The 72,089-nt window shown below is 31.0% G+C and overlaps 1 protein-coding gene and 1 long non-coding RNA gene across 6 annotated transcripts; one reads left to right on the top strand and one right to left on the bottom strand.

The window, feature by feature from the left end:
• The first annotated feature begins 13,473 nt into the window (after positions 1-13,473).
• Positions 13,474-68,421, top strand: LOC148273596 (uncharacterized). 4 transcript variants are annotated; one of them, XM_088238451.1, is made up of 5 exons: positions 13,474-14,321; positions 44,371-44,648; positions 49,285-49,429; positions 57,808-58,069; positions 66,183-66,427. In XM_088238451.1, the coding sequence occupies exons 2-5, from the start codon at positions 44,489-44,491 to the stop codon at positions 66,300-66,302; spliced, it is 687 nt and encodes a 228-aa protein (XP_088094577.1). In that variant the 5' UTR covers positions 13,474-14,321; positions 44,371-44,488; the 3' UTR covers positions 66,303-66,427. The 4 variants fall into 4 exon arrangements, with proteins under 4 accessions (XP_088094577.1, XP_088094578.1, XP_088094576.1 ...); XM_088238452.1 differs by having other exon boundaries at positions 49,282-49,429; positions 57,808-57,901; XM_088238450.1 differs by having other exon boundaries at positions 49,282-49,429.
• Positions 57,962-71,967, bottom strand: LOC148273595 (uncharacterized). 2 transcript variants are annotated; one of them, XR_015824535.1, is made up of 3 exons: positions 71,838-71,967; positions 67,107-67,294; positions 57,962-58,094 (listed from the first exon to the last, which is right to left on the bottom strand). It is a non-coding gene; the product is annotated as an uncharacterized LOC148273595 (long non-coding RNA). The 2 variants fall into 2 exon arrangements; XR_015824534.1 differs by lacking the exon at positions 57,962-58,094 and having other exon boundaries at positions 67,061-67,294.
• Positions 71,968-72,089: the final 122 nt, after the last annotated feature.

Here is a 72,089-nt window from a genome sequence, read left to right as displayed (position 1 = left end):
AAAATATGCTATCACAGCATCAATTAATTTAGTTTTAATTTCACGTGTTGATTTTTAAATACGGTGTTTTCAATTTAATCATGGTCACCCAAGAAACGCTTCAAAAATTTACGGAACTTATGACTCAGTAGGTGTTATATTCTAAGTAGTTTATTTCTATTAGATCACGTCCTTTAAATAATGAGAGTATCCATTATCTACAAACTGAGTGCGAAAGTCAAAACATAAATACTTCGATCAGACTTGTCACTGGCTGGTTTGAGTGGCCACATTACACACTGCGCAAAATTTATGCACCCATATTTATTTAATTAATCTAACGTTGATATTTGTTAAGGAAGCGACGGTGTTGGTGAGATTCTATTAAATAATATTTTTTTATGAACCCGATGCTACGATCTTTCGAAGTATAAATCGACATTTATTTATCTTATCTTTAAAATATATTTTTTTTACTTAACAAATTGTCAGCTATGCGTGTACGTGTAGTACACTTTGTTTCTAACAATAGAAAATATGAATATAAAATACTGTAAATTTACGTATTCGTCCCGGCGGTTTTTGGACTCATTAACCGAGCGTCCACTAATCACTTTCTGGAGAAGGTTATTTTACTGAGAACGTGTTTTTTAATCCTCCAAAACAAATTAAAACAAACCCCATTAATTGATCACATGTTATCATTTAAAATTAAGACACGCACGAAGAAAATCAACCATTTTACAAGTGTCATGACGGCCCTACTAATATGGTCCGAATTTGAAAAGTCAGACCAGATTCTAAATTTCAGCATTCGCAGAAAATATTTCACCCAATTCGTATATTTTACGGCACAGTATTCATAAAAAAAATACTGGTTCAGTTTACTGACCTATTTAAAACGAGCTTCACTCGGATGGCAGAAATATTTAGTCACTATAATATGTATAAAGGTGCATAATATTGGATTAGGTCGTGCACTTGTAACTGTTGGTAATCTGAGGTTATGGATAATAACACTCGTCTTATGGCAGAGTTATCTTCATAAAACTGGTTTCAGTTTTTATAGATGTAATTGGAGAAAAATTTCCATCCAGGAAGCGGCGGTCAGACACAAGAGCCTTTCTAAATTTCAAATACAATGATTATGACTCCGAAAATTTGCATCTACAAAATACGCTGAAGGTTAACAACTATGTTTTCATTGTTTGTAATGAATATTGTTGGAAATAACAAGTTCAGAACTGTACATAATGTGTTATTATTCGCTGTCCTTCGTATCATGAAGTGTAAAATACAAACAATATGTGGCAACAAAAGACACAATACACGTCCTAAAAACGCAATTTAAAAAAATCATTTTTCGATGAATTATGCGAAACGTTTTTTACAAACTTGTAATATGAATTACATATTACTTTTAATTTTATAATTATGTTTTTATTTAAATGTCAAATATTAGATATATCACTTATTTTCACTTTTACTTCGTATCATTTATTTTATTTTATTTTATTCATTTATTTCAAAAAAACTTTTTATTTTTTATATTCCATGGGCCTCACTAAATTCTTTCGTGTCGGGGCTTTAATTTACATTCCAACAGAAGCAATGTTATTGATTATTGAACTATTATTATTAATATTAAATCCACACTCAAAGTTAGCTAAATGTCCCCATTTTTTCAATCTCATGAGAAAGATTTGCGTAAAAACTCGCAAAAACGCCATTTCTGACATTCTGCGTGCGCCTGATACAGAAAGTTTATTCAAAAATCCTTTCATAATCCCACATAAAATAAGTTTAATAATACACAGATTGCAATTAAACCAAAGAAAAGTTAATAATTTTTCACTGTAATTCAATAAAACTTTCGTAATACTTCAGAACGCTGGATCTGCCTGTCTCCATACTAAATAGTAGAGCAAGTTTTGACACACGGATCTTAAAATAAAACGAATTATGTATAAATTTATTTGTCAATTCGTAGAAATACTTTAAACTGGAAGCATAACAGTTTAGAATTACAAAAAAAAAAGAAAAATAAAAGGCGGTAAGTGGGATTGTGTAGGTAAATAAAATACCTAGCCTCGGTGACGCGACGGACTGGTTTCAGTCATGGGCGTTAAATAAACATAAAATACAAAATAAAAACAAAAAATCTAAATAACAGTAGTTTCATGTATTATTTAACACGTGACTGCTTCTCTAAGTGAGCGAACTGCTCGTGTTTAGGTGGGAGTTAATTTCACTCTTTTTTAAATATTTTAACATTTTTAATTTTTACGTTATCATACGAAAAATAGTATAAAGAAAAAAATATTGACCATTACATCCTTAGTATATACATCTATTACATCTTATTTTATATGAATGGAATTTTTTTGAAATTTGAATTAATACGAGTATGCTGTTTTAGTTTTCTTAAAACTCGTTTTTTTCTTTAATGATTTAAAATTTTCTTGAAGACCATAATTTCTTTTTTGCATGTCAAAGTATGGTAATTGAGCCATGTATTTTTTTAAATTTAAATAAATACATGGCTCAATGTAATTTGTAATTTGTCAGTAATGCTTATTTCTTTTTCTAAAGCTACAAAATGTTTTCGATTTTTTGGGACCATACATAAAAATTAATTACAATGAGGAAGTTCGGTGGTTTTTTAATTTTTTTTTATTTGTTAATAGACTATAAAACTTAGCCAAAAAATTTTTTTTACAATATTAATATATCGGATTTTCAGCGCTATAATTTTTTAAGTTTTGTATTTCTGAAATAACTTCGCGTGTGATGTAAAACGTTCTCATCCGCATATTCTGTTCTGCCCATTGGTTCGGTGACGGCAAGCAAACCGGAAATCTTTCATAATTCTCTAATCAATGGTTGATTTATATGAACGTCGTTCAAAGTAGTTCGTTTTTATTAAAAATACATTTTTTTTCGTACATTTTTAGGAAACTTTTCCGTACAATTTAATGCTACACTTTTTAACGCGCACAAGAAAACATTTACTATATCCAATTTCCCGTAGGGCTAAAGTTCTGCATTAGGCAATGCGATGATTGATTATCACGCATAAAAATCAAAATAACAGCAACCAAGTCAAAGATTGCAACGTGACGCAATATTATTTTTTAAATTCTTAAAAATCCGTTTGACTTTCCAGTTTTATTAAATAGGATCAACAATGGCTTATCAAATTGCAACACTAGAAACTGCAAATTATTTATTCTTTTTTTATAAATTGTAATTTTTTTTCTGAAGCTTTATTTATATTCGCTGCATCGGGAGAAAAAAAAATCCGGGACTAGTGTATTTGACTCGATGGCCACCCTCAGATAAAAATCCGGAAAAAGAAAATCGTGTATATAAAAGTCCGCATCCTAGTGTAGTTAGTTAGAATCTTCGCCTACCGTGCTTGATTGAGGTCTTAGGTTCTATTTCTTTTAGGGTCATCATAAAATATTTATGCATATAGTGTATATTAATTGCAATATTTCACTCTCCCTGGATGAGCACCCGAAGTGTAAGACTAATAACGTTACCTTTCCGTAAAACACGATCGAGATACACTGCATGTACATTTTTGATGAGGTGCCCTACGATAATTAGTCGTTAATGATGACGATGATTTAAATATTGTTTGTTCAAGCCGGGGTGTGGTCCCGTGGCTAGTGTCGCGGACTCACGGATCAGAAGCCCGAGGTTCGTATCCCGTTCTACTACAACATGGTTGATTATCATTGTGGATAATTTATAAAGCGCCATTTTTGTGAAAATCACCTCAAGGGCGCTGCACAATTGCATTCACGGTTGGGATTCAAGTTCCTAGTTTCCAATTATAATTTAATTTAATAATAATAATAGGAGCTAGATTACTTCGTGTCTTGCAGCTTCAGAGCGCATGGATGGTATGAAGCTTAGCCCCAATTTGCATGATTTACAAATTTGGTTTTTCTAATTATTTTCGAGTTGACAGATAAAAGCTGGATTACAACACATCTTGCAGCTACAAAGCGCATAGACGGTCGGAAATCTACACTCTATTTATGAATTTTAAGTTTGAAATAATTTGAGAGTTTATGACAAAGATTTACATAAAAAACATACATAAGCAAATTACTAATTTAGTCAAGCGTTCGTGATAAAAAGTAAACAATAAAGAACCAAATAAATAAAGCATTGTTTTCACATATTGTATTATTGTTCACGAGATGAAAGCGACTACCGATGTCTGAGGGGTCTTGGTAACCGAAAACATGGTTTCCATTTTCTAATATCTTACAACTCGTTGAAAATGGCCCCCAAAAGTGAAATGCTCGGGTAAATCATAAGAACGCAAAAAATTTCATTTTTTTTATTTATCTGTATCGTTACGTTAATTTTTTTGTTTATATTTTCTGTATTTTAAATTTAACGTCATGTGCCGTATTGTTTGAACACTCTTTGTCGTTTACATTATTTTAAAGCATATTATTTGGAATTTACATATTTATTTGATTATTTTTAAACTAATTGATGTTTATTTCTTCTTTAAGAATGAAAGACACAATACTGATCTTCGCTGCCAACGCTGCTCTAGCCCTCCAACACTGATCTAGGCTTATTCAAATTAATTAATTATTTAATAAATGGAGTTCGAACCGTCAGTAGGGTCGCAGTGAGTCTCATCTTGGTGGAGGGAGTGATTCTATAAAATGCCGCAAACGCCCAGTTGCATTCCACCGGCAACACTATTGACTAGTCTAACGCCCACGTCGCAAACCCCGGGCAATGGGATCACACTCATAACATTGTGATCACGGCAGATAACGAGAGGATGAAAGGCGAGTTTAGGGAGCCTTCAATCTAGAACCAATTAGCAAAGGAAAGGTAGCCCCAAAAGAAAAATCGACCAGAGAAGGAACGCGAAACCACTCTGGTCATCTTTTCCCAGGAATCACCATGGCGAGTAAATCCAACAAACAGTTGTCCTGGGCTCGCAGGACCAAAATGCTTTCGCTGTAGTGATCGCCAACTTCGGGGGAACCTGATAAGGCACCGCAAGAAGAAATAATTAATGAATATTACTTTGTCAGCTTTAATCCTTGTGTATTAGGTTTAAAAAACCACATTATATGTAATATATTAATTGGCACATTGGCATTGCTTTGAATGATGTATTTATGCTGTTTATGTTTTGATTTATAAAATTCTTTATTTTTAAGACCATGCACGAGTTTAAAAAATATATATATAAATCAAACTGATTTTTAGTTACATAACCACGTTTCTCCGAAACAATTTTATAAACAAACTCAAATGTGGTCTTAAGAAATAAAGACTTGTTTACAATATGTTGGTACCATTTTGATTATTTATTTAAACTCTTTGTATATAAGGGCGGGTATAGTACCTTAATTTTCTTTTGGGCAATTAAGAGAAGGTACACAACACTGCATTAGTAATTATGTTGATGCAGAAATGGATAATACATATTTGTGTACACCAAATTAAGTCGCAGCTTATCAAAATGGAAATAGACTGAATAAGTTCGTAAATAAATAAATGATAAAAGCCTATCGATTTAACGTGAATTTTGCACATATTCGTCATCAGAATTTATCTACCTAAATCCAGGGGTGCGCAAGGCACTTTATTGTTGTACGAAATGTACTTTATCTCTCTCATTTGTTACATAAAAGTACGGTTATAAGTCTTTTACTTCAGATGCCATTCCAGAAACAGTGAAATATTGCATTGCTAAACCACCTGCATTTATTCATTTAAAAAAAATATTTTAAATCAACCCTACCAGGAACTGAACCCGGGACCCTAATCATGGTAGGCGAATGCGTTAATTACTACAGTACGAGGCGGATTTAACATATTCGTTTTTTTCCGGATTTTTACCTAAGTGGGTAATGAGTTAAGTTCAGGATTCTGGTTTTATTTCACACGCAGAATTGTATTCTTCAACCGCCGGACTCAAGAACAGTCAAATATTAAACTATCTTTATTTTAATAAAATAAATTAAAAACAACTTTGCTTTTTTAACCACTTAACTTTTTTTTTCGACCGACTGGTTTAAAAGCTATACAAGCTCGATAAAGATATCGAGGTATACTTAACTAATGAATTCTATCTTATTAAATTTTATCAGTATTTTTCTGTGTATGGAACTAATACATCAAGTTTTGTGTCTTATAAGGATGATAATGTGAGATAATTACGCTCAAAACTAGACATGAGTGGACTAAAGGGAATATTGTTATTTTTTTATTTTTTATTTTATTTTGTCTTAAAATAGTATAAACATAATAAATGAATGTCCTAATATTAACTTATATCTAATTATTATTAAAACATATACTAATTATTAACATTTCTAAATGAAATACGTACACTCAAAAAGAAAACTTCTAAAAAGCTAACACGAATAAGATTACTTTTTTAAAAACTAACTTATCTGCTAAACACATGTTTTTTTAACTGACATTTAAACGAAATAATATTTTTTTTGCTCTCATATTTCTAATGGTATTTCCTTATAATGTAACTGTTCAGCTCGGTGCATCAACGAGTTCTTGGTTATTTATGATTTTTTTCTTATTATAAATTGCTTTTTTAATTTCTAAGATTTCGGAGTTATTTCATAAATATAGACACAATTATTCATGTTCACAAAGTTATTTTGATTTATTTTATTATAATATATAACCACAAAATTAGTGCTTTAAATATAAAATTTATATCTTTATTTTGTTTGGAAGAGCAAAACTTTTCCTCACCATTTATCTTAAAATTCTTATATTTAGTTATTTATTTATTCATAATAAAATGTATTTTAGTTTTTTAATAATAGTCTTTTAAAATTGGTTGAAATATGTTTGTAATTTAAAACAAAAAATCTCCACCTTGGAACAGGCTGAGCTATGTTATATGGAGACTTACCTAACCAGTGGACATTCCATGTTCATTTTTAAATGCACTAATGTTATATATATTCCTTGCTAATAAATATATGTATATGTACAAGCAATAAGTTTATAAATAAAAACAAAATAAATAAATTAACTCGACGTGTTTCTCCTTTTCTTACTTTACATTTTTTTAAAGGTAATCGACAGGCTTTCGAAAGCCCTTATGGATTGGCATTACAAATATAATGGTACATTGATTGAACTAAACCTAATAAATCTTAGAAACTATTTCAAATTTAATTTGGTTTGATACTAGCAGGCAGATATGACAAATGTGTTGTTAAATATAAAACAATACACTTGTTTAAATATCAATATTTTTTATTTGAATCAACTTTATTAACCATTATATTCCTTATTACTCGTGTCAATGAAGTTTTGATATTATTTTTACGCCATTTTGGTTATTACAGTGGCAACTTTATTAACCCTTAAATACCTCAATTAATTCTTATTGATATAAAAAACATTATATTTTCTAGATATACTATGTTCAGGAAATATTTATTAATTTTTCGTAAATTAAAGAAAAATCTTTTTTACATTGCAGATGATTTAACATTTATTTTTAATAAGCACTAGAGTTCAAATTGATAAGAATTTGACAAAGTTCATGAAAAGTGTATATCTATCTTACAATATACATATGTATATTCAATCCAATCAGTTTGATTTGATCAACAAATAACAACAGGGATGGAGAACACCTTAAATAAGGGAATATGGAAGTCTAGGCATTTACAGGGCTCATGACCTACCATCGGCTGGTTTAAGTAACCACTTTACACACTGTGTAACATTTACCATTTCGCCTATGTTTGAACATCCATATTTCTTTAATTCTTCCATTTGTTGATGTTTGTGAAGTTAACGAGCGGAAACCTTTATTTATGCGGATGAGATTAGTCTAATTGAATTATTTCACCTACATACTAGGCAACGCCTGGTGAATGTTACACAGTGTGTAAAGTGGCCACTTAAACTAGCCATTGACAGGCCATAGGCTCTGTAGATGCCTAGACTTCTATATTATCTTATCTTAAATGTTCTTTATCTCTGTTGTAATATGTTAATATTGTATATTTAGTAAACATGTAATTTTCGACGAATGTGCCCCACCTAAGAGTACCTCTGACACCCCCGTAGGGTACCATTGCCATGTGGGGCACATTCAACATTTTTTAAGTGTCATTATTAAAGAAGATTTATGTTTTAATCTAGTTTACTTTAATAAAGAAATAAATAATCAATCAACGCATATCATCCAGGTTACAATATGTTTTTTAAAATATTTTTTTATGCTTTATTGCAAAAGAGAGGGAAAACGTTTTTAAGAAGGAAATGTGGAAGTCTAGGCATTTACAGGACTTATGACCTGTCATTTAGTGGTTTTTTATTGGTCGGCAATAAGTTTAGCTTATCATTATATTTAATACAAAGGCATATACTCTTAAAGTTAGTATTCATACATGCATATTTACTTTGTATTAGAAATATGAAATTGAATAAAGTTATTCTGATTATAAAGTAAGTCACACAATTTTTAAACATTTATGTATTTTTATTTGAGTTTTTTTATTATATTTTCTCAAAACTACACCTTAAAATACCCCATAAAACATATTTTCAATGCAATACAAAAAAAAAATTGCGTTTAAAATTTCAGCAGGCATGGGGTGAATTTAGTGACAATTTGAATGAACACTTGAGTAAAAGGATTATAGCATTGACCGCGAAAACCTTGGTGTATGTATGTAGATACTAAGACTTTTTGAGACTGGAATAAAAAAATACAGATACATATGTTTGTCCAAAGAAATACAACCCTGAACGAGTGTGTACGACTCGATGGACACTCTTCTATACAACTGAAAATTGAAATCGAGTAGAGATAAGTCTGTCTCGTGGTGTACTGGTAAGCACATTTGCTTGCCATGCCTGAGGTCCTGAGATTGATTCCCGCAAGGTCAACATGAAATGTTTTTTTGCGGGAGTCATTTCAATGCAATATTTTACAGTCCCTAAACTAGATCTGAAGCGTAAAACTAATCTTTTTTTATTCATGGATCAAACGATTATTGAGTTTAGAACGCTGTAGGTCTAGATTATAAAACCTGAATATTTCAACTTTTTGTTTTACTAACTAAGATAGATATGTTCTAGTCATCAAGAATTGCCACTGCCACTATAGTTGCATCGTCTGCGTAGCAAGTGATGTTAATGACCTTATCTCCCTTAGTCCTAGATTTACTATCTTCATTCTTGAAAGCTTTTTTATATATTAATTTTGTTTGTGTTTTTTTGCTTATGTATTGTTGTGATATATTTCGTTATAAATATGTTAAACTTGATTTGTGCATATGTGCTTTTTTAAAGTCCAGAATTGAGTTGTAGTTACTCCTGGGAATGTAATTCAAATGTGTTTATACTTTGTATGATATGATTTATAAATTAAATAAATAGGTACGCTGCGATCGTAATACCAACGCAGTGCCATATACACCATTGGATGCAGACGGGAAAATGATGATGATGATTATTAAAAATACAGGTTCCATCAACAAAACAAAATATTTACTTTAATAATATCCGTACATGCAAAGCTGTTAAAAATTTGTCAGCATTGAATGCATCAGCAAAAGTTGAACAAACAAGATAATTTCAATACGAACAACTTATAATTACGACAACAAAATGAATAAAAATCGTTAACATTTGTTTTTTCGGTTTATTCCGGAAAATGGTTACTGAGTAAAACATCGAGTCGATCCACGCTTTGGGTTCATGCACATTGGTCCATAGATCCGGAATGTTATTATGTAAGTTCTAGTACATTTTTCATAGTTGATTGACTGAACAGATCTTACTTCGATAGAAGCTTCGACGGATAAAGATAACTTTTTTTAGAACGGAATATGGAAGTCTAGGGCGTATAATCTGTCAGTAACTTGTTTTTGCGGCCAATTTACGCACTGTGAAACATGAATCTTATATGAATCGATTAATCTTACATGAATCTTACTGCATACACTTAGAACATTTTTTATCATATTTTTGTCTATTTACATCACCATGATACATGTAATATTTGACCCAAATGTTAGAGGGGTTCGGTCTAAAACAAATGCTTTTCGTAATAAAATTCTAAAGTATAACATTAACTTAGTATGCTTGACTGAAACATAGCATAATTAAACAATATTTAGTGGAGAATTGTTTGGAGACGGCTACAGGTGTATAGAAGATATCGTGAATCAAGTGCGTCAGCATGTAAAGTGGGACGGGGAGTACTAGCTGCTGCTAATAAATTAAATTCAACAAGGAAATACTTTTGCGAGAGTGATGGCGAAGACAGACCTATAGATGGATATTAGGCTTTCTGCTAACTCAAATGTTTATATTTACATTTGTAAATTTTGTTTAGATGCTTATATTATTAATATTTACATGTGTATATACGATTTTTTTATATCGTCGAACTAATTTTTACAATAATTTAATTTCAATTTTAATCTTTTGTATTTTTGAAATTATTTAAATTCATATTCTTATTTTTTTATTTCATTGTCACTATTATTACTATAATTATTGATATACATTAAACAAAACTTATTACTATTACGAGACTTTATTAATATTCTAGTGAAATTCTATTCGATTGTATGAATTGCATCTACTTGAAATTAAATTTTATTAAAATTAATCTTATCTAAATTTTTATAAACTGCTTTAATAACATATAATGAAAACTAAATATTGGTCTGTAAACAATTTTTTTTTGTGACTATTGGTCTTCACATATAATTGGTAAAATATGTTAAGTGTTATTATATTTTATTTTGTAAATTGTATTTATATTGTGATATCTTTTACTGTTTGTGAACTGAAAATAAATAAACGAATCTATTATACTATTTTACGTTTAAACATCCGTACTATGATTTTCGGGAGTTAAGAACTGAACCTTTATTTATTTGAATGAGATTTTAACGAATCATTTCACCTGCTTAAAAGCGCCTAAAAAAACCTACATTCAAATCCTTATATGGGTAAACCTTTCTAAAGAAAGTTATAGAAAATTTGTATTCCTTATATTATTACACAAAACAAAGCAATACTCCTCTATTTCAGTTTATTTAAAATTTAATATTTTCGAATTTTTATCCGAAAAGAGGACAATAAATGAATTGAATCGGGTTGTGGTCCCGTGCCTAGAGTCTTATACCCGTATGCAGAGACAAAACTTAAGGTGAGGAAAGTACATTATAATTTCAAAGGCGAAGAATAACCCGAAGGTGAAGACAATAGAATGTACTTTCCTCACCTTAAGTTTTGTCTCTGCATACGGGTATTAGACTCACGGATCAGAAATCTGAAGTTCAAACCCTTCGCTGTCGGGAGACTTGATTCTTGTATTTCCAACAGCGAGTTATTTACAACTCGTCGAAAATGCCCTCCGAAATAAAAATATTTAGGTTAATTATAAGAACGAAAAAACCTCTTTAAAAAAAATAGGTAAAAACATGACTATGCCGCCTTTTTGTTATTTCTGAAGCATGGTACGGTATTGAATTCGTTATTTTAGGGTCGATTCGGTTATGTACTACTTGACATTGATTTCTGCAGTTTAAGTGAGTGAAAATAATTAATTACAACAGAGATAGAGAACATTTTAGAAAATGAAATATCGAAGTCTAGGCATTTACAGGGCTTATGACCTTTTATTTACTGGTTTTAGTGGCCACTTTACACGCTGTATAACATTCATCATTTGCCTATGTTTCAACATCCATATTTCTTCAATTCTTCCATCTGGTAGCAACTTAAACCAGCCAACGAAAGGTCACAAGTCCTGAAATGCCTAGATTTCCATATTTCTTTCTCTAAAATGTTCTTTATTTCCAATGTAATTTATTATCTTGATGACTCCCTAGGGGGAAAAATCCAGTATTTTATCTACAATCATTTGGACAAACTCAAAATATTGTGACTATAATAATGTAAATTTGGAATTTCTATAACATTGTTGATCCATTATATTGAGTTTAAGTTGCTAATTGGCACATATAATAATAAAAAAAAACATTAGAAAATACTTTATAATATAATGTTAACATTACAATAAATTATTTATTTGTAAAGTTTATTGGCAGTTCAATAAATAAGGCAGTTTTATAGTGATTTTTTCACAATCTTTGTTTGGCGAAATTTATATTCATGTAGATTTTTTAGTTGTGTGTATTTTATAAGAAAATAAAACTGACTTAAACTACCTGAGCCACAGTTTACATAATTCCTGTAATTAAATGGTGACACAGCAAAAATTCACCTCATCGAACCAAGGCGTAGCTAGCTGCGAATGCTTGATTTTTTTTACACAGTGCCATCCAACTTATGAATGAACAGCGTTATATAAATATATAAGTACATTACGTATAATACAACATATATCTAATATTATTTGTGTAGCTTCGTAAAACATGAAATGTATCTGTCTACAGGCATGCACAAAAAAGCAAGGCCCAAAATAACGTTTTTATAAAATTATTTTTGTATTTCTTTTTATTATCTCAATAAACATTTTTTTATTATTTTTTTATTATTGAAATAAAGGAAATAAATGATACTATCGTTTAAAATAAGTACCGTTCCAACTTCCAGATGGAGGTTCTGTAGTGCAGATGAGGAAACTCATATACACATTCTACGTGAATGTGATGCTTTAAATCATATAAGAAGCCTCATCCTCGGGGAGCAACTAGTTAAAACGAAGAATGTTAAACATCTCGTCTCCTACGAAATATCCCGATACTTTACGGATCTGGGCTTGGAAGGGGACATTTAGCAAAATGCGAACTCTCGCCTTCCACACAGTAGCCCGACTCTTTATTGACCAGGATTTGGAGGGCGATAAGTATTCACGGGGACCCGTCACAATAGATCTTCACAGGACGCAGTGACGTCAGGAGCGTAAAACTTAGCACTGACCCCCCCCCCCCCTCCCTCTCTAAAAATAAGAATAAAAATAAGTACCGTTGTACACACGAGTTAAATATTAATAAGAACCCAATATGTTTCGTAAGTGGCGTAAAAATACCAAGTGTTTTATTTATTTCATATTTAAAATGTTATTCCGCAAACTAAATGTCGAAATAATAAATAATAATAATAACCTTTGTGGTCATTACGCTTAAAAGTTAACATTGATAGGTACTATAAGTAAACTTTTAAGGAATGAACATTATAAAATAAAGTAAACTTTTTATCGAAATTTTAGTAAATTAAAATGTTTTTTATTAGTTTAGACTTTATAAAATAAATTATGTTTAGAGTTATTTTATTTTACATTTCTAAGGTTGAAATTGTATGATTTGTAGGTATAGATTATCATAAATGGAACATCGAAAATATCAAAATATTCATATATGGTAAAAATATATGTATTTCATAAGAAAAAAAAATTATTTAACATTAAAAAAATAACGAATGAAGACAGTTAGGATTTTTTTCCTATTCTATATTGGCTTAAAATTCTACTTTAAACTACATTTTCCATATAAAAAATATGTGCATCGTACAATTTGAGTTTTAACTCAATTCATACAGTATACACAAAAATTATGTTTTTGTTTGTGACATTCACATTTGCGTTTTTCTAGCGAGCACTGTACTTTTTGCCACCCGATACAATGTGCAGAACATTTTTTTATGGAGGCATAATATAATATTACAAGTGGCGCCCGGCAATTTTGTGGAGTTCGTTGCGTCGCGTCGACTAATACGAGGCTTTTGCACTCATTGTTTTCAAAACTGTCGCGAATTACATGGCACTTTGTAAAAATGACGAATTAGTCTAATGCACTATTAAAAATCGAAAATTTTATGGCGATGTTTTGTGATGAGCGGTCCTAATGTTCCACCGCGACGAGTAATTTAGATGGACAATGCTCCCGCAGTGAGCGTTGCATGACTGAGAGCCGACAGTCGTCTGAAGTTTGAAGCACTCAATTGCTCCAAGTTCTACTGTTGCTACAGCTGACTTCGTCTGACAGTTATCAGAGTTAAAAAGCGCGCCAATTTTTTCCCGCTCTGAGAATTCGGAGAGCATTTAAGCTTGGACAGTGTCATTCTAAATTCAAACCCGGCTCGTAGGCTACCGCGAGTGCTTCGTTTGTGGTCACGACCGCTGCGGTTTTTTGTAGAATTACAATTTTAGAACTGTGTTAAGTGTATATTTAAATAGAACAAATTTTATATATTATATTTTACCTTAATAGTAAAATAAAAGTTATTGTGTTCATAAATATTTATAAAGTTTGATAACTTGTTCGTTTCAAAAGTTTTCGGATACCGGATCTTCAGTTACACCAATTTTTAAGGTAATTAATTAATTGTATTTAAAAAAAAAAATTCGGGCAGTAATATATTTTAAGATAACCTCGTTTTGAATGTAAATCTTCGAATTTCAAAAATAAAATATTTAAAAATTCATTATCACAATTCCCTTTCCGCACCAAATGCATTTTATGTAAAATTTTTTGCACCAAAACAGGCCAGAAAGAACTAAAGTGGTGAATTACATCACAGAATACCCAGGCTTCAGAAAAATCACACTTAGTTTTTGTGTTCTCACTAGGAATCGAACTCGGAACCTTCCGTGTGTGAGTCAAGCGTCTTGACCTCTACACCACGGAGGCCGCCACGGTGCATTGATATATCAAAATAGCAATCGCAGCGGTTCTTGATCATTTTTGACATATGACAGCCAGACCATCCGTCTTACGCTTCAAGTTCTAGTCCAGGGACTGTAAAATACCTTTTAAATAAATATTTTTTGACAACCATCTCAGGAATCAAACCCGAGTCTTCTTGCATGGTAGGCAAACGAGCTGATCTTACCTTCCATCTACACATACATTACGTACCTACATCTTCCATAAGGAGAAATATTATTTATGTTAAACTTACAGGGGATCGATCCAAAGATCTTGTGCTTGCCACGTTTGTTAGTGTTCATACTTTGCACTAGGCACTAGCCCCGTCTACAGAACTAAAATGACATTCAAAAGATTAATATGAGTGTACGCAATTTCTGTATGTTACTAAGAATATTATCACCTGCGCCTTAAAATAATTTTCTTATTTGTCGATGGCTTTAATTGAATAATTTTATTTTTTAAATGATTAAATAAACGAAGAAAAATTCAATAAACCTAATCCATTTTTATTGACTATATTGACTCTACTGACGATTTTGGTATTGACTTCATTTTTTTGCATTATATATTTACAATAGGGTCAAAGCACCAATGAATGACCATTTACGGTTCAGCTTGTAGTGAAATCTACATTAAAGGTATAAATTTCATTATTTAAGCGTACAAAATAAAAGAAAACGAAGAAAAACACATTAATTTTTCCAAGTACTTTTACTTTTTTATTGCAATACGAGTAATTAATATTACTCTAAAAAAATAGCAGAATCACCTGTGAATGACCATCCCAGTAAAAACAATACTCAGATTTAGTTACATCATAACATTATAAAACACCCTAACATATTAGAATATGGATATATTCCAAGAATTGCATAAGAAATAGCATCAAATAAAACACTTACCACACCTTTCCTTATAAAAACACTATCAATCCTAGTACAATAACGGGAAGACGGACTATTACCTTTTGACAACTCACAGTTCAAAACTGATGTGTCCGCCTACTGCTTTTGTCATAGTTTCTAGTGTTAAAAGTTTTTTGACTGGACACATGTAGCAATTCTTATTATATTGTGTTTTATTAACCAATTGTCATTTACTGGTGCTTTGACTCTACTCAAGTCTACTTGAGTCATGATTGTGCCTATTTTCTGTGTCATAATGGATTATTTTGTTTGAAACTAGATTTAGCGAAAAATATATGTTCCAAGGACCCAATAAATTAAATATTCTTCATCACATTGTCGAGGTAGGTTTAGTGAACAAAGAAACATGCATATTTACTCACGTATGTTCATTTTATGATCTGTTGATGGGTACAAGTGTATAGCCAGTAGACAGTCACAGGGATTCGGTACGGAAGCAGTAAACCTTTCGGAGAAACATAAAGAATGACTACATCAACATGCTCGTATTTATGTATTCCTGGAACCTTAAATGTTCCAACCATCAGACCTTATGCTGTAGTTATAATGATGTAGTAATTATTATGTAGTAATTATGATGTAGCAGTTATGATAACCAATACACATAAAATTTAATATGTAGTTAAATTTCATAGACCACTCTCGTCTGATATTATTTGGTCCTTATTTTTTTACATCGAAACAGTCCAAAATGCCGTATTCATCGGTAAATTACATAATCATCTTTATCACTCCATGTTCGCTCTATAGTTGGAGCATAAATAGCCACCTCTCTATCGGCTGACTACTCCTGTGCGCAAGGTTCGCGTCTTGTAGTTCTTACGTGAACCGCCGACAAACTGCCAACAGTAGACGCTCAGGGGTGCTATTCTGAACAACTCTTGTGGCACGAGAAAACAGTTTTTTTCGTGTATTTTGTATGTAAATACACGGGATAATACGGTCACAAAAGCGTTTAGAATACCAGCCCGGACGTAGAAAACCTCATGCCTTGTTAAGTAAGCAAGCGTGGTTAAGGCTGTCAGGAGGCATCCGCAATGAGTATAAAAAGCAAAAATTAATGTTCCTATTGTGAACGCTTGGTAGTGCAACTATTGCATTTTAAAAAATTAGGATCTAGGTTCGAACACTAACTACTCTATAAATGTGTATTTTTATTTTTCAGTTAAGTAATTACTACGTTTAATTAGCACGCTAATTATAATGCTGTATGAAGTCTGTTTTTTTTTTTTTTTAATAAAATGGCGTTGTATAATAAATTGTTTGCTTTTGCCAATGTCATGTTAAATTATTTTATAAACAAACTGGTTCGCTGTACGCAACCAGCAACCAGGCCGAACCGTCGGCGTCGGGTCTGCAGGCAATATAAACATCGGTAAGTCTAACAGTTCCGAGAAAGTCCTCTCCTTTCTCGTTTCAAAACTAGAAAAGGAGAATCGCTCCACCAAATAATCAATTCTCTACCCATACTTATGCTACTGTCACCATGTCACCGATCCAACAACAGACCCAGTCGAGCACTACATATCGAATCCGTTATTTAAAAAAAAATTAAGCTAAAGGTTGTATAAAGATGGATTCCTGCTCGCTAAGATGAGTTGGATATTCGTAGGAAGAGAAATAAGTGGGGCCAAAGTCCTAGCTCAAGAAAAAGGTTGGCATTTGGTCATTTATTAAGAAAACAAAAAATAAGTGGTTGAGATCTTCTTCAAAACGACAATCACAACACCGGTGTCAAAATTGCTCCACAGTAAAAAGAAATACTTATATATATATACTTATACTAAAAATATTCCACTTTTCAGACAAACAAAATGTTTATTTTAAATGTTACTAACTTTCGATTTTTATATATTACGAGCTGAACCTGGTAATGCTTTGCTATTGTTAGATTTGAGTACATACTCGTATACATATATTAAATGAACACAATCTAAAGTTTGATATCAATTATTGTATTTAGTTAAAAAAAATCAACATATACATTGTTATTTTTGTGTTTCGGATTACAAACATTGTGAGAATATGCGGTGACGGGGAATTTTGATAAATTGGTATTTAAAGATTATTTTTCTGTTACTGTTTTGCATATACCTCCCCGATACTGTACGAAAAAGACAACTGCATGTTCGACCTTTTATGCCTAACAGAAAAAATCGACGTTTCGTTGTCCCGTTTTCTGCAACTCAAAACTGAATCGATTTTGTTATTTTCATTTGTTGTATTAAATTTGTTATAAAAATTTCTGTATTAGTGCGTCTTGCATTTTTCAAAAATAGGTATTATATTTGTATACCGTGTGCCCGAAAACAGTGAATAAAACTTAGCGTTTTTACGGGATTTTGGATGGTTCTAGTTCCTATAATAAACAATTCATCAATAAAGCAAAGGTATTGAGACATGCTGATAGTTAATATTTATAGTGCAATAACCCAGGGTGAAAATACGTTTGTATGAAGAAAAGTCAGACCGCGTTTGCTCTTAAGATAAAACATCATTGTGTTTACTTACAAAGTTTGCTTCCTATTGCTTTTACGTAACCAAAGAAAAAGGTTCGGTTTTCCTAAATGGCGTACTTTTTCGTTAATACGTAGGAACCTAGGTATTTATTTATGATTGAATTCCAAATCTAAAATTTAAGTAGGTACCTAAGTATTTGTTTATGTTTAAATTTCAAAACATAAAATAATTCATTTTAAATTATAGATTTCTGTTTGCATATGTCAAACTCTGTTCTTCTTGCCAACAGGGGTGCATTTTTTTAGGAATGCGATTTTCAAAAATGTATTGAATGTCCGTTAATATTATTTAAATTTACTAAAAATCCAGTAAAAAGAAATATATGGGTAGAAATTTAAGGAAATAATCTGTTTGCGATCCATAAAAAACAAAAGTTGTTTGTAAACATTCAAAAACACACTTTTTTGTAAACGAAAAATTAACATCTTTCAATTTTATTGTATATGCATTCTCGACTAATGCAGCCCTGGTGTACGATGAAAAAAACATTAAATCCTCTAATTTTTTTTCTACTAGATAAATTGACAATATTAAGAGTTATAAATATGCTCGTGGCAAAGACCTACATTTCGCTAAAAACTGCAAGTAAATCAGTCCAGTAGTTATTCAGTCCCTGAGGACACACATACGAACATTGCCTTATATATATAGACTCATGATCGAACAACTGGGCTTTAATCTTCTCCAAGAAATGTTTCTTTGGGCCATGGACAATTACGAGTAGATCTAAAAATGTTTAAAATTAGTATTTCAAAAACATTACGTTTTCGTAAAAATGAACAAAACGGGTTGCTTAAAAAAAATATAATAAAATAACCCATTTTCCCAATTAACGAATACTCAATAATTTGAGATTGAGATTTCAAAGTTTGTTTTTACCATTTTTATGAGACTTGCAATCAATAAAAAAACATGCATTCGTGCAGTGAAATAACAATGTTTTACGAGACAACAATGTTTTTTTTCATTCTTATCACTAAACCGAAATAAAATAAAACTTATATAACTGGTTGATATGTTGCTGTGATATTTCACATTTATCTGCCTCGTGGTGTAGTAAGCGCATTTGCCTACCTTGCATGAGGCCCGGGTTCGATTACCGGCAATTTACACGGTAGTATTTCATGATTCCTGGACTGAAGCGTACTGAAAACTGATCGTATTGCCTACTCGTAACAAATCAATATTAGTATAACAAAGCTTTGCGCCATGTATACGTTGGCGCTCAAGACAATTATAATAATGTTTAACAATATACTTACATCACTAAATGTATTACGAATAAAATTACTTATTTATTTAATTATTTATATAAATAAGTAATTGCATTGATGTTTTTTGTTGATATTTCTTGATAAAACTCGTTAATGATTATGATAAAATAATAAATAAACTTCTTGGTTAAGTTTTACTTTTTATTATTTTGACCAACTAGCGCTTTCGCCTAAGTAGGCGTTTTCAAGACTGGTTAATTGTTTACGACGTTTACAGCTTTTATACTATTTTTAACATATTTTGGAGATAAGATCAAATAAGTATTTTAACAGGGGACAAAAAACATAAATATTTATTTGTGAATGGTAAGATGTTGATTTGATTATTTGAAGTAGACGCAACTAAGAATGTCGTCTTCACGCATTATTGTGGCAGATGGTTGTATAGATCCAGGAAGTGCACTGTCAGATGATCATTCAAACACTAGGCGTATTTTAAAATGAAAAGGATATTTATAAAATTAAATGCTGTGAATGATTTCATACAAAAATACGAGAATTTGTAATTATTTCTACAATCACGTGTTAATACAGTAATATAATATAAAAATACAATATCCTAAGTAACATACCTTTAAAGGCGTTACAAATAACTTGATTTGATTCACATTTTCGTACCAAAATCGAGGATTGTATGACGCTCCTGTACATCTCGTTTAAAAAAACTGTCAGTAGCAGAGTATTGTTTATTACCTTCAGTGCTGCCAAAGTCAAAATTTGAAGTCACTGGCTTAAACACTTTAGTAATAACGGTTGTTGGCTGGTTCATAACCCGGCCGTTTCATTGCAGATCTCCCCTATATCTCCAACTTTTCAAATAAAATAGGGTAATGGCTGGCGAACTAGCCGACCAATACCCCACCAAGCGGATTTTTTCCAATTGATTTCCTTTGTCGAGATTTTTACTTGAAAGTAGCCATCGAGTCGAAAACACTCGTCCAGGATTCTGGTTTATATATCAAACACTGACCTTTATTTTTCATCCGCCTGAATACAGGTTGATTTAGTTTGAAAAACTAACAATTTTAATTAATTTTCAATTTGAATAGTTGTTAAAAGTAAATTCCCTAAAAACATCCGAGTTTGGTATTTTTTTAAATTTGTCTAACGCATTCATATAAATTCTTTTTACTTATTATTTTTAGCATTATAACCCCAGAGTTATAATTCTCTAGAGAAGCCATTAAGCTCTATTGCATAGAGCAAAAACGTTAAAAATTTTAATTTAACAACAAAAGTCTAACGGATGATTTCGGTTAGCACTCGCAATTTTCAATCAAAGTACCTACGGCTCGTTGTATTTCTGTAATCTTCTGTGTCTATAACTATAACACACAGTTCACGAAATAGTACTGATGTCATCTCTTACCAAGAACAAAGTTTATATTAGCAAAATATCAATATTAATTTTGTGGTAGCAAGGCAGACATAACAAGGATACTAAGACAACAAATTAAATTCTTAAAACTAATATACAACTAACCCTATTCAATCTCTACGACTAAACTGTACGAAAAAACATGCCAGCTTGGCATAACTACTTGAAGAAAATTGAGAAGCTAAAAATTGTACACAAAATTTCATTTGGAAACATACAATACGATGACGAAACAATAATCAAAATTGCGGACATTCACAAATATAATATCAGACAACAGCACTACCATATTAAAAAAGCGAGAACAAATACAGAACAGTCGAAAATACTATTCAATTTATTTAAACACTACAATAATTTACCTACCTGAAAGAAGAAAGAAAATCCACAAATAGACAATCAAAATCTAGAAATCCACAAATTAACTACTCTCTAGGGGGTAGAGAAGATTCAGAATAGCACCCCATAAAATTAATAAGTTCATCTTAACTTCCGAGAAGGCGGAATCCAGTCTTTTGTCTACAAACATTTGGACAAACTTAAATTACTGTAAATTCCTATGAAATTATTTTAGATCTGAAAAACTCAATATAGTGTACCACCAGTTACGAGATATTATAAATATGCATAATATATAATATGTATTTATTATGTATACATACTCACGAGCTGATACAGACTAACCCGAGACAGAAAGTAAATAACTGTCAAGATAACGATCCGGGGTACAAAAGTTAACTTTCAACTTTGATAGCGTCAAAGGGAATCGATAAATTACAAAGAGCCTTTATATCATTACTGTGAGAATATTTATCCACAAATGTTAATATATTATTTATTTGTAAGGTTTTTAAGAAAACATTTCTTCGCTCGAGGTCAAAAAACACCCAAATACATACTTGTAATTAGAGATAACATGTTATCTTAGACAATTTGAATGTTTAACACTAATGGCATTTATTGACATGTTTAAAAGAAAAAATATTTTTTAACTTTTTATTTATTTATTTACATTTTTACTTATGTATTTATACTTTTACATTGTTTGGATTCTTTTTTTATACATAATAATGTTCCCACACTAGGGTGTCCCGTGCCGAGGGAAACATTTTACAAAATGTGAAACATGCCTAAGATTAGCTATTTAACAAAGTTTACAAAATAATAACAATAAAAAAAACGTAATTAAACCAATTAACCTAATTATAATTAACATATTAAACAATAAAAAACAAAAATATTCACAAAAAACATAACCAATTTAAATAAACTAATTAATAAAATTCATAAACAGTCCATACATTTTACATATTCGTGCGCAACCCACCTCCACTAACCATTTCTTAACTCTTGTGTGGCTGTGATGTCACACTAGTCGACATAGGACACAAGATTTGATATATCTCTCTTATTTTTTTAAATGATGAATTCGTATTTTTTGTAATCTTCAAATGGACGTTTTCACACCCGATTTGGAAAGTAAGATTTGTATCACTATGCTATATGTAAATACAAAAAATATTTAACCTTGCTACGCGAAACATGAATGTTCGCTAATTCAGCAACAAATATATACAGATACCTTATACAAGACAAAGCATGAAGATAGAAGTCATAACTAGGAAGAGTGAGACGCTGTTCTGCGGTGGGTGTCATCTAAAACAGATTTAGTCTTCAGTCGGTTAATGACAATGATGGGGGACGCACGCGCGTAACATGAGCGGCGTATTTGTGATTTTCAATTTATTTTGCTATAACAGGGTTAAATTATATGTTTATTCCCATAATTTATGGAAAAGGAGTTATTAAACAGTAGTCTCCATGTTTTCCATTTTATTCAAATGTCTGAACTTTAGAATATTCCGTCTTTTACTAGTGGTAACACGATGTTATATCACCGCGCGCAAAGGATTATTTACCACAGTATTTTAAGAGTTAATAGCGATTTTATATTTTGAGAACTTACTAATTGTCCTTATGCACGCCCTGTGGGATTTTTAAGGACACCATAACATAACATAATATTATATGAAGAAAAAAAGATATGATGGTATATAGTAGATCGTATGACCCATTTCACAGGTATCGTCTCAATCCACACGGCCCGGTAAAATTAGGGTGGATAGATACTTATTTATTATTTTCTTTTTATGTTTTATTTACTAAGTTTTTACCAACATGTAAAACTTTTGCAAAGGGAAATCGATTGGAGATTAGTCGGCCTCGTGATGTACTGGTTAGTACTTAGTGACAGACCGAAACAATTTTTTTTGCCGAAACCGAAACTAAATTTTGGATTTTGTTATAGTTTCAGCCGACATTGAAATCGAAACATAGTTAAATAAGCTAAAAGTTGCTTAAAAATGACAAATATTAGGCGTTTTTATTGTTTAACCTCGTGAGTTCATTAAAATAAGTGTTAAATAAAATACACAATGAAACAAAAGGTACAAATTTAATGAGTAAATTTGTTTTGTTTTTTAGCTTTTTGGTACGTTTTTATCTTATACATATAACTTACATGTTACAGTTCTTGAATTTACACTCAAGGAACTTTAAATTTAACAAACAAAGCTCGGCAAAAAGCCTCTGGAAAACATTGGCCATGCCGAATTTAATAAACTGTTCGATGAACGAAAAAATGAAAAGTCGAATGGCAAACTTAAAAGTGTCTCAATTAAAAAATAGTTAAATCTTTTTGATAGTAATAGTTATTAATGTTATTTATTTAGATAGTGCATAATGCTGTGTTTTATGTTTCTCATATTATGTTTTCTTACTGCTTTGGATTGTATTAATTTATATTATGTATTGTCATAAAAATGTTTACTTTTAATGTTCGGTCCCAATGTTTTTTATAACTCCTGGGAAAATAATATTTGGTTTTATTCATAAAAAATAAATAAAACGAAAAAAAAGGAATTAAGGAGTGTAAGTTTAAATGAATAAATGAAATTAATTAATAAATAAGTTACAAAATTATAATTAAAAGAGATCTTAGAACTACTAATCACAAAATCAGTCTAATTTTTTATTTATTTTTATGTTAGACAATGGCAATACAATAACTAATTATTGAAATGAACAACATCGCAATATCTCTAATAATTGTGGTAATTGTCTACCCGAGTACGGAGTTTAAATACCAATTAATGAATAAATTTTTTTTTAAATCATAAAAAGAATAAAAATCAATCCGCCCTTTATTAATTTATCGATTTTTTGACAACCCTGAAATCACGCGAAGCATTAACTTTTATGTTCCGGATGACCTTAGACAGCGTCAGCATAGACTGTTTCACATTTCAATATACAAGACCAACCTGCCAATGGTTATTCCTATTGGAAGGGCTATCTCTATATTGAACAATATTACTTTGGACATTGACATTTTTCACGTATCTGAGGGAGTTTTTCGTTACAAGATTCTCTTACTTTTTTAACATATTATTCTCTGGATATTATGTATACTTATGTGTTATTCTTATATTTACCTAATTTTACGTTTTTATTTTCATTATTGTCATATGTATGAATTAAGATATTTAATTTTGTAATGTACATACATATGAACAAATAAAATTGAAAATTGAAATTGATATCGTGCCGAGAGTATTTTGTCTGCAGTGTGAAAACGGCCTGACGCTGCCGGCTTTTGAAGGTATACAATATTTAAATGGTAGTGGTAATTCGTGCATGCTAATATAGAACATGGATATAATTAATAATATTTTTTATAAACAATATTAGTTGATTATTTATATAAGTTTGACAACATATGTGTTGTTAATTATCAACAGAGATACACGGTAATTGAAATATCCATGTAGCGCCCTATGAACCATCGGGTACGGAAAGAAGAATGATAACAATGGTGAGTCTTATTTCACCGCAATCAAATCTCCGTTAAGTCCTCCATTACGCTCGACAAATGACACTTCACCACTTAACAAACCGCAATTTGCATGATTCACATGCGCAATCCGTGATCAGTACAGTTCAGAATATAAAGCCCTTTATATGAGTAAAAAAATATGGACCCGAATGATTAGAGATATTTAAGTCACGGGAATATTGGGAATACAAGCTTGATTAGATTAGGGTTACAGAATTCCACCTCACTGGATTTATTTATTTATTTTATTTGACACTTTATATACATATACAATATATATTCATATAAGGGCGGGCATATTGCTTTAAGGCAATTTCTTTCTACCTACCCTAATATCTAACTAAAAGTAAGAAAATGGAGGAAACGACACATGATCAAGAAATAAATAAGTAATAATGTTCATAAAATAAAGACACTCCTTTACGAAACACAGTTTTTTATTTTTTTTTTATTTAAATTTCTCATTGATAAACCCTTACGGGTTACATAATTTAACAAAAAAAAAAATTTTTCATTCTACTGTAATACTAATATTTTTAACATCTTTTTTAAAGATTTTCTCAGTCTTTTTTTTAGTTTTGTCTGGTAGTTTATTGTATAAATTCAGTCCATGGTTTATTAGTCTCGACTGTCCTTTTCTCGTTTTAGAAGGTTGTTTATGCTATTTTTCTGATATTTTCGTATTGTGTTCATGTTTACTACAGTTTTTTTCAAGTTTTAATTCTTCGTCTACAATGACATCAGTGGCTAATTTATGAATAAATTTTAAGGATTCTAGTTTAAAGAGGTCAGTTACATTTAATTGTTTAGTTTGTTTAAAAAGTTCTTTAGTTGGTGTTAGATAGGGTAGGTCATATACTAACTTTAATATTTTATTTTGCTGTCTTTGTAGGCTGTAGCCGCTGTGAGCCGCACTCGAGTAGCTAAATAACCGCATGCGGCTCGCGAGCCGTGGTTTGCCGACCACTGTCTTAAACTAATGCAACATGTAAAATAGATGTTCTTAACTTTTTAATTGAACAAATTTTTGGTCAGTTTCGGGATATTTTTTCTGACGCGGTCACTAACCAAAGTTTCACGGTTAACTAGTACGATATTAGCAATTATTTCTTGCAAATGGTGGCTTAGTATGACGTCTGGTACTCCCAAGTATAGAATAACAAGCTCCTTATAGTTGAATATTTACAAATTCACCACGGTAAAGCGGTAATGAAGTAGGAATTTCTACTTTCTTTAGAATCTTGGGACAAAATACTTGTTTTTCCGTTTATTCATTAAACATTTGTCGTTTTATAGTATATTATTAAAAGAAATACTATTTGAGTATTGTAGAAATGATAATTTAACATGATTACCTGTATAGTGTACGCGTTGAAATATAATTTCTTTCCAATCATTGCATTGAGCCAAAATACAGCTTAAAAATCACGTTACTAGAACAATAAATTGATTGTATTTTAAGTTTTTACCTTTGAAAGTACTATTATTAGACTGAATTCTAACGAAAAAAATATTTTTCATTAATTCTACAATAATTCAGACGAACAAATATTTCAACATCGATACCTATTATTCAAAATAATAAAGTCATGCGACAGCCATAAAAGCGCATGTACCCACTTTCTTTAAATTATCCATTTGTCAATTAGTTTTAATTCAGTTTGAACGAATTGGTAAAATTTAATTTTTAAGGTAATTTATCAAAGATACATATAATTTGAAGGTATTCGTGGATACAATTTCACATGCATATATATATCTTTAATTATTGAATTAAACAAAATAAATAGAAGTACATCTGTTGTTATTTTTTACATTTTAAAAAACAGAAAAAACGCACAAATGATCCATTGATACTATGCAATAATTTACTATGCTTCCGTATTGTAGCCGTTACGTCTACTAAAAAATACAATACAGAAATAACAGTTCAACGACAAAAATATAAAATACTCTTTTTTTAGATTTTAATAGATGAAAAATTAATACAAGCGGGAGTGCAAGGAATAGAAATTATTAGCAGAAAAGTCCCGAGTAGAGAATATACAAGATTTATCACGCACAAAGTGCGCTGGTTTAAGTGCATAATAAAAATGTGCATGGGCCAATTGCACGATAAGTAGTGAATTTAAAAAAAAAAAAAGTTTAACGATTTTTGTGTTTTCGACAAAGTGGACAAAATTCGTTGCATTAAAAGGTATCATACAAGACTCGTTTTGATAAAAACTTAAAAATTATTTGACTTTAAACTTTTTCTGACTACTTTTTTCGGCGCGAAATTACGGCTATTTAATTTCACCGCGACACGTACACTACGCTGCTAGCAGCACTCAATACACTCCACACAATAGTACAATCACTGACTAATTTAACGTACAGTTTCCTGATCCACGTAAGACGGGCTTTGCACATCCAACTTATCGCCTTACTTGGAAAATGACCAAAGAAAACATTTTCCTTGATGTAAGCGTCATTTCGTGAGGTTCTAAGTAAAGCCCAAAATCCTATTTATTCATGCAATGTAGCTTAATATTATATCCTACCCGGTACAATAATAAATTCACAGAATACCACATACTGTATTTGACAAAGATTTTGAATTTTTCAGTAAATTAATGCAAATCGAAAAATATGCTACGTAAAAGGTTTTTAAAAATACTTTGCGATTTTGTAATACATAAAATATTCTAGTATAAAAATAATCATTTATACATATCGACGCTGGATAGAAAAAAGTTACTTAGCGACATATAACAACTTTACGGAAGAGCCAATAAAAGTTTTTTTTTAAATTGATAATTTGATAATGATAATGAAAAAACAAAGAATTTTCATTTAAATTATGTTTTAATCACGCCAAAATAATACGTATGTATGCGATTTTGTAATTGATAAAATAAAATAAAAACTTTAATTGGCTCCTCTGTAAAGTTGCTACATGTAACTTGGTTACTTTTATCCTTTCAGCGTCGATATTATATAAATCTATGCAGAGGGGGTTATGTTGCATACAATACGAGAACTCGCTATATAACCACTTGCCTGTATAAAACTATAAGAAAACAAATAAACAATATTCATTTAAAAATATACTTATTTATTTATTTGTAATCGAAATCATGCACTCATTTAATAAATTCAGGGTATAAGAAAACTATTTTAAAAAATTGAAAACAAATTACAGATTTCCCATTCACATTGATTATGGATACAGAAAGAAGGGAAAAAATTAAATTCAAAAAGAAATATCAAAATTGCAACAATGAAGTCAAACATTTTTGAGTGGGAAATTATGGAAGTCGTTTAACCTAAAGGGCTTGTGACCTTTTGACTGGTTTCCACTCTCAAAAATATGTTCTCTCTCTAATACAATTAATTTCAATCTAAATAACGAATATTCTATCATTCATTCATGCACATATACAGGGTGTGGCGAAATGAATGGATAACCTTATCCCTACGTATAGAGAACATCATCATGGTTTAGAAAATCAAAAAGTGTGTTTTGTAAATGTCGCATAGTTTTCAAGATATTCGACATTTGAAATTTCAAGAGAATAACAACCTTCGCCACTCTTTTCGATGGTATGATTGCAAATCAAGGATTTTTCTTAACCTGCCTTTTAAATGGTAGTTTTGAATAAATGTGCTGTCAAATATTAGCTGCAATTTTTGTGTCTCAGGGATAGTTTTTGTTTAAAGAAAAAAATCAACTTCAAGTTTAATTAATGATTTGCTCATTGTTTTCGTAAATTTGACCTCTTGTGGCGTAAACAAATCTACGGCCACCTGATTGACCAGTTAAGAAATAATTTGCCTATTTTATTAAGATCCTAAAATGATATAACACACAACATTTTCAGCTTTCAATAAAAGAATATTCTTAAGTATATGCATCAATCATTAATAGTTATGCTAAAATTTACTACAATAATTGAAATTTTCACTTTTTATTTTTTTTTATTAAAATATACAATTTTTTTTGTACTCCCAGGAGTTACAACAAACTCATTTTGTGACAAAATAATATTTACATAAAGTTATGGTAATTATGATTGTAATAATATAGTAACAAAATAATAATATGGTAACACACAACATTAAAATGTTAATTTCACTACAAATAAATTTATTGAAGAAAGAAAACGAAACAAAATGAAAATTAAAGAATTACATTAAATTTTATAGCAGGTGTTCAAAGTGACCACCACGAGCTCTAATACATGCTTTGCGCTTTCTAATGGATTGTTTGATCCTGCGCCCATATCCGGTTTTCATCATAATATTTATTGTGCAGCCCTTTGTCGACGCTCCCGTAGCTGATTGACTGAGGTGTTCTGCTCGACTCTTTGTTCATTGATTTGCAATTTCACTACGGAAAAGAGTGTGTGAATTTTGAAAATTTAAAAAATTGTCGAATAACTCGAAAACTGTGGGATTTTTACAAAACAAAAATGTAGATTTTCTGAACTATTATGATGTCCCATATTCGTAGATATAAGGTTATCTATTGATTACGCCACACCCTGTATATATAATTTGAATGAATAAAGGTGGGTAAGAGAGGATATTATTATTTATTATTATTCGTTATGGGCAGGCAGCCTTTGATTAAAATAAACCAAAGTAGGGAAGAAAATGCCGAACACTCCTTTAGTGAAACGGAAGGCCTGTTGACACTGCCAACAGGCCGGCTTCTCCTGAAGGGTTTTAAGTGGTTTCCTCTCCATATGAGCAAATGCTAAGAAGTTCCCGATTGGTCCACATAAGTATATCCGTCCTGATCCTAACAGATTTGATAAATTTAAAGAAATTTAATCGCAGAAAAATCCACCTTTTTATATATAAACCTTGTATATTATAAGCAAGGTAAATAATAAAGCAACGCCTTTCTGATGCGCCTATATGGCGTGTACTACTTTTTGTCTGCGTTCTTCTTCCTTCAAAAAAGCATCCAAAGGAATGAAGTTTTGATAAATAACACAGTTATGTGTGTGAAATAGAACCAGAACCCATGACAAGTGTTTTCGACTCTATAGCTACTCCAAGTAATAATCCTGAGAAAGGAAATCAAGTGAAGATTATTCCGCCTCATTTTGATTGAAATGGCGTTGTACGACTTGTACGTGTACATATGTATGCACAGTATGGATCCTAGCGATGGTATTGGCTGTTTTTGTCATGACCCTCTCCGATTTGTTTCGCTAACGATTATGAGAACGATGACATTAACGCATAAATTAAAATATTTAGGTATTCAAACCGTAATTTTATCAGTACTTGTATTTTAATTTGTAATATCGTGAGTAAACACATTTATAAATTATTTTTATCAGAAATACAACTAAAAGTGCCTATACAGAGGTTAAAATGAAATCAGTGTACCACTGATACATTTTGAAGAAATCAAGTAATATTTGTATCCTAAAAATGTATTCAATTTGAATTAAAAAAATAATGTGCCAACTCTGTCGTTAGCAAAATGTTTATGATACTCGCATAATAAAAAGGGTACGCTGTCGTTTCCATTTTATTTTTAAATAATAAGCATTTTTGCTTTTTTTTCGTATTTATTTATTTGACACCTTGCAATAAGAGTATAAATTGGAAAACTTCATTACATAATAAACAACGAAATCTTGAAAAATATTACAAACCTAATTAATTTTTAAATAAAAATATATTTATAAAAGTATAAAAAATACATTTACCTTTTTTTTTGTAAAATCATGTTCTCCAATACTTGGAAGAAGACATTTTTTTAATATTATATATCTTAGTTTTTGTAATAGTAAATTATTATGAACTTACACCGATAATTTTAAATAAATTTATGATTTATCTGCATGATTTGAGTATTATTAAAACAAATCTATAATAAAAATAGGTTGTAAGTGTTTTTGAAAAATGTTTTGTTTGTTCCGGCAGAAAAACGGTATTCTGTTGAACAGATAATAATTATTTATGCTCAAAATATTTTTTGTCAAAAAAATAAAGTATTGTGCTTTGATAGTTACTTATTATACACACTTGACCTATTTTACAATATCTAGTCGTTTAAAAAATATACTGAGATAACACTCATTTTGCAAATGTTGGTACGTAACGTAGTTTATTTATAATTCAATTAATAGAGATGCATTTATAAAAACGCGCATTAAACAATATTGCACGACTGTTTAATCGTAGATTATTATAAAATAAAATATACAAGGAAACAAATCATGTTAATAATATTATTACGAGAATTTTTTTCCTTCGCATGTATTGTAAAAGTATAATTGTATACTACGAAAACCAAGTGGTTATTACATGGTGAAATAAATGGTACAATAAATTGCACAATATTGGAAACCAAAATCATTCTATAACACCCCCGAATCGTAAAGCTAAGAAAATAACGCATTTTTCCAGAGAACGGTTTTACACACGCCCTCGATATCACCAAATTGAATGTAGTTATGCAGAAAGCAGCCGTCCACAATTTTGAAAAAATGAGATATTGATGTTATCGGGTGCATTAAGGTCAATTCTATGTTCTGCCAAAAAACAGCCAGACCGCTTTTATACAAAAAACACCTTCCGAAATTGGTGTCGATCACCAAAACGCCATTTCTCAATTTTGCAGAAAACACCCACAGCACTAGAAAAATCTTACGGTACTTTTTAAATCATTCAAACTGGTCACATTAATAACTATATTTTTGTTTGTAATATAAAAAAAAACGAATGTATTCATCGTTTATTATTTGTTGAAGTCAAAAACATTCCAACTGTTGTGTAGATTCGATTATTCAGTCTTTTCACAAAAGTGCTATTATCTCAGTTTCACTTTTCTATGGCTGGCTACTTTCTACATAACTACGTTCAATTGTCATTCATTCGCAAAAACAAAGGCACAAAATAAAGTTTACTCACTTGAGCTTTTCAGAAATAATATTGGCCATCTTGAATTTGAATAAAATACTAATAAATAAGTAGTCTTTTTTGCTTTTTATGCCGTTAATGAGGAAGTTCAGCCCTACGGGAAATTGGATATTTAAATGTTTTCTTACGCGCAATAAAAGTGCTGCAAAGGTTCTTAAAATGTAAGAATAATTTTTACCACTTTGAACGACGTCACCAAATCATATGAATCAACCAATGACAAGATAGTTGTAAAAGATTTCCGGTTCATGTTACGTCAACGGACCAATTGGCAGGACTGACAGAGAAGAAGCGGAAGAGAACTTGAGACTTGGACTTGAGACACGCGGAGTAATTTCAGAAATATAAAAATAAAAAAAAATTAATTAGCTTAGTTTAATAGTCTATAAACCAATAAAAATTATAAACCATTGAACATACTCAATATGCGGATAATAAATATATTCAGGACTATTTCTGCATACTTAACTTAAAAACGTAAATTTTGGACTTACGCTATTACTAACTATCGGTCAGGGGTGCAATTATGAATCTCTTTTATCCCCTAGAGAGTGGTTAATTTAGGGATATTTATTTTTTCCATGCGACTAATTTTTGTTTTATATATGGCCACACTGATAATAAATATGATTTTCATTTAGAACATAATTACGACCCTAAGCATTACCCATTACACATGTTTGATTAGTTTGAATTGATCAAACCGTATTAGTTTTATTTCTGTTTTTGATGCAGTTTCATACACCATTTGACGTTTTATCATCAGTGTGGCCATTATGTGAACCAAAGTGTCGTCACATTCAAAAAATAAAAATCCTACTTAATCACTCTCTAGGGGGTAGAGAAGATTTAGAATACCATCGCAGGTGCAATTTGAACACAATATAAGTAATAAAGAACAAATATTTGTAATAAAGAGACTCGTGGCTATTAATTGGATGCCAAAAACGACAAAAACATAACTTCATATGAAGCGTAATCGCTGCATCTGCGTGCCCTGTGCGCTATCTGCTGCGCATAAGATGATGATGATGAGAATGAGATTGGTAAAAAAATTGTGCAATACGTTTGTAACAACTGTATTCTTCTTTGCCGGTGTACGGGGGGAAGAATACAGTTCTGTGCGTGATACAGAACCAAACTTCTGAAATAGTGTTTTCGAATCGATGACTTATCTCATGTAAAAAAGTAATGGAAATAGAGTAGATATTAATTAGTCAGACTCGTGATGCAGTCGTTGGCGCGTTTGCCAACGCCTACCGAGCTTGAGGTCCCGGGTTTGATTCCTGGAAAGTTCGCCATAAAGTATGTATTTGAAAGGTAACATTGCAATATTTCATTGCCCCGGGGCTGGCACTTATAATGTATTTTAAGCATATTATTCACATGCAAAAAAAAGTGTGCTGTTAAAAGGAAACGCTGTCTGATTTTTTCATACAAACGTATTCCCGTATGTTTTCCTAGATTATGGCACTAGAGCAATGATTTTTTAAACACTTCTGTCTTTGTTTTTTTTTGCTAAGTTGTTTTTTATTCCAAAAACCCAAATAGCGCTTAGTTTTATCGGCCATCTTCGGACGTACGATGTACAAATTTGTGGCAATTTTTATACATAAAATAATTAAGGGGATGAATAAAATAAAAACAATAATAAAATTTAACCAACAATGTCATACATATGAAACAAGGGGTAAAAAAAAGATAAGATTACCAATGAGGAAAAAAACAGAATCTTAAAACTCATTGTACAAGGGATGGAAGCTGTACAATGTACCTGAAGAAATAAAGGAAATAAAAATTTAAATAAATATTTTTAAAAATATGTTATTGAGAAATTTTGATTAAAAAAATTGTAGTATTTTTAAAAGTTTATATTAGTTCTTAAGATGTTAACTAACTTAATAAAGCATAAATAAATAAATATGATTACAGAAAATTTCATTTTGATACTCTTTCTTTAAAAAAAAAAAACAAACCAAGTCAGTTAAGTTTTAGGGTGAGGAAAACGGGACACGGAAACGTCGATTTTTGTAAGGCGAAAATCTGTCAAAAGGTGTTCTATCCTATTTCGGAGATATTGCAAGAAATAACGAAATAAACCTCGAAAAGGTGCTAGTAACAGGGACAGAAATACTTTAATTTTTTATTAAGCATTGAACGCAGAGTAAAGTTGAAGGCCTATCATACACCGGTGCCTTAAATCCCTGCAAACCATGACACTCATCATTGAGCAAGACGAAGACGAAGAAAAACAAACCATTTTTTCACATAAATTTTACCTCCGTTGCGGCCGTGGTGAATCTGAAAATTAAAAATGAAACCATATTTAGCCATTAGCTTGGGTCTGCTAATTAACTTGTCTGAATATGATAACCCACGTTTTGGTGATAATGATAACATGAACAGGATTTGCTATTTATTTCAATTGTAATCGCCTACAAGAGGCAATTAAGTGATTAAACACACCTATACGGCATACACCACAAGACAAGATTGCTGATCTAAACGTGTGTTTTTAATGTACAGGTTCATGAATTCGTTTTTTATTTATTTCTCTATCTTATTTTTGGGAAAATAAAAAATTACAAATGACGCTTTAACACACATGCAGAACAAAATGTAACTGGGGAAGTATTTATTTGTAACTGTCCACAGCATGCGAGTTACAAGAATCAAAGGAAAATAAAATGAACGAAACCTTTAAATAAAACATAAATGTTGAGAAAAAAACTTAGAGACATGAACAAAATAAAAGCCAAAGGCAGGTTGGCAGCTTGGCAGGTATATATACAAAAGTTGAACTGATGGCTAAAATACGTTACGGCAAAACCTTCCTTTTGAAGACAGAATCTCCAAGATATTAATGTTTTTCGCGGTGGCTGTGTGTAATGGCTACACATGCGAGATAGTGGATTATGATATTCTGTATCGGAGGAGAAATGATAAACTCTGAATATATCCGGATTACATAGTCTTGGGTTAGAGTGTATATTAATATTATTGATAAGAGTTGTATCAAGGTGGTAGATAATCATTTTATATGACCTGGGCCCCGATTACAATGGGAAGTAAACAGAGTTATTTTTAATTTTATATAAAATAAAATCGAATTTCCTTTACGCAAATGCGTATATTTTCAATTTTGTTTCATTTCAATCATGTTCCTGTTCAATCATATTACTGACAAATTTTATTCAAACGTTAATACAAACTGACGATTGTATTAACGTTTTTTTAATTGAAGATTACCCAGTTAACTTTCCATTTTAATCGGGGCCCAGGTAAAGCCTATTACGTTTCTTCTTTCTTCTAGAGTATTTGGTTTAAAAAAGTTTAAACTTCTTTTATCGTTAAATAGATTATAATTCTCACAGAACCTGTAAACTAGTGGTATTAATTGTGAAAACTTTTAGTCAAATTGAAATTCATTAGGCATATTGATTAAATATTTTTGTTCGGTTGTGCTAAATCAGAGATTTACTGTATTATTTTTATATATTTTGTTTTCAAACGACATTAAGCATATTTAAAAAAATGTAGTTGTTGCCAGTCTTCGATAAAAGAATAATACCTGAGTTTCACCAAGGCCATACAACTTACAGATTTGCATTTTTGTGCATTAGCGATATAAAATGACACTTTTTGCAAGACCTTTCGACAAGGTACGTGAGATTGTAGTGACCACCAATCAGGGGAGTTTTAGCAAAAACTACAAGAAAATTTAATTACCCCTTTCAATAAACTCATGTTATTGAAGTAGAAATAACCCATTTCACTTGTATTAAAGTGCGGTAAATGTTCGAGTATTAAGAAACAATGGCCCCAAATATGCCTAAACTTGCTGATCGTCAACGAATAAAAGTAGAAAGGCAACGATGAAGATTATTCTTACGAAGATAACGCCAACAAGTTAGGTAGCGGTACCACAAAGTGTGCTGTGAGGAAAATCTATCAACGGTACGAAGCAACTGGATTCAAGAAGACTGCCAAAAGAACCAGAAAAACTCAAAACTAACGGATCTAGATATTCGCTGAATCTGAAAGATAACTGGGTCAAAGTTATCTAAAGTAACGAAACTAGCATCTGCATCTCTGATAGTAATGACGTCAGGTTTGTTCATCATCGACCCGGCGAAGATTGGTTGCCTGAGTACACCGCGGCCACCACGGCCACCACGGCCACCACGGCCACCATGAAACACCTCGCGAGTGTCATAGTGTCATATCTGACACTCATTGAGGGTTATATCAACTCCCGATAATATCAAGATGTGGTCTTAAGGCCAAAACTACTGCCCACTATCGGTGATTTGTTCGAAGGAAATTCTGAGCAGCGCATCTTTTAGCAGAATGGTGCACCATATCACATCGTGCGAAGCAACAATAAGTAGTTCAGTGACCATCGTATCACTGTCCTTCCGTGACTTGGTAATAGTCCTGACCTCAATCCCATTGAAAGTTTGTGGTTAAAATTAAAAATGCCGGTGTCTCGTTGGAATCCAAACAATAAAGGGAGTTGATCGGGGCCATCATCCACACGTGGTTCAGGGTTATCATATCCAAAGATCTCCGGCGGTTGGTGGACACAATGCCTCGAAGAATCGAGGCAGTATCTTAAAGATACCCAAAAAAATATTCGAAATTAACAGTTTTACAGAATATAAACATTGTACCAAAAATCTTTAATAAAATATTCCGGCAACGTGTTTGTGTTACTGATTCATTCTGCTTTAAATAAATAAACAAATGTTGACGTAACATGTAATCATAAACGTGCCAATATGTGACAGAATAGTAATGAAACGCAAATGCATGGATTTACTATACCAGAACAGACATGTTCGACTATGATTACAATCGAATCACAATTTAACCAAAAATTTCCACAATTAATACAAGCTCACTCTCACCTATTTGAATTATATAATAAACTTGTTCATCGTTATTGATTTTAACTAATAAGATTTTCTATAAGGGTTTATCTACACTTCCTACTACAAAATATTAATATCCTGTGATAATGCAATGTTCCAACATTTCCGCTTTCCATGCACTGCGGGCTGTTTTAGGGTTTTTCAATTATTGATACAACCCTAAAATACTCGGCTTCAGTTTCAAAGGGGTGTCAAAGGGATGCGGTATTCTATTATTATTTAATAATTCCCCGGGGACATTTTGTCACACGGAAGATCAAATAAAATAATAAAATACTTGCTTCATTTGAATAGTATATTAAAATAATTGAGAAAGATATTTCTTAAATGTTTTTCTTACAACTAGCTGAACTCGAACCGCGACACTAGTTTCACATTTGGTCATCTAACCAACTGCTCCACAGCGCCTGTCTTCTGTCGTATTATTCATAAAAAGAACATTAATTTTACGAAAAAATAAGAAAACATTGTGTATGTATATGTATTTGTGTATGTATATGTATTTGTGCATGTATATGTATTTGTGTATGTATACGAATGCACATTTGAACCGGGTTATGGTCCTGACATATGTGGGTGCGGATTAACGTATCAAAGGTTTAAGGTTCGAATCCCACTCCCCCAAAACTTGATTCCTATGTACAAGTTATTTACGGTTTTTGGAAAATTGAAGTATTAGGTAAAATAATAATAATTCCATTTTTAAATGTTACTAATACAGAATAAAAAATAGTCCAGAAGGAACGTAGAATCGTATTTGAATACATCAGACTGTGTCTAATAATGCCCCCACTATGCCTCACTTTCACCGCGCGCATGCGCTGCGTAATGTATGGGGAAAAATATAATTTTAACACAAATGTAAGGTAAAAAAAGCAATCTGTTAATTTCTCTAAAATTTTATTGTACACGCGGAAATATTGATTGACACAACAGAGTAGATAAGTAAAGGGCCATTTAATAAGAGTAATTGAATTAATAAACTTTAAACTTAAAATATAAAATAAATTTTATTTGTCATAAAACGGATATTTGTATTTCATGTTAAATAATAAAAGATGTTTTAAAAATAATGTCGGTCAAATGTCCACGATAGAGTTGTTTAATCCGAGATCCAATTTACATTAGTTTTCTCATTAGATGAGCAAAGTAGGGTAAAAAAATTTACTACCCTGGCAACACTAACGAAATGTTTATTTTGTTTCTTCGACAATCTGACAGATGGAAAAATAATTCAATTTTCAAGTAATGCATTTGTTACATACACATTCATTTGTTTCTTTAGGACCTAGCAGTATTTCTACACTTTAAAGGGACACAACACGGCATAGTTGAATTCAAATCAGGAGTTGCGTACTGAGCGACGTCTACAAAGAAACTAATGGGTCAAAACGTAAACCTACTCATATATGAGTAGTTTAGTCGCCTTTGTTTGATGTGCGTATGCGGTTTCTGGACTATTCTTAATTCTATGGTTACTAAGTATGGATGAACGTAAGTAGGACGGTAGGTACATATACATACGTATGTGCGAATTTGTGTTATTACCTTTTTATCGTTTTTTTCATATAAAATTACCTGTTTGAAAAAATACCTGTATTAAACCTGCGTTCCACTGAAAAGTCTCTAGACTTAGTACGTAATAAATAAACGCTGTTTTAGAGTGCCTATTGAAATACTATTTATCTCAATGTAGGCCAGGTCATGACCCCATGTTATAATTAAGGACTCTGGAAGAAGAGATCCGAAGTTCGAACCCCACGTTACAACATTACACTTGTTTCCGGTTTACTAACACAGTTATGTACGACTTATAAAAAAACGTTATTTTTTTTAAAATCAATAGTATCAAAATATTCAACCTGCCACTAAAATAATATTTATCAATTAATTAAAAAAATTAAAAAATATGTATTCATAATATATAAGAAAAATTATATTATGTACAAAAATTATTACGATTTTAATTTATTTATAATTTAACTAAAACGATATCTATGCAGACAAGTATTTTTTTTATGTTGCAAATTAATTAAAACCATTATGTAAGTATATTTAAAAATAATTAACTAATTAAGATGACTAATGTCACACTAACAAATCACTTAATATGGCCTGAAATTTCCTAAACTTTGACTTTGAAGTATCAAAAAATCTTGTTAAACAATTAAGGGGTTTAAATCCAGTATTTGCCTAAATAAAATGTATATTGCGTCAAAATCCTGTCGGTCAAAAAAAACTATTAAAAAGCATGTTACTAAAATATGCTATTTACTTTTAAAATCCCTGCCTGTTTTCACTGTAAAGTAGTGCTTCTTTATACACTTCTTTGATCTAAAATTAGTTTTGTGGCATCGAGCCTACTATAGCAACAAATGTTGCCTATTCATCGCCACTCCAAAATAATTTGTAGATAAAAACCGAGCCTAGTAATATAAACCCTATCGCGTCACCATGCTTTCATCTGAATTGAAAAACTCTAGTGGTTGATTGATGAAACGATTGAAATCTTAGACTCTCGAGCAACACGGTCAGAACCTATAAAAAGAGGTTATTTGAAGACTTGGTAGCATTAAGAATTCGAGAGTATTGCATACATAATGACAGTTTAAGCGATGTAAAAAAGAAAAATTGATGGGGCCATGTAAACAACAGCATTTGTAAGTGGACATTTATATTTTTTACTATCATTCTTAATCTCATCCGAAAATTATAATATTCTTCTACATGTTAGCAACATTTATAAAATTATCAAGACATAAAAAAGCCAATCTTTGCTTTTGTATATAGGTAGACGTGTTTAAATTTTAACGTAATTGTGTTAAGGAAATAATAAATTATTTTGTTGCTTTGAAGCGATCTCTGTTTAGATAAGATGAATTTATTTTATAACATGTTTTTCATTTATTTTTGTAATGTTATTTTGTTTTGATCAATGATTATTTTTTTCTACCGCCTTCTTTATAAATTGTAAATTCAATCATTTTTTTATTTGTTAAAATGTCAACGTCAGAATCGGGTGTGGTCCCGTGGCTAGTGTTGTGAACTCACGGGCCAGAGGTTCGAGGTTCGAACCCCACTCATTTTCTCACCCCATTTTCTAATAGTGAGTTAATAACTCGTTGAAAATGGCCACAAAAATTTTAAAATTTGGGTATATTATAAAAACACTAATATTTCTATCTTTGAAAAAAAAATTTTTTAGGTATTTTAAAGTAGCCAAATAAATAATATTTTCGGCGTAATATGCATATCGCATATTTGTAAGAATACATAAGAAAAATCTTAGTTAAACTAAACAATATTAATTATTAATATTTTAAGCATTAACTTTGTGGTCAAACAGTTTAATTAATGTTATAAAATATTTATAATAAACTCTTCTTAAATCAATTTTTAAAATTAAAAAAAAAAATAAAAAAAATATGGATATTTAGTTTTACCTAAATAAACAATTTTATGGGAAAATCCAGTACTTGTCAAAAATATTAGATCATCGCACCTTTAAAAGAATAATGACATTACGAATTTAGGTAATTTTGTGTAGGTAGTGTCACTTACATTATTTCTTAGATGTGTTATAAAATTCTTATCGACAGTAAATGCCAAGGATTCTTATTAAAAATAAATATACTATTATAGAAAGGCAATAAGTTTATTATGCGCAGCATATTAATCTTGACTTTTCGGTCATTAAGTAAATATTGTTTACTAAATGATATTAAATATTAAATTTGTATAAAACCACTAACCGATTTTTTTATGTCTACCGGTTTTGAGACGGATCCATCTCTTCGTCAGGACACTAATTTAACCAACATGCAAAACCCAGTATACACCTTCACCATGGTTGTTGCACAATAATTTTGAACCAACACAGCATGCATTTTAATAAGCACATGCAGTGATAAGGACAAACATTAGTGCATGTTTTATCTAATGATTATGAAAATATTTTATAGTGTTTTAGAAATAGTTGAAAAAATAGAGGAGGGAATGAAGGCAGGGGCCCGAGTTTAATAATAGTGTCCTGACGAAGAGACGGGTTCGTCTCGAAACTGGTAGACATAAAAAGTGTTTAAGTACTAATATTAAGTAACATTAATTAAAATATTTTTCTATCGATTTATTATAATGTTGACTATCATAAACTTAATACATTATGAAAACATTCAATAAAGCCATAATTTAAATATAATTAAAACAGTTATCACAGTTTTTCAAATTTAATGTTTATTATCGAGAAGTACCGTAGTTTGTAGGTACTAACTACTAAAATTAAATACAATATTTTAAATATTATTCACAATAATATTTACATTGGATAAATTATGTACTCATACCTAATAGATTATATTATTATTTATAGTTAATGACACGTGCCGAGGCTATGATTTATAGCAATATCAATGTACTCTAAAAATTACAATCCTAAGTATAATATCATTTTATGTAAATTACACAAAAAGAACTGGCAGTGCGACTAGGAGTAGCAAGCGCCACATTTGACAGTATGAAGACTGTCTGAAGATAGGATATTTACTCAGTGAAAACCAAATGCCACCCATATAACGCCTGCATAACACCTATCCTCCTCTACGGATGCGAATCGTGGCACCTCACTAGGGCCCAAAACAGCAAAATGCTGAGTTTCGAGAATAGGTGTCTTAGAAGAATCATGGGTGAAGAATGAAGTAATTAGAGAACGGAGGCAGTAAACTCCGGTGCCAACTGTCATCAAGCGGAGGTTGGCTGGGCCACACACTGCGGATGCCTCCGGAGAGCCTTAATCACGCTTGCGTACTTTACAAGGCATCAGGTTCTCGACGTCCTGGACGTCCACTGCTGACTGTTCGTCGGCAGTTTATGTTAGAGCTTCGGCACGAAAACCTGACTTGCAAAAACGCACAAGAGCTGGCAGCCGATAGAGATGCATGGAGGCTCTTTGTGGAAACCATATGATCCAATTAGGGAGCGGACATGGAATGATGAAACAGAGCATTATTTGCATCTCAAATACTTGACCTTTTAAAACCTTTAAAAAAATAAATAGATTACGAGGCATACTGTAGGTATTTCCGTAAACACAATAAATGTGTATAAACTTAGTGTATCATAATAAATTATATTTATCAATTTGATAACCTTATTACGCATAGGTACAACTATCGTCGAGCAACAATCCTTTAATTAGCGCGAAAAGTTCTTGATTTACAAAAACCTCGCTGGTTTTAGTTTGTCGCCGTTCGGCCAAAAGTCACTAACCCAAAAACCATCATTTTGAGAAATCGCTATTTGAAAGTTTGGAAACGAAGGAAAATCAGATTTGCGTGTTTTGGAAGTTTTATGAACACAACATATATTTTTTTTATTCCACTTTTGTTTATAAATTTTTACCAGTGACCGGGTTTCGTCGTGACTGACATCGTCAGACTGGTGGGAGGCTAAACGAATTTCTATGTTATATACAAATGCAAGCAGGGGTTAAAATAAAAGAGTTTAAATTAAAATCATTTAAGTATAAGTCAATAACAATTGTATGAGTTTAAGTTTTGTTTAAATGTTTATTATGAAAACTGGTGTAAATTAAATAATGTTATGAAGTTTTATAATGAAAATGCATTTGAATTATATGTATTTAAGTTTTATTAAAACTATAACAGGGGCCGCTGGTTGGTAGTTCCATCGACAGCTATGTCCTCGGGTCCGAGGTAATTAAGTGATTCTCTGAAAGCAAAATTCCCGGCAGTTAATTCTTATCGATTAGATTCATTGTTTGTATTTTAATGGATACAATAATGGGAAATGAACGTGTGTTACATGATCTTTTAATATTATTGTATCGGGGCAATTCTTTAAGCGATTTATTTCTACAATTTCAAGTTTATCTAATTTTTGGCCTTTGCTGCACGTGTGAAGGAATTTAATATTTATTATTATAATTAAAATGCAGTTCCATCAAGAAATTTCAGTCAAAAAACTTAATCTATTAACAATATATTTTATTAACGTATTTTCAATAAATTCCGCTAGTAACTTTTTTCTTTTGATACATTTTAAAATATCTGGAAGGTTAATCAAGAAGTTCAGTGTTTTTTTTATTATCATTATTTGTTACTAAAAAGACTATTTAACTAATTTTGAAAAAAATATATATTTTAATAAATCGTTTTATCAGCGCTACGTTTTTTTTTAAAGTTTTGTATTTCTGAAATAACTCCGCGGGTGACGTCAAAGATTCTTCTCTGTCAGTTCTCCCGATTGGTTTGTTTACGGAAAGCAAACCGGTTATCCTTCACAGCTCTCATATCATTGGTTGGTTTATACGAGCCAGTGACGTAGTTCAAAGTAGTGCGTTTTTATTGTTGAAATATTTAATTTTGCGGACATTTTCAAGAAACTTTGCGGTACAATGTAATGCTTTAATTTTTACAGCGCGCAAGAAAACATTTTTTGTATTTGTCTTCCGTTGGTTTGGCTAAAGTTATTTACTAGGCAAAGTGGCTAATATTTGGTTAAGTGACTTATGCTTCTTTATAATCTGGACAATGCAAGCAATATGAGTTAGTGAAAGCAAGGAAATATTAGAAATAATTATTTTAATGTGATTTAAAAATATTTTTTACAAAGTAGCCCATTTCATACGATAGTAAAAATCAACACGGCGCGATAAAAAAACACAGGGTAAACGCACTAACCAGTACAATGGAATTGATTCGAATTGAGTTTTAAAAAGTTTTAATAATTGAAAAAACCGGCATGATCGAATAATTTTTCACTTCGTAACATTTGATTTTTCTTTGAGTTATATCACTTTAATGTAAATGTACCGAAAGTGATTGATAACAGTGTTGTTTTACGCAATATAATGAGAACCCAGTGATTTTTTTTAGTAGGTTGTAAGAGGCTCCGGAAATGGTATGTAGTTTGTCCAAAATAGAACTTATAAATGATGGATACATCATTTAGCCTTCATTTGTTTTGTTTATGATGTAATTGGACGTAAGTATAAATAAGTAAATAAATAATGTAGGTAGAAGGTACTGGGTTCCCATAAATTTTAACCGTGCGGTGTAGTGAAAAGTAACTAGATACTATTGAAAGCCGTAATAACATTAAATTCATGTGAGGTAGGTTCTAAGGTTTTTATTATTTTTTTATTTATATAACACATACACATTACAAAAAATAACATATCCCTTACTCTACGAGGCAAAAAGCCCTGTGTTGCGTTAACTCTTGAATTTCTGTCTTCATATATAATTAGAAAATAGTACAGTGAAAACTATCATTTTAAATAGGGAAATCGATTAAATTGATACTGCCAGAAACACGTGATAGAATATAGAACACCAGAACGACTGATTAAATAGAATAGAGCAGAGTGATTTATTAATATTTTTGGTGACTATCCATTTTTTAGATAAATACCTGATAACCTTCCATATATCTTAGGCACGGGTTGTTTGATCATTAGTAATAGTTAAAAATAGAAAATAAAAGTAACAATTTTCAAATCATAATCTTTTTTGTATGAAAAAATAATACTTTTTCACAACTGGCCACGAAGTCGTTTATTTTTATAATTACCATGCATATACAAATAGGGTATTGTTTGTCATCAAATTGAAAATCAAAATGTCATATCTTTATCTTCACATCCTTGGACCGCTTGATCATTAGTAATAAAATCAGGAGTAATAGTAACAATAAGATATGTTAGAATTTTTTTTTATTTTTTTAATTTGAACTATTATTACTTCTGATGTTTAACTATTACCAATTTTTAATCAACCGTCCCTCAAGGATTATAAATATACTACGGTATTTAATTGTTTGTTTTCTCTTTGTTGCAGAAACTCGAGCCAAAAGCCTCAGGAGCGTAAAAACCCCACGCCAGATAAAGTGAATATTGTAAAATAAGTGAAGTGCTAGTGCTTTTTTTGTGGGAGAATCTAATTGCCAATATTCAAAATGCATTTATCTACCATGCTCATGATCGTCATCACGACTAGCTCTCTGATTGCTGAAACCATATCTCAACCAACCCGGAACAAGTACTGCGGATCTCATTTGGCGGACGCTCTGAAACTGGCGTGCGGTGCAACCGGATACAACCCTCCAGCCTGGGCTGGTGAGTAATTCTTCATTTGCGCTTTCTAAAAATTACTTACGTTTTCAGAAATACGGGGTATTATTTTCATGTGTTTTTAAAATATTTTTATCCGCATTCAACTGACTCTTAACATACTTAACCTTATAATTTAATCACGACCAGATGGAAGTTTATAATTCGAATATATCTGTTTTAATGTAAGCGCCCACATATCCGCATCGCACGCACCGAACAGATCGTATCAAACGGTTTTTAGAATTCTTTATATACGGGTAGTTAATCGTACAAGTGCGGTCCGTCCGATACGGATCAGTAAATGCAGAGGTCAGAATATTTGTAATGCTTTTGCGGAATATTTCCATTCTGAATTTTTGGAAACTAATGCATCTAGTTGTAGTGTTCCTGCCGAAGAAAATAGTGTAATTGATCTTAATGCTATAGAAATAAATGAGTCATTGGTAACAAAATATCTCAAAAAACTTAAAGTCAGCAAGGGTGCTGGCTTTGATGGCATACACCCTTTTTTTATTTCTAAATGTATTAAACAGCTTGCGCGTCCTCTTACTTATCTTTTTCAATTATCAATAAAGGAAGGCACGTTTCCTGAAATATGGAAAAAGGCAAATATTACACCTGTGCATAAAAAAGGAAATAAGAGTCTTGTAGTAAATTATTGACCCATTTCTCTTCTTCCCATTTTTAGTAAAATCCTTGAAAATATAGTAACCGATCAGCTCTTCGATGTTATAAAACCACATATTAATCCCAATCAACATGGATTCTATAAGAAACGGTCAGTTGAATCAAATCTTTGTGAATTTACCGATATTGTTTTGAATACAATGGATGCAGGTTTTCAGGTAGACGTTTTATATACGGATTATTCAAAGGCTTTTGATAAAATAAGTCATTTGGTCTTACTTCGCAAGCTTTGGAACATCGGTATACGGGGGAATCTGTATCGTTGGATATGTTCCTACATTAGTAACCGCAGTCAATCGGTCTCACTCAAGGGATTTAATTCATCATTTAAACCAATCCCATCAGGTGTCCCTCAAGGTTCGCATCTTGGACCCTTATTTTTTATTATTTATATCAATGATATAAGTTTATGCATTCAAAACTCAAATTTTTTGCTATACGCTGATGACAATAAAGTATTTAAAATTGTGTCTTCAATAAATGATTGCAAAGTTCTTCAAGCTGACTTAGATAGAATCTGTTGCTATTGCAAGGACAATCAGTTATTATTGAATTCTGATAAATGTCTTGTCATGTCATTTACTCGAAAGAAAAAAAGTATACTATTTGACTACAAACTATCTGGGAAAATTGTCAATCGTTCAATGAAAGCGAGAGATTTGGGTGTACTGATGGATGATAAGCTTTTATTTAGAGATCACATAAATACAATAGTAGATAAGGCGTACAGACTTCTAGGGTTTATCTTACGAATCTCCAAGCCATTCTCATCACCAAATACATTAAAACTTCTTTACTATACTTATGTGCGAAGTCAACTCGAATTCGCTTCATTAGTATGGTCCCCTCAATATAATGTATATATTAATCAAATTGAAAACATTCAAAAGAAATTTATAAGGAGCCTGGAATATCGTTTTGGTAACATTGAAAATGATTACAGCGCATCTTTGATCAATTTTAATATAGAATCACTACAAAAAAGGCGCCTTAGATATGATTTAATTTTTCTTTTCAAAATTCTCAATAACATAGTTGATTCGCCGTATCTTTTACAAAATATTGGTTTCCGTTGTCCTCTTCGCTATACTAGATTAAATTCCCTTTTTTATGTACCAACTTGTAAAAACAATTATACCTCGAATTCATTCATTAGACGCACCTGTAGAAATTATAACGAACTCAGTATTGATGTAGACATTTTTAACTGCACGTTGCATTTGTACAGAAAATTTCTTCATGGGGTCGATTATTTGGGATAGTTGCTGAATGTACATCTTGAGTGGTTTATGCTATGCATATGTGCCGCATGTAATGTATATGTTTGTATATGTTTTATATGTGCGTTCATGTGTGTGCGTGGATGGCTCGGAGTGTACATTCGGTATTTTTATTTATTTTAATTTATTACCTCCATGGAAAACGCAAATGTCAACAATTATCTTTTTTTCACTTAAAATTCTTATTTATTTTTTATTTTTTGTCACATTTAATGTTTATATCTTTTTAATTTATGAAAACTTAATTGGTCTTTTTATGTTAAAAAATTGTTGTTTTTAATACTGATTTTGTATGACTGTATGTTTTCTAAATAAAATAAAATAAAATAAAAAATAAATAAAATGCACTTAGTACGAAAAACTATACAAAGAATTCTAAAATCTATTTGATACGATGCGGACACGTAGGCGCTTACCTTAAATTGATCATTGCATACATTCATAAATACCTAGATACTTTAAAAAACGAGTTCGAATATAAAATGTATATAGGTATGCTTTTTTCCATTACATAAGTACGCAGTAGAGTGGGCCGATGATGTATGAGGTTTTTTATTTTTTTAGACATCAAAGTGAAAGGGGTCTAAAAAGTTGCATTTTGGATCACATTGAACGTAAAAGTTATTTTTAAAAATATTTCATTTTACTTTTGGCCCTCAACCGAAGTTTGAAGTTTATCACTGTCTGAACATTTTATTAATTATCTATATTGATAAAATTATTTTGTGTCAGTAAAGAAATAACTTAATCACATTACAAATTCGAACGCGCTTTAAAACTACCGAAATGGAAAAAGTTTACACTCCGCTGAACTAATTCCGTCGGGCGCCTGGCTAATATTGACGAAAACAATGGCCTATTAAAACAATGCTGCCCATTTATTACAAAACAAAGTGCAACTCACGCCCTTAGATGCTTATTTAATAAGATTTAATGCACATTATAACATTTAATTAGACTGATTTTCTTACTTAAATACGAAATGACTACCGTTTTACTCCAAAAAATTTACTTTTTCGAAAACTTCAAGCTCTGGTTGAGGACCAAAAGTAGTATCCAATATTATTTTTGATATTTTTTGCATTCTGAGTAATCCAAAAGGCAACTTTTTAGACCCCGTTCATTTCAAAATTCGGAAAAAAATTATCGGCCCTCCCTAGTATGCAGTGATTGAGTTTTATAACACCAAAATAAATAAAAAACTTAATTTTGAAGGCATTCCGATTCAAGAACTTCTTCTTAGCGACCTTGCTTGGCTTTAATTTTGTTTTTGCGACTCTGTATTATAATTATATCATTAATGTTTTTTTCGTTATTAGTAAACACTTTCATGAATCAGAATGTTTCGCTTGTAATATATTTTTGTCTCCAAGAAACATATAAATTTTTAAAAACAAAATCATCTAAAATCTAGAGATGACATAATATTATGTATGTTTTTTTAAAATACCTATCCTACCATATATCTATACAATATGTACTTGCTCTCTATGTTTCAAAAAGATAGAATTGCTTTGTAAACGCGGATACGAAATGCGTATTTATAAATTAACCGTATCTTGATATTAAAAACAGTTTATAAATTATTTTTTACGAGCTTGACGAGCGAATACTTTATTTGAGTTAAAAATAAAATCAAGTAAGCCCTTCATATTCTGTATTAAAAAATAAATAAATTTTTCTGCTTGTGCTCTATGGCCCATTTAAAATATGAAAAATTTAACTCAATAGCTATTTTTACATACTATATGATTTAACTCTATGCCGCAGAAATAAAACATTGTGCTAAGATACTTTGCCTTTTCTCAACTCTATGTACACTTTATGCGTGAATATTATAACCAATATGGAAGTTTGGAATTTTTTTAAAAATTTATATATTACTGTACTATGTTTTTGACTTAGCTGAACATTTTTTCCGTATTCAACACCACTATTTAGATTTTTAATTTCCGCTTTCAGTTTTACTTGTGACGTCACCATTTCCGCCTAGTGGTTCTACGAAAACTCCGGAACTGTTTTTAATTTGTTGTTCTAATTTTTTTTATTTTTTTTTATTTATTTAACTTTTTCTACTTAATGTTATTTGTACATTGGCGGGCTTATTGCCAAATGGCAATTTCTTCCAACCAACCAATAAAATAAAAGTTTTATTTTTATAATTCAAGTTACAGAACATATTCAATAGAAAAAGAAAAAAAAAATTAAAAAGTTAAAAATATATAAAAATAGAAATAAACGTATTTGTTTATAAATTACCTTAAATCAAAACTATTACTCAATGGGGAAAAGGAAAAAAGCGGAAAGAGGAAAAAGGAAAGGAGGAGAGATTAAGGAAGAGAAAGGAGATGTTTCTTCAGACGTGATTTAAACAGAGATAATGTAGTAACATCTTTGATGGTGGATGGGAGATGATTCCACAGTCGAGCCGCATGGACACTATATGAGTTAGAGAAGAAAGAGGAATTGTGTATGGGTATTAAGAAAGATTTTATTTATGTATAATTTATCACTTGTAAGTTCGTGCGAGTCAAATTATAACTATTTTTATGATTTTTTTAAGCATTTTATGAGATGTTTCCGTGCTTAGGAATACATAAAACAAATTTTAAAAACTAGTTGTTTAATGTATAAAAACTAACCCTTAATCTACAAACGATATATTCCAGAAGACTTTTATGGCAAAAATGCCAATAAAACGCGGTACGTCAAGAGCTTGGGGGTTGCTACAGAATGTTGCTATACGGGCTGTTCTTGGAGAACCTTAACCAGCTATTGTGCAGAGCCTGTCGACCAAGGACATAAATCTAAGAAAAGGTAAAACCAACAACTCATATTTAATTAATTATGAAATTTTATCATCCTTCTCATCATCTTCTTTTCGCACTTAATTATGCATAAAGCACTCCACCGGTACACCAATCGCAGAATATACTTTTATTTAATCAATAAATCTGCATTTCACAACTAAAAATACTCGAACATTGTTAAAAAATAACAAAGACAAAGTCCCAAAATATAAAAAATCTGGCATATACCTATTAAACTGTAATATTATAATTGCGATTCAATCTACATTGGAAAAACTAAAAGAAACTTAAATTTTGTAGTTAAAGAACACTTACGGTGCCTAAATAATAATATATTTTCTAAATTCTCAAACCATCTGATAGAAAAAAATCATTATTTTAATTAAGACGCTGGATTAAAAGTTATTCGTGTTAAAATAAATACCAAAATTAGACAACTTGAAAATCTTACAAATTAAAAAAGCAATTCATGATTGATATTGATGTTTTTTGTTGATATTTCTTGATAAAACTCCATAGTTAATGATAATGATAAAATTATAAATATACTTATCAATGAAACTTCTTGGTTTAATTTTACTTTTTATTATTTCGACCAACGAGCGCTTTCGCCTAAGATCTTCAAGACTGGTGAATTGTTTACAACATTTACAGTTTTTATACTATTCTTAACATATTTTGTTTTACATTTTTTTGGGCTATGTATAGCGTGTGAGCTCGCCAATATATGACAGTTAAAATTTTATTGTCTTTGAATTTCCTAGATTTTTAACCATCGAAAAAAAAGAAGATTGCAAATCAAATCAACAGACAATGGAAATTTGATGTGTATTTTTTTAATAGATTGTTTATAACAGAAAAATACATAGAGAAATATGCATTTTTATTTTTTGTAATAAAAACAGTCTAGTAAATTCGAATAAATAAAATTACGCTTTATATTAACAATATTAATTAAAATGCAAAAATAACATTGAATACTTGAAAAATAAATATTTTTGAGTGTTACAAACATAATTTAAAACCGGATAGCGATTTAAAATAAAAACTGACACCATTTACAAAAACATAATTATTTGTCCTTTTTTCGGGTACGCAACATTTTTTTTTAAATACACCTACCTAACCGATAAAATAGTATTAGTAATTAAACCAAGGTGTGCTTTAAAGTTCCGTTTGGCCAAATAATATTATTTATCATTAGAATAGTGAATCTAGTGATCTAGGTAGGATAACTTGTGGAGTTCCGCAGGGGTCAATCCTTGGTCCACTCTTGTTCCTTATTTATATTAATGATATCACTAAGTGGGGGTTAAAGGGGACTCTTCAATTGTATGCCGATGATACTGTCATTTTTTATCATAATAGTAACCTAAAAGAACTAGAAAAAATAATGAAGACAGATTTCGATAGTCTTGCCGACTGGATGCGATTAAACAAATTAAGTTTGAATATGAAAAAAACATCATATATGATTTTTGGGAACAAACAGGATTTGAAAATTAATATTTCTCTAGGAACTGGCTATATTGAAAAGACCAATGTTACTAAATACTTAGGACTATATATTGACTCTCAACTTTCATGGAAATACCAATATGAACATGTTAAATCAAAAATAGTACCCGTAACTGGCGTTTTGCATAGACTTCGTGGTCTGCTTCCTCACTCTGTTTTGTTTGCCGTCTATTACGCTATGATACATTCTCACCTATCCTATTTATGCTGTATTTGGGGTTTCGCTAACAAAAACCAGATTTCTGAGATTCAAGTTCTTCAAAACCGAGCTCTGAGAAGCATTCTTGGTTTGAAATGGGATTCCCATGTCAAGGATATTTATCGTAACACAAAAATACTTCCTTTCAAGGTAATGGCACTGTATGACATCACTAACACTATTTCAAACATCATAAACTTTTCTGCTCACACAAATTTAAAACTTACATTTAATCATGAAATTCACAACTATAATACACGACATGCAAAAAATCTTCACATTTCTAAATTTTGTTCCACGAAGTTCGGCAAAAGGTCTCTGGAATACATTAGTCGTATACAATTTAATAAACTGCCTGATGACCTTAAAAATGAAATGTCGAGTGGTAAATCTCAAAGACCAGAAATGAAGACCTATTTCTTGAATCTTTTTGAAAGTGATAGTTTTTAGCTCAGTTTCTGTGAATAGTCTATATATTGTGTTTTAGGTTTAAATGTTTTTCTTTTCTTTTTTTAATATTAAGTTCACAGAATGTTTAAATGTTTTTATTTACTTTTTTAATATTAATTTCACAGAATGTTTAAATGTTTTTCTTTTCTTTTTTAATATTAAGGTCACAGATTGTTTGAATGTTTTTATTTTCTTCTTTAATATTAAGTTCACAGATTGTTTAAATGTTTTCTTTCCTTTTTTAATATTAAGTTCATAGATTGTTAAAATTTGTTAAAATTTGTTAAAATTTTTATTGTTTAAATGTATACTATGTATTGTTACAAGAAATGTACTATTTTTTTTATGTACCGTCCCAAATGAGTTTTCTCGTACAACTCCTGGGAATATAATATCATGATATTCATGTCTTATATGTTTTATAATAAATAAAAAAAAAATATTATTGACATGTAGTTCAAGCATTGCCGCATTCACGTTGCTTTACTTCTGAGAGCTCAACTGCTATGTTTTTCTATGGTTATGTTTACTGTCATCTGTCATGTATTGGCTAGCTCACAGGCTATACTTACGCCATTTTTTTTTACATTTTTTTTTACACCACAAAGGGCCGGGAGGCCTAATTACAGTGGTGAATTACATCACAGAGCACCCAGGCTTGAGAAAATCACATTTTATTTTTTTGTGTTCTCACCGGGAATCGAACCCGGAACCTGCCGCGCGTGAGTCAAGCGTCTTGACCACTACACCACGGAGGCCGCCGTTGACAAATAACAACAAAAAAAATGTAAAACAAAATATGTTAAGAATAGTATAAAAATTGTAAATGTTGTAAACAATTCACCAGTCTTAAAGATGCCTACTTAGGCGAAAGCGCTCGTTAGTCAAAATAATAAAAAGTAAAACTAAACCAAGAAGTTTCATTAATAAGTTTTTTATAATTTTATCATAATCTTTAATTCATGATTAGAAAAAACAATAAATAATCAAATAAACAATATTTTCTTTAGTCCACTCCTGTCAAGTTTAAAAGATGTATTCATCTCCCTCCACACTTCTCATCATTCCCTGATAATGAAGCTTGTGTAGCTTTGAAACCGGTCGGTTGAAAAAAAAGTGGTTTAAAACAAAATTGTTTGTATTTATTATACATTTTTTTATTAATTATTATTTTTATTTTAATTATGAATAAACTCATTATCAACCTGTTTTAAGGACTGGACAGTGTTATTTTTTTCTTTATTTCACGTGTCATTTTTAAAAGAAAATTCTTAATTTCGATTTACAAGATCAATGTTTTTTTTAATTAATAAAACTAATAAAAAAAATATTTTCAAATCTTCTTTTTAAATTTTAATTATTTTATATCAAATTTACTTTTTCCTTTAAATCGTTAACATTTATTAGTAATTTTTTTGAGGTTAGAATTGATTATATTAACTTTATTTATGTATATATATTTAATTTTTGATTGCATTTCTTCGGTCATAACTTTCTTTAGCCAGATTTTGATTTCTCTTTTGAAATATTGTTTATTATCAGTTTACTTAATTTTATGTGGAAGCATATTAAACGATTTGGGAGAAAAAGAATTCTTAGACCTTTGTCCAAATGTCCAAATATTAGCAAAATAACTTTAAATAAATTATCATATCAGCATTGCACATTGTATATTATACAGAATTAAAATGTAAACAGATTTCTAGTAAACACAATAATATTGTTTTAGCTGTAACTTTAATCTACCCTGTATTATGTGGCGCCTGTTAATTTATTGATAATTGATAGGTACATCTACTTTATGTAATATAAATATGTAGATGCTTATTACATACACACGCACACCTGTAAAACTTTTTATGGTAAAAACTGGTACCGCAGACCGTAGAAAGGGGTAACATCGGACAGGCAGGGGAAACACGGACAGTAACATATAATACTATTGTATTATATCATGTGTGTTTATGTGGATAAGTCCGCCTAATAGTGAAGTGGTTGAGGAGTTCACCTACTATGTTTAAGGTCCCAGGTTCGATTCCTGGCAGGGCCAACCTAAAACAGGCGAGATATAACATGACTTTATATCATATGTTTATATTATAACTCAGACGGGTTCTCGAAATTACAAATAATAAAAAAAGTGACAATTTTTTTTTTTAATTCAAACATTTTTATTTTTATTTCGTTGTGTTTCGCGCGTTTTATTGAAACATGTTGCACTCCCAGAGTATAAACCATCTTAAGTAAATAAATAAAAGAGTCACGTATCTCTACGATTTTTTTTTGAGCGAGATATACCATAAACTTCAGAATTAATTGTAATTAATTGAGTAAAATATCGAAAAGAACACTGCAGTAATTATAATGATACAGTGTTCTTCTCATATATTAACAGTCGAATGAATAAATGCCACAAACGATTGTGCATTATAATATCAATAAACATTCAGCTATGAGCACCAATAAATTTTAATAATTTCGTTTTTGCTCTCCTGCAAAATGGCCGATTTAGACATACCAAAGTGTACTTCTGGAGGTGTGATTTATACAAATGAGCTAAATAAACGTAATAAAATGCAAAAAACCATCGTAAGGTCGTTTTTTTCGTTTTTAACGTCGTTTCACCGTAAGCATAGGCATATCACTCTGTCTTTACATACATGCCTCGCTTCCTCCACATTCATACATCGTCTCATGTACGCCCGCTGATTATTCCGACTTTTGACACTTTCATCTTCAAGTATTTGCCACGTCTTTCTCGATTTTTCTCGTTTTCTCCATCCATCAACATTCGCATCGTAAATTCTTCAAGCCGTGCTTTTGCCGTCCATTCGCTCTACATGTCCAAACCAACGCAGCGCTCCTATCTTGATTTTGTCGATAATGCTCGTCTCAGTTACACATAATGTACAAATCTCGGAATTTGTACACCTATCATACACAGTGTTACCACACGTTTGCCTGAGAGATCGCATTTCGACAGCATTCAGCCTAGTTTTATAATTATTTATCCTATTCCGTACTTCGCTCCCATACATCAGGGTCGGCACCGGTACTCAGTTGTGAACTGCTAATTTTACCTCCCGTGACAATCATTTTTTGTCAAGGTTGATTTAGGTGCATCGTTTACTCTATTCCCGGAACTCACCCTCCTTTTAATACCTTTCTCGGTCATTCTATTCCTACTAAACATACTTCCCAAATACACCTGTTTCAGTATAATATTCACAGTGATCTCACATTTTGTCATATTTTCATTTCTTTCAAAAACCATCACATTCGATTTGTCGACATTCAATAGCAAATCGCTCCCCTCGCATTCATCGTAGACATTTTTTTCCGAGAATTGCAGGTTCTCTTTGTTGCCAGCAAAAATTACGGCATCATCAGCACATATTTTTATATTTTTTTTGCATTAAACTTTTTATTTTTTATTCTCTATATGAACACCTCACAAGGCATAACCCGTGTCGATGCATAAATTTATATTATTTTTATATGATGTTTTAGTTGCAGTAGCTGGTATTTATAATAATATATGCGCATAACACACACATAAATGTATGCATAGATGTGCATATACATATAAAAATAAATAGTAAAATCAATAATAATAATGACAAAAAATCATAATAGTAGTAATAGTCGTAATATAATACACATAGGTACTGTGCAGATATTGAGCCGAGAAGCATGCCACCGTCGCGGGCTATTTGGCTCCTCTACACCGGCCAGCTGCCGAACATCCGAACAAATATCTACCTATATACATATACGACAATGTAACTCAATAACGAAAACTAATACAAAATACAATCGATCATAAAAAATGTTTGTATTATAACACTATTATCCCATGTAATAATATATTTGCTATATTATGATGATATTTTACCCGTTGACCCTGATGGAAGCGAATGACCAGAGAAAAGATGTGAACAACATTTGAAGAAAGTGATTGATTCCCAATTGGAGTAAACATTGTAATTAAAATACATCGATTGATAAAACAATGCTATTGGTTGGAACAGCCATTGTAAAATAAAAAGGATATGCTAAATATACCAGTTACTTGATAAATTGTTACCTATTCCGCGTTATCTCCTTTCCGATATGGTTGTGATTCATTATGAGAATTGTACCCATACTCGTTTCTCACTTTACCACAAATCGAGGACAGAAGTCGTGCTCAGATAATTATAATACGATGACATCGGTAAACAATTAGATGCGTAGTAAATTTATGTTTTTTGAGCTGTGGCTTATGGCCGTATTACGCGGATCAGAAAACTGAGCGAAAAATCGCACCCCCAGGAGTACACTATCGTAAATTTATCTGTTTTGAGTAAAAAATGCAGTTTAACCACATTTTGTTTTCTCTTTCCTGGGAAAACTCAGGTGTCTACGGTTTTTTTTTAAGAGATATAATATGACCTACTTCAGTATTCTTTGAAATCAATTGAGTAAAATATCGAGTTCTTCTCATACTCTTCGCAGTAATGATGATGCCACAGTGTTCTTCTAACAGTCAAATGAGCCAATACCACAAACGATTCTTTTTTTTGCTCTCCTGCAAAATGGTCGATTTAGACAAACTACAATGTACTTCTGGGACTGCAAATTGCTCAGAATTCTGAACAGAATCTTGTACCACACGATGAAGCGATTCATTTTATGAGTTTAAGTAAGCCTGTGAGTACACTAAATACATCTTATTTATTTAACAAACGCAAAGAGGGCTCTTACAATATACAGTTAAAAGAACATAAAACATTATAGAAAATAACATAAAATAAAATCATAACTATTCCGCTAAACATACAATTAATTCTAAAAAGAAGAAATAAAAAAGGAAAGAAGGTGAAAATGAGTAGAGAAACACATTAAAAAGGGGAGAATTGAGGGGATGGCCATTCGATGGATAGAATAGATGGATAGCTTTTGTTTACAATGCCGGGCGTTCGCGATCGCAGATTCTGGATTAAAAAAAAAAACGAACTCTTGAAACTGAAAACTAGTGAATTATTTTTAGGTTTGATTATTTTTTTTTTGCACCACAACAGGCCAGGAGGCCCAATAACAGTGGTGAATTACATCACAGAACACCCAGGCTTGAGAAAAATCACATTTATTTTTTGTGTTCTCACCGGGAGTCGTACCCGGAACCTTCCGTATGTGTGTCAAGCGTCTTAACAACTACACCACGGAGGCCGTCAGTTTATGTCATATTTTTAAAAAAGCGGCCCTTGATGCAAAATTTATCTAAAATAAACAGCAATATAGATTATTTGGGAAAAAAAAGCCTCGAGAAGTACTCTGAGATGTTCACCCCATCAAATCAATAGTCTAATGAATATCTAAAGTATTATTGCATACCATAAGTTCTTATAATTTATTTTGTTTGGGTATATTTTTATATTGTACTCATATCATAATTATTTTAATATCATTTTTTGTTGTTGTTTTCTTCGAAAAAAAGATTTTATTTAAAAATTCTGAATTTTCAAAGCTCATCAAACTTTAAAGTTATTGCTCTCCTTCAAAATTTCTAAAAAGTGACTAGGTATTATACTTAGCCAACTTTCAGATTATTCAATTGATTATTTATTATGAGAGGCTTTACTTATTTCTAATCTTTCTAGATTGTCCAAACGAAGACCATTTTTACTAATATGTAAAAATTTCACACCTGTTTCTTAATTATAATTGTGGTTTTCGGATTTAAGATGATTTGCGAATTCTGATAAGTGATTATTTTCGAGATTCGAGAGAATGATTCTAATTTTAAATTTACGTAAAATTTTATTAAAATGGAAATTTGGGCAATTTAATTTATAAATTTGAAGGGTTCAATTTATTATCCTTATCTTAACAATTAGGTCAAATTTTACATATGTTAATATTAGTATAAAATGCTGGTCGAATGTTATATTTACCGAATGAGATCATGTATGTTCAAGTTTCTACGCCAATTTCATCATTATTATGAAAAGAATTTTGAGAACAATATAATCTTTTTATTGTTTATAAGTTTATTTTGAGTTTTTTATTTAAGTTTTTATCAATTAAATCTAATTTACAACCTAAAATGCAACGTTTTTTAATTTGTTAAATTTTAAGTAAAAATTATTTTAGGCATTTACGGTTAACCTATGTTTTAAAAAAAAAGAAATAACTTGACACCAATTATTTATTTTTAAAAAATATATATTTTTCAGTGTTGGAGACGAAGATTTCGGGGGCCCTACTTTTGACGGGCTATCCAACGCGGCCGAGTCTGGCGTTGGGGATCTGATGGGGGCGGCACCTGAGGTGGGGGCGGAGTCTCGCAAGGGTCGCATGAGGAAGAAGGGGCGGATGGGTGGGCGGAGGGGCGGGCGTGACAAGGGGCGGAGGGGCAGGGGGCGGCGGGGCAGGGGGCGCCAGGGCAGAGCCAGACGCAGGCCCCGCTGCCGTTGCCCCGAGCGCCTCATCCCTAAGGTGTCTCATATGGGCGGGCTGGAATCTGAGATATTCATTTACGCCATAAAAAAATATTCTTAAAAAAATCAAAATTAACATTTAAACTTAAATACGTTGCTAGACCCGGATAACAATGAAAAGTAAACAGATTTGTCTTCAATCGTCAGTAAAGTAAAAACGATTATTTTGTATGGAAAATTAAATGCCTATTGATTTTTTTTTTAATAAATAAACATGTTCAATTAAGTGACTGGCGACGATACTTTAAATTTTCGTACATGAAATTCCATTTTACTTTGTGGACAATAATTAAAGATAACTTTGTTAACTTTCCATTGTAAGCGGGGCCCTGGGCCCAATACCGTATATCATCCTTATTAGGATGGATTTCAAAAATGTTCATATTTTTAAGAGCACAATATTTTTTATTCTCGGTTTCTTTATAAAACACATGCTCTCCCTTTCACAAAAACATTGACCTAATTAACATAAAAGTGTTTTCTGTGTGTGAGCAATTAATACGAATGAAGACGCATTCTGAAAATCTTTTTTTATTATTTTTTAATTAATTATTATAGTTTCATAAAACAATACATGTTTTTTTTTTATAGTACAACTACTTTTATAAATTAACATTAAAACTGTAACTTTCCAAAAAAACGAATTTAGCTCTCGGGCTTGGAGGACTTATACCGTTAATTTTTTTTTTCAAAGACGGGGTTTTTGCACAAATTAATTTAGATTTTTTCCTCCATATTGTCAGAGTATTATTAACATAAAAATAAGATCGCCCCCTAAAAAGCTGTCTTAAGGTAGATACAATAAAATCGATATGGAACACTAAGCAATAACTACTATATAAATAATCACCCACAAATATTTACAGACAAATAACCCTGAACAAGAGATATGATGAATCTTGAATTTTATTTATGGTGATGTTGGTAGTGCATCGGGAATAATACTTTGAACTGTTTTCATTGGCAAATTGGTAGGTACCTATACATATATACACAATGACTGTCTCAGATTCCAAGCTCTACTAACCTTTAACTTTTTTGTCCATGTATTATGATAATAATTACTTCATAATAATTACTTACTGTGATGTTTTGATAGTTTTGTGTCTGCATGCTCTTGTAGGTTTATTATTTTGTATATACCTATTATGTTTATTTTTAAGTATTTTATATATTCAGGTAGGTTTATGTCGAAAACAAAATTACGAAGATTTACAAACAATCTAGAGTAATTGCAACAGCAACAAGAATAGGTAAAACAGGCGAACTGGTGTGATATGGCAGAATATTAGTACGCGTATCTATCGCTTTCTATGTTTCTGTGAACAGTGCCTGTTCTAAGGAACCAATAATACATGTTATTTAAAAATATTTTAAAATACACGACTACATGCCAATAGGCCAGGAGGCTCCAATTACAATAATGAATTTCCGCTCAGAGCACCCAGGCAGGAGAAAAATAACTTTTTCATGTTCTCACCGGGAATCAAACCCGGAACCTACCGTTGCTGCGAAAAAAAAATACGTGTTTACATTTTTATTGTTATTAAAGATGATATAACATAAATTTTCCCTAGTTAATATTTTTGGCTCTTTGCGGACGGCAAAAAAATTCAAAATATATTCGGTGCCAGATAATGATAAATAAGCATTTGAGCATTATTTTGATGCCTCCCCGACACCGTGTGAAAAAGACAAATGCACGTCGAACTGATTTTACCGAACTAAAATCGACGTTTCCTTGTCCCGTTTTCCGCACCTCAAGACTGAACCGATTTTATTGTTTTTATTTAGAAAGATTATCAAAATAAAATTTTCTATAACGATACCTTTTGCGTTCTTCAAAAATAGTTATCATATTTGTATATCGTACGTCCGAAGACAGCAGATAAAATTGGGAGTTCTAAAGGGTTTTTGGATGGTTCTAGATGGATAAACTATTTTTTTTTTAAACTAAACAATGGTAAATATCTATAGCGTGTAAAAAAAAACATTGTTCTGGTGCTATAAACCGGGGAGAAAATACGGGAATAGGTTTGTATAAAGAAAAGCGAGACCGATTACGCTTGATTGATAAACCATCGTTACTGAAACTAGTGGCATTCAACGTTCCGATCCGACGGTTACGAAATAATAATGTGTTGTTCCTTGATCATCACAGCACAAACTATGGCTTGCATGCACCAATGTCCCTACGGTGTCGTACTGCAAAACTCAAGACAGGATCTGGACTTTTTTGGTGTGTCTTTCTAGATTTAAACAACCGCTGAAATAGATCAGATCTTGTTGCGAGATCGTTTTTTAATAGTGCTAGCGGTATTTTTTAAAATTGATTGACATGCAGTATTTATTCAAAAGTGTGTTATAATAATTAGAATCGAAATATTTGAGAAAAGTCTTTCTACAAAGTAAAAAATAATCGGGATTGGTGTGTTATGACGATGATATCATATATTGAGCCTGCACGCACTACTAATTAATATCAACTTAACTGAGTATTTAATATATATGTGCTTGTATTGTTGAATTTATTCATTTGATTTTATTTGACTTTTTGCATTTCAATTATTCGTTGGCAGTTTTATTGCCAAACGGTAATTTCTTCCAATGAACTAATAAAATAAATGATGTTATATTTTTTCGTTTCAATGCGTATGTGAAAAAAAAAAGTTGAATTAATAATATGGATATAAAGACAAATAAATTAGATTCTAGTCTTTAATAGGAAAGAGGAAATAAAAGGAAAGGAAGAGATGTAAAATATTTCTTCAGGCGTGGATTAAACAACGTTGCTTTTTAAATGTATTATTTGATAACGGATTGAAGATGATTTGACATTTTTTAAATATTTCAAACCAATCGACAGATTATTCGTTAAACCCTTATGGATTGGTATATAAACAAGTATTTAAAAAGTTAATTAAAAAACATGACGTAAGGAAAAAAAATGTATACAAATATACAATTATTATATCAGAGAGACAAGAGACAAGACATTAATGCCCTGTCGGTAAGTTTCATCTTTCGAAAAGTGAGTTCATAATTTATATTTTGGATAACTCTCTTTGCCGTAGGAATACATCAACCGAGCTGTCTTTGGACACTTCATTGTAAAGCCTAAGCATTCTTGGCATTGGTGAAAAGAAGCCCGTGTTGGTTCTGTAATTTGCCACAGCAAATAAAGTGTTAGTGCGAGTGCGAGTAGCGCAATTTGGAACATTGATGTTGATTTGAGATGAAATATCTTGAGCGTCCATCTTGCCGTGTAAAATTTTATGTAAAACGAACAATGAAGCTAAAGTTCTCCTGAATTCCAAGCTAAAAATATGAAAATATTCCAGACTATCAAAGTCGTTGTCTAAAGTATTGATTACGTTGTTTCAATAGGTAATTGTTCTAAGAAATTTGCTTTGCACGGATTCAATTAGCTTTTTATGGATATCGTAGATGGGAGGCCATATTATAGAATTAAACTCTAATATACTCCTGACCCAGGATTTATAAAGAGTAATTGCAACAAGTGGGCTTTTTAATGGTTTTTATATTCGTTGAATTAATCCGCAAGTTTTGGAAGACTTTTTTGTTACATCGTCGATATGATGATCGTATTTAAGTTTGGAATCAAGCGTGATGCCAAGATCTCTTTTAGTTGAAACATTTTGATATATATTATTGTCGATTTCGTACGTGTAATTAGTTTTTATTCTTTTGTTTGTGAATCGAATGAATAAGCATTCGAAGTAAAGGTTGTCGTTGCACCATGTGACTAAATAATCGAGATCTTTTTTTAAATCATGATAGTCTTGAATTCTTTCAATAAGTTTGAAAATTTTAGTTTATCAGCAAACAAAAGGAATTTAGAGAATTTAATGTTTGTTGCAATGTCGTTAATAAATATCAGAAATAGTAGAGGTCCGAGGTTTGATCCTTGTTGTATACCTAAAGTTAGGTAACAGGGATCACCAGAAAAGTCACGAATTACTACGATCTGTGATCTTTGTGTGAGATATGTTTTAAACCTATTTAGAAGTGAACCATTTACACGGAAACTTTGTAATTTTAGAAGTAATAGATTTCGATTGACTTTGTCGAAAGCTTTACAGAAATCTGTATACACGGCATCCACTTGTAAATTTTTGCCTATATTCTTGCAATTGAGCCGCATGAACAGTTTAATTATGGGTTTATTTTAAAGGAATAGTGCGCATGTGCATGTATTTAAACATATTTTGTTTTAAAAAAAAGAGATCAGTTCAAAGTTAAATCAATGTAAATACCTCATAATTTAATTACATATAAGGGCCTTACTTATACACCTGGTATAAAGTTACGCCTAGGCATAGTGGCTGAATCTCATCTCTCATACGTATTCTACCACTATGTCTAGGCGTAACTTTATACCAAGTTTATGAGTAAGGCACTTAATGTATTAACAAACATTTTTACTAATGTTAGTAAATATAGTGTGTAACCACTTACCTACTTTTTAATATATATACCGATTTCAAAGCATACCTGTCTCTTTGTTAGAACTCTCAATGCATGTAACATGTAAATACTAAAATACCTACCCTGTCACCACCATCACCACATTATAAATTATTTTAATTTCAGTGTGTGGTAGTGTCCGTTATATAAATATATAATATAATGATGGTGGGGCACCCTTATTTAGCACTTAAATTAGAATAGATTACTTATTAATCAAATGAAAGGCTAAACGCCACATTTCAACCCTTAACCTACCTTTTAACTATCCCATAAACTTAAGTTTTAAGATAACAAATTTCGGTGATATTTCCCGCATGATTTCAAGCCCGCGATCTCTGATTACATAGTTTTTTTGTGGTTTATCAGACAAAATTATTATTACTTACAGTTTTGAAAAATAAATTTTTTAATTCTATCTAATCTGCGTAATTATGTAATTAATTAAAGATATATATGCATGTGGAATTGTTCCGATGAATGTCTACAAATGATATGTTTTTAAGTGTGTATCTTTGTTCAATTACCCTAAAAAATTAAATAAGTGGTAGTATACTAATATTACTAACATTAGATATAGTCTTTTCTTTTTTTCTGTGTGAAGTAAAAATTGCTTTACAACCGTTAATAATTATTAACTTGTATGATCACTATTATTATGGTACGTATCTACCATTAGGTACCCACGTAACCGGATCTCTTGTACAAAACTACCTACGCCGAATTCCTCGACAATTAGGTGATGCATAAAAACATTACTTCATATTAATGATTCACCGAAATATTATTTATTTATTTATTCGCCCTATGGGCTTTTACATTTATTATCAATACATTCAAGTGCAGCAGTATAACATAAGCATATAAATGAACTTAAAAGTAAGAAAAACATAATAAAGACTAAAAGAAACAATAACAAGTTAAAATCAGAAAATGTACCCACATAGGTATATGGGTATAAAGTAAGATCTTTACATATATAATTCCTCTGCACGTGTGATGTCACCGTACTCCTCCTAAACGGCTTAACCGATTTACGTGCGGTTTTCAGAAAAATATAGATCTTTGCACTGTGCGTGTTCGTAGATATTAAAATCTTCAATCGAATATATAAAAAATAAGTTAGGAGCATAAATGTTTTATTCATCGATCTACCAGGGTTGCATTCGGGAAGAATGCATTTGCAAAAAAATGGAAAGATGTTGTTTTTTTTTTTGGTATAAAAAAAGTTTGTTTTGGATACAAACAGAATTTGTTTTTTGTGGATCTCAATCAGATTCTTTCCTTAATTTCCTTTTTTTCTACCCATTTGTTTGTTTTTATTGGATTTTTGGTAACATTAAAATAATATTAAATTCAGTAGATTTTTACAAATCGTATTTCTACATAAATACACCCATTTGTTGATGAGACGACCGGAGTTTGACGTTTGCAAAAAGAATGCCATATATGAAAAAAAATATATTTTATGTTTTGGAATTCAATCATAAACAAGTACCTACTTAAATTCAATATTTTTTTAATATTGAAAATTTTTAGTTTTGGAATTTAATCACAAACAAGTATCTAGGTACCTACTTATCAATGAAAAGTCTTTTGCCAACGTTCGGGCAGGACAACGTCTGTCGGGTCCGCTAGTATTAAATATGTTTACAAATATAAATATACAAACAAACATACACATGCATATTTATTTATTTCATAAACGCCCAGAGGGCTCTTACAATACACAGTTAAAAGTGCATCTCGTTGTATCTCTTTCTTTATGTAAGTTTAAGTACATCTTTATTATCTCTTTAAAATAATTTAATATAATATGTAATAGTACTTTTATTATAGAAAATAACAAAATTAAAATCATAATTATTACACTAAACACGTAAATCATTCTAAAAAAAAAAGAAAAAGGGAATAAAGTAAAGATGAATAGAGAAACACATAAAAAGGGGGAGAATTGAGGGGATGGCCATTCGATGGATAGGATAGCTAATTTGATAGTAGCAGGAGTGGTGTGGAGCAAGTCCAACAGCTCAGCATAATTATTGGCTGTTCTGTGGATGGTTGCCAGGGGAGAATGGTGGGTAAAGTTTGTCCTATTGTACTCACACTGGAACATGTGTTGGAGTCTGGTGCTCCTTGTGAGTACACGAATACATACATACACACACATTTACAGGGTGTTCTTTAAACCCTGTCACATCTGAAACTACGATGATCAGTATGGGCAAGAAGACATATTAGCATATTTGAAAAAATATTTAGAACAAAGATTTTTTTTAAAAATAAAATATCAAACAAAGCAAATGGTTACTTACTTCTGCAAAGGAGAAGCGAGGGGAGCGCGGCAACGCATTTTTGGCGCATCAGACTTCCCCTCCCTCCCTCCTTGTTTTTTCCTTGCGGAAGTCAGAAACCATTTGCTTTTTCTGATATTTTTTTATTTATTTACAATTTTTAAAAACCCGTTAGGGTTACATTAGAATTTTTATATTGTCTAGTCATTTTATGTCTCGTCTAGTCTAGTTAGTTCAGTCATCATGTGCTTTTTCAGATTGATTTTAAATTTGTCTCCAGTAAAAGTTTTTAAGTAGTATGGTAAGTCGTTGTAGTGTTTAAGTCCATTATGCAGTATTTTTGACTGTCCTGTGTTTGTCTTTGCTTTTTCAATATGATAGTGTTGTTGTTGCCTGGTGTTATATTTGTGTATGTCAGCATTTTTGGCTTATATTATGTCGTCGTCTTGTATGTTTCCCAGTGTTATTTTGTGCACAATTTTCAAGGTCTCAATTTTATCAGTTTCTATCAAACTGGTGTGTTTTGTACAGTTCAGTCGTAAAGGTCAGGTAGGGTAGGTTGTATGTTAGTTTAAGAATTTTATTTTATTGTCTTTGTATTCTTGTTATGTCTGTCTTGTTACCAGTTCCCCAGAAGGCGATCATGTAACTCAATTTACTTTTGACATAAGCTTCGTACATCATAATTTTTTCCTTTCTTGGTATAAAATCTTTGATTTTGTAGAAGAGGCTATGTAGTGATGCCATTACTTTAGTGACTCCGTCTATGTGTTTTATCCATTTTAATTGTCTGTCCATTGTGAGTCCTAGGTAAGTCACATGTTCTAGTTCTTTAAGAGTTTCGTTGTTTATTTTTATGTTCATGTTATGGTTCTTCTTTTGTGTTTCGAAATGTATTATATTGCATTTCTTGGCATTTAGTGTTAAGAAGTTTTTTTTGTCCATTCTGATAGTTTTAAAATTATATTTTTTTAAATTTTATTCGTTCTAAAATTGTATTTTCATGTGCCAATATGTCTTCTTGCTCATACTGATCATCGTGATTTCGGATGTGACACGGTTTAATGAACACGCTGTATATATATATAGATATATATATATATGCACACACATACACATAAATAAATTTATTATTATAGAGATACCTAAGAAAAATAAAGAAACACTTACTAAAATTTAGTAAATAAAGAATAATATTAAGAAATTTTATACAAATTAATTTACAGCCTTTAGAATACTGTAATAATAGAACCTATAAATACCTTTTATGTATAGATGATGATATAATATTGCTGCGCGGCTGTTACAATAGACGTTTTTTGTCTTCAGATCGAAGTGGACAGCATCCGACGCAGTGCTCCGGTGTTTGGCACCGTGTCTCCCGAATACCTGAGGCTTCCGCGGACCCTCGACGAGGTGCCCCCCTACCCGGGGATGCCGGGGTATTGAGCCCCGAGCCCGCAGTGCAGGCGACCCCGACTGGGCGGAACCCGCGCTCCCCGCCGGCGATCTCTATATTGACTGTGATACAAATTGCTTACGAAACCCGAAAGGGGAAGCAATCGAGAGAAATGTGTTTGTTCTTGTGACGAGTGCGACAGACTCGAGAAGCTCAGCACTGTGTGGAATTCTCAAAAAGCGAACGGAATAATCTCGATTATTTGGGTCCCGATAGCCGGAATCAGGGGTGGATTGACCTGCGGAGAGTATTATGAGTGTAATATTGTTAAGGTATTTAATGTGCACTATTCGTGTTGACAAAAATACAAAAATTCCTAGATTGGTCTTACGGGGCCAATCCAACCCTGGCCGGAGTGAAAACTTCTACGCGATCGTTTAGAACCTCGGCGAAGCACTGATTAAAATACGTATTATTTATTTTTACCTTTAGTTTATTGAATAATCGACTGGCAAGAATGATTTCTAAGAACCCAAATAATCGGGAGAGTACAGATGTATTCTACCTATTCTCAACGACGACGCTCTGAATATTGTATCTGTTATGTGTATTTTTATTTCGTGTAATCTAAATGTGGATGTTTCTAATAGTCCGTATGCCTGATTATACTATATCCTAAAGTCAGGTACAATGTTAATCTAGACATTAACAGTAATTAAACTTAAATTTGACACATTACTATATACCCCCCCCATAAGCACTCATAAAGGTGATAAAATAATTTCAGCAGCAATGTAAATAAGAAGATGTATCTTTTATGATTTACAAAAAAATAATACAGATTTTTAACTTACATTAAAATACATAAGTATATCTTATTATTCTTATCTTTCCTCTCTCCGGTGGAGTTCGGAAATCATCGCAGCAATTCTCATTGTTAGCAGCTACCCTGAACAAGGACTGAGTGCTGCAATAGAACCAGTCACGCAAGTTCTTCAGCCAAGAGATGCGCCTTTTAGCTGCACTGCGTCTTCCTTCGATCCTTGTAGAATGACAGAAAAAACGATAGAAAATGTTAGAATGATAGAATTTTTTTTTTACTTTTTTTTATTTTTTATACGGTGGAAAATCGCCGAAAATGCAAAAATATTCGTGGAATTAATAAAAAAACTGTTTACATTTTTGACTTTTTCTCGAGAAAAGCAAAAAATACATTTTGTAACATAAGATGTTTTCAATTAGTTAACATAAATTATAAAATCATTATTTTTATTTTTAGAATTTAAACTCAGTCTTCTCTATTTGAAATTTATGTCCAGAAATGGCATTTAGTATAGCGTTTTCAGAAAAAAAAAATTTTCTTGTGAAAATGGCACTTTCTGACAAAATTCTGTTTTTGGTCAAAAATAATTTGCTTAAAATTGATTGAAATTAGCTAAAAATGTACAACACCATGGTCAATTTGTAAATAGTTTTATAACATAAAACTTTTTTTTATTCCCCTCGAATTTTGCTGGAAATAAACAATATTGAAGTCATTTAAAAATATATTATTGATTTTGCTAATTTTCAAACTCGGCAGTATAAAAAATAAATAGTTAACTCATCACAGAGTATAGAATTCCAGAAAAAACGGAGTTTTCCAGTCTTTTCCAAAAAAGTACCTACATGCCTTATGCATTTAAAGATGAGCATTAGAAAATGAGTGGTTTGGTTTGCATTGGAGGGGGTTAAATACAAAACCGCCACTGTGCATGATTACTGTTTTGGGGAAGACCGACTAAACCAGCAGCAAAAAGACTATTTCTTTTAAGTTCAATGTGCAACTTGTGCGTGGTATAACAGGTAGCGAAACAGGTTCATTTTAAGTTGAAAATACACATTGAAATATAATTAGTCATTTAGCTACAGGTTTTGTTAATCTACCAATAAATGGTGATCATGCACAGATGCGGTTTTGCATTTAACCCCCTCATTTAGCACTCTCAAATAAGTTAGTTAAAGAAAGTCAACAATGAAATAATTGGAAAGTTAACAATTATACATACAAAAAATATCGTATTCGTCATTTGTGGTTAATATTGTGGTTATTAAAACGTTCAGTTCGTCGTTTGTAGTTATATGTAGAATAAGTATTATTCAATTTCACGAATTGATAGCTAAGTTCATTTATTATTAACTAAATTTCACATTTCGGTAGTGTACGAAAAACGTACATTCCTTTCAAAATTTGAATAGCCTTTTTCTATGTATTGTACGAATAACGGGAGGTATAGAAATAAAATGTTCAAATATATAAAATCATGCCCACTAACACACATATAAGTGGTATGTTTACTTGATTCGCCGACAGCCACAACACATTTAAATACGTTATTTAAAATACAAGAAAAGTGTATGCTTATTTTTTCAAAAAATCTTTTAAAAATTAACCAAAATAATTTATAAAATCTTAGGTAAATGTTACCTTTCGTTCCTATTACGAGAGCAATAATATTTTATTGTTCTTACGTTGTTATCATTATTCCTATAATTAATATAATAAAGAGGGTTAGATATGAATTAATTGACCAGTACAATTAAAGACAATGTAATAATGTTAAAATATATTATGTTTGTTATTTTAAACAAAAAATGTTTTTAAATATTTTTTATGATGTTTTAAACTTATTTATTTTAATTTGAATTTCTCAATTTTATTAATTGCTGTATTTAAATATTTTGTCCTATTTTCAAACAATTATTATTAGTTATGACGGAGTTTATTCTTCTGATATCATCCTAAAGTTGAAATTTAAATTGATTTGGAATATATTACATTCCGCTCACTAACTTTACAACACTCTATGTAGAACGACCAAAGATTAGGTAATTTTAATAGAAAAAATGAGTTAGATTTTTAACATTCGTCAATGTTATGATAGTAAAATTATTATTGTCATTATTTTCATCTACATGTGTAATGCCATAAATTGTACCGTCTAGTCTTGTGTTCATTATTTCTACATATTATACAAAATTATTAATAAAATAATATAGGAATTCGTTTTAAATATTTATTGGGTGATCTTTTTTACATTATCATAAAATAAATAATTTTATCAATGTGCAACGATTTTAATTTCCTTCCCTTTAAATCACACTCCTTCGAAACATAAATATATGTATTAACATTTTTACATACATATATAGGGACGGGCATATTGCCTTAAGATACCTACCTACCCAAACCGTTCAGTTTGAGAAAATAAGAAGTACATAAAAATATTCTAGGTATTAATACAGAATCTTTTATTTTTTTACAAAATTTGAAACAAAAATTAACAAAAAATCTTCACTTTACTATGAAGAGAGGAAAAAGTATAAGAAGGAAAAAATAAGGAGAACGGAGTAACTCAATTAGTCAGATAGTGACATTTCAATATTGATTTAAGCGTAAATAAAAAGGGGGCGTCTATAACATTAGTGGGTAGATTATTCCACGATCGAGCAGCGTTTACTGTGAAAGAGGAGGCAAATAAATCAGAGCGGCGAATGGGTATTAAAAAGGTTCTCTAGTTACTAGAACGAAGAGATTGTCTATATTGTTATAGCGGTTGGAAGAGCTCTCTCAGATAAACAGGGGAAGTGGAATTATTCCAAATATTGTGAAGGAGTGACAGAATGAAAATGTTTCTGATATATCTAACACCAAGTCTAAGTGGAATAAAATACGAAAGTAATTAAATCGTCATTAAAGAAAAAAAAAACTTTTATTTTTAAAAAATCACTATAATTGGAATGTTTTTTTTGTATTTGTTTACGTACATTTAACATAATAATATAAACATCTGACTTTCTATAAAGTCACAACCAGTTTTTGTTACATAGTATGTTTATTTTTATGTATATAGTATGTAGTATATAGTAGTAGTAGTATATTATAGTATGTTTATGTTTAGTCCATTAAAATCAGTAATAACCGCTGCTTCTTCATATGAATTATACTAGTGACTAGTGAGCCTACTAACATGAACGAAATGTGTATGTTTTCTTGATTCACCGACAGGCACTGAGGCATTAACATTGGGTTATTAAACATTTGAACGCACAGTCCGGCTTCTCCCGAAAGAGTTTCTGTGGTTTCCTCATCATGAAGCAAACACAAAGAAGTTAATTAACAAGGCTACATCCTCATACAGAACAATTAGAAGAAACATACCCTTTTCAATAAATATTAGCCTTGTTCAAAATAAGCCAGGCATAGTTATTATACCATGACGAATAAATATACGAAACTGAAGCTCGAGCGTAGCGGTGATGACGTGTTGAACTGGTCTCTTTATAGGCCACGTTTATTTATTCTTCATGTCTCCAAGGCGTGAATGTACTGCAGAACGTAGCTCTTATGTAGACAGACGTTTTATGTGCAATACTGTTTGTCTGGCAGAATATTTTGTGTTATATTCAATATAAAATAATAACTCGCTTCATTGGTCGTTGCTCTATATTGTAGGAGAAATGATTTAGCACGTGTGTGTGTCATCGATCATAGACTATGACCCCCACATATATAACCGTTTTGTTATTCACCGTTGCAGTGTAATTAAAGCATTTTCTCATAAAAAACGACGGCATTTTTCTGCATATCGTCACATCTAATCACGATGAAGGTTTGTTAATAAAATAAGGCAAGGAAGGCAATTATCCACCAATTAAAAATGCCGTCGACCAAGCATTTTTAATGTGTCCATTTAATTATAGATCTATGTTTTTGGTTTTGAAAAATCAGTTTACATCATTTTTTGTCACTTCTACTTTTATTTGTTTTAAATGGTGCATGAGGTACTCTATAAGTGCACCAATCGCAACGTATCTTTATAAATATAACAGGAAAAGTGAATTAGTCCTTCGTTTCAGATGCTAGTGCATGATATAATAATAAAGTATTTTGGAAAAAAAATAGTAACGTAAAAATAAAAATATAATTTATGTCTACCTTGTCAGATTTCAAACCCAAGACCTCATGGATGACAGCTATTCGTACGAAATACTACACCATACGACAAACATTTTTATAATATATGTTTGTTCTTTATTATTGTATTTACCATTTTATTATAATATAGCCTGGGCCTGTATTAGAATAGAAAGTTATTGAAATATTTAATATTTATATAAGGTTTATATTAAGACACAATACGTTCATTTATAGGTTTCCGACGATGATACTTAAAATTTCCAGTAAAGGCAAACAAAGTTATTTCTGTTGACTTCTAATTATAATCAAGAACCGGAAAAGTAGGTAATATTTACAATTTATAACAGAAACACATAAAATTTCTTAATTCTATGCAGAAACACCATAAAACAAAAATTACTTTATTTGTGAACAAAATAAAATCACGAGAACATGCATTACAAAAACCTACTAATATAATATATCAGTTAGTAATATTATTAGATAAAAATCTAGTATTTTTGGGTATGCATTTTATTGGTGAAAGTTTGTTTTTTCATAGCGCTATGAGTTTTTGAGTGTCAATAAAACGTTTTGCCTAACCGTATTAATTTCTGACCGTATCGCATAAAATGATACTACTTACTGCTTGTGAAGGTGGGAATGTAAGTAGTATTTATTTTATAGAAAACGAAAAGTGTTTATAAATTTTAAAAATATTAACAGATTTCCATTTTGTACTCAATCACTTAACTGTTATATTTTCAACAACAAAAAAAAAACAAAATACTTTTTGTTATATTATGTTTGCGCTCTGAATTAGAGTACTGATTTTTATTTTCCAAAAACAAAATCATAGAAAATAAGTTTTTTTTCAATGACAGAACCAGTAAGTACA

This window comes from Micrasema longulum, unplaced genomic scaffold, assembly GCF_059751315.1.
Source record: "Micrasema longulum isolate JH-2025_06_02 unplaced genomic scaffold, ASM5975131v1 h1tg001902l, whole genome shotgun sequence".
Classification (NCBI taxonomy): Eukaryota; Metazoa; Arthropoda; class Insecta; order Trichoptera; family Brachycentridae; genus Micrasema; species Micrasema longulum.
Note: the sequence above shows the minus strand (reverse complement) of the source record. Positions and strands in the feature narration are given on the sequence as shown.

What these genes read in the sequence shown, in the direction of transcription:
- LOC148273596 (XM_088238450.1), top strand. Translation starts at nt 44,489, where the DNA reads ATGCATTTATCTACCATGCTCATGATCGTCATCACGACTAGCTCTCTG. An exon ending in CAACCCTCCAGCCTGGGCTG is followed by an intron (nt 44,649 to 49,281) that starts GTGAGTAATTCT and finishes GATATATTCCAG; the next exon opens with AAGACTTTTATGGCAAAAAT. An exon ending in GGACATAAATCTAAGAAAAG is followed by an intron (nt 49,430 to 57,807) that starts GTAAAACCAACA and finishes TATATTTTTCAG; the next exon opens with TGTTGGAGACGAAGATTTCG.